This window comes from Suricata suricatta, chromosome 6 (genome assembly GCF_006229205.1).
Source record: "Suricata suricatta isolate VVHF042 chromosome 6, meerkat_22Aug2017_6uvM2_HiC, whole genome shotgun sequence".
Taxonomy (NCBI): Eukaryota; Metazoa; Chordata; class Mammalia; order Carnivora; family Herpestidae; genus Suricata; species Suricata suricatta.
Genome location: NC_043705.1, coordinates 64863941 through 64936029, shown reverse-complemented (window position 1 = coordinate 64936029; position 72089 = coordinate 64863941).

The following is a 72089-nucleotide window of genomic DNA, read 5'->3' as shown; positions in this document are numbered from 1 at the left end:
CCTCGGAGGTACCAGGGGACGAGGCACAGGAGCAGTGAGCAGAGGCTGCTGGCGGGCGGTCCTGCCTGTCTCCAACAAATCTGCCTCCGCTGGCTCCTCGCCACCCACTGCCTTCGAGGCGGCGCCTGTCCTGCCTTTGGGCACTGCTGAGGCGCTTGCTGTGTACCCTGAGCCGGAGCGTTTAAGGACTTGCTTTGAAAGAGGAAGTTTGCCAGGCCAGAACCAGGGGCTGCAGATGTGTACACTTTGGCTGGAGAAGGTAGGATGGCTCGCTTGGCTAGAAAGTTACATGAGGGACACCTGGGGGGCTCAGTCAGTGGAGCCCCTGACTTGTGATTTCTGCTCAGGGCGTGAGGTCAGGTTCATGAGATCCAGCCCAGAGAAAGGGCTCTTTGCTGGCAGTGTGGAGCCTACTTGGGATTCTATCTCTCCCTCTCTCTCTGCTCCTCCGTGTTCTCTCTCTCTCTCTCTCCCTACCTCATGCACTCACTTCCATGCACTCGCGTGTGCTCTATCTCAAAATGAATAAGTAAATAAACATTAAAAAATTAATTAAAAAAAGAGAATGATACATGGCCAAGGCCTAGAGGCAAGAGCCCAGGGACACTGTTTATTTCCTGGGCAATGGGGGGCTGAACGCCTTCTCAAACTTGACCGAACATCTTGTGTCACTGAAGGGTTGTTCAGAACAGTCCTGGATGTCACTCCCAGCCTTTCTGATTCATTAGATCTGGGATGAAACCAGAATTTGCATTTCTAGCAAGTTCCCAGGTGCTGCTGCTGCTCCTGGTCCAGGCATCACAATTTGAGTCCTACATAAAAAGACATTTAGGAGGGTGTGTCTTATCCTGATAATTTTATTCTGAAGAGGGATCAACGCGTGTGTGCTGGGGGACTTTTGTTTTACTTATAATGTTCAATTTTTTGTTTACAATGAGGACATGAGCATTTATTACTTGTGAAAAAAAAAGTTGTGGTTGATATAATAATGCCCAAGGAGAAACATTCACATGATTTATTATTTCCTAGAGTATCAATGAAAAAAAAACACATCTCTAGAAGAATGGGTTTCTCTGTAACAGGAGAGTGCTTCACCAGTTCTGGCTATTAAGTTAAAAACACTGTCTCACAGATGCTTTACCCTTCTGTTTCCTTATATTTCTCTCATACTCCTCCTTCAAAGTTCCTGGGGTCACACTGTACATATAAGCTGAACCAGCACCTGGTTGACCTGACTCTGTCCCCTGCTAGTCACGAGACTCTGACCAAGATGCTCCCCCTCTCCAGCGAAAATTAAAATATGTTTGTCATACGGGATGGTGACTATAGCTCCTGTTTTTCAGGGTGGTGGTGAGGACTGTAAGGGCTAATGTCTGTAAAATACTTAGCACGGCGCTTGGCACACACAGTAAGAGTGTACTGACAGTTCCTCCTGGGATCCAGACAAGCCTCCCGCTTGTCTCCACTTCTTCACCTACCCAGGCTTCATCTGTATCCCAACAAGAGTCAATCCAACATCTCCCAGTTTGTGATGCACGCAGAGAAAAATACATCGTCCACACATTTCCTTTCCATTTCTCTTCTCAGTAACATGTTGTTTATCTGAGTCCCAATTTTTCCTTGCCTAACGGATCACGATAATGCTGAATAAGTGAAATGATGATGATCATAAGAGCAACTTACAGTTTTGAGTATTTACTATGTATGCGGCAAGAACTGTGTGAGCCATTTTACCTGCATGATATTATTTAATCCTCAAAGAATTTTGATCTAAAATAGTAATATATTTATTTTATAAATGAATAATATATTTAAAGCTGTGAATAAGCATTTTTTTCTATTCTTTATAGATAAACTATTACTGTCAGGTACTATCTCGTAACAAGATTGGAACCAGGATTGGAATTCGTATTTTCGTAGACCAATACAGGAAGTCAGTATTTATGTAACAATAACAACAACATCAATAATTAACTTTACTTGGGGTTTATGGCAGACTTCACGTTAAAAAGTTACCATGTGATATCTCTTAATTGTTATGTCAATTCCATGAAGTAGGTACCACTCTTAGGCTTATTTAACATAGGAAGACGCTGAGAGTAAGCTCCTTGCCAAAGGTTATGAAGCTGGTGTGTGTGGGAGCCAGATTTTGACCTCAGATGATATCATCTCACTCTTAACTGCTGTGCGGCCCTACTCTCCAGATATATAATGACTGCGTACAGGTTGTTATCTTCTTTAGCACGAAGCAAAATGTCAACAACTGCCAGAAAAATCTTTTTTCTTTTCCTCGTCGCTGTGCTTTTCCAGTCACTGACTGCCGAGATCAGGGAATTTCATACTCTGTCTGGCAGACCCCACTTCTTTCACTCTCCCTGTGTGCTTTGAATCTTGACTCCTGATAGTCTTTCTGAACAGACCAGAAAAAATATGGCCCATAACTCTTGTTACCGGTTGCCCTTTGCCCAAAGTCATGAACTCAAGCCTGCATGTTTGTGATTTTTGTTTATTTCCTGTGCAATGTCACTTGCATAGTTACATCTTTGTATTACAGTTTTTTCAAATGCTGAGTTCAGTACGGGCTAGGAAACAGGTTACGTCTTGGTGTCACTCTGAAGTTGTTTGCATGCCATAGGAGCTCAGTAAATTGTTTCTGATGATTTTATAAACCTAAGAGGAACATAAACAGAAGTGGAAACTGCCTTAAGGATTTAAATCTGTGTGGGCCATCTGCATATTGTCTGTGTACAATTCCGCATAGTAAGTGTTAATTTTGAGATTCCCTCTTACTCTGGAGGCGTAGTAGAAATGATTAGGTTGAGAATCACAACCCTGATAATTAGCTTAGAGATTCTGAATCAGGATGTGTGCTGCAAAACAAAGTGATTTTTTTGGGAGCATTTGGCCCTCAGGGGTTGGATAACCAGCTGCCTCAGATTTTATACCTGCCGGCATCTGGTTTGGTCACAGGTACTAGGAAATGTAACCGAGCAAGAGGGAGTTCTAACTCTGTTTTGACCTCTAGAGAGTAGGACAAGGCCCTGATTCTCTTTCGGGAACAGTTGAAAAGATATAGAATTATTTATATTGGATAACATTTGCAAAGTGCTTCACAAGCGGTTTTTTAAAGCTCTTGCTCTCAACTTTATTTGAAGTGAATTTGTAGGCATCCTCATGTTATAGAACTTATTATGGGGTAGAAAGATGTAATTTCTGTACTTTGGAACCCAAATGAATAAACAGCAGACAGAACAAATACTCATACTCAAGGACCATTCTGTTTTTTTTTCTTTTTCCAGTTTTTATGTTATCTTATTTCAAAGGCAAACAAAACCAAGAGGGGACAGAATGGAAAAGAAACAGGAGAGTGACCAAGAAGGAAAAGTTAAAAAAAAAAAAAGGTTATTTATGTACTTCCCCTCCTTTTAAATCTCAAATGTATGTTGGTTCTGTAGTGGTTTAAAGATGTATTCATGGTCTCTGATATGGCCAAAGAAAATATTACTTCTTTATTCTACAGCTCATATAATCCTACTCACTGGTGTCTCCCCCATCTGACCCCAACTGTTCTATTTAGCAGAGGGAAAAAAAACCCTTAATTTTAAACCTGTAGTGTTTGTGGTAATTCAGACGCTTCCAGTTTAATTGATCATTTGATTGGTCCACAGATCTCTTCCTTCTCTCCCTTTTCTTTCTCCCAAGGTAGCTCTTGGGTTCTGGAGAAATACTGATGGTCTCAGAGCAGTGGTATGAGAGGAAGGTCTTTGATCTCGTGCTGGTCTTGGCTCTAGGGTAGCTGTGTTGCCCTGGGGTCGGGATTTGTTGGTCTCTGCTAATGTGTGGTTGGCTGATAATGTACTGAGTGTCCTGGTCTCCTTTTTTTTTTTTTTTTTTAAATTTTATTTATTTTTTGAGAGAGAAAGAGAAAGAGAGCATGAGCAGGGAAGAGGCAGAGAGAAAGGGAGTCACAGAATCCGAAGCAGGCTCCAGGCTTTGAGCTGGCAGCACAGAGCCTGAGGCGGGGACACACAGATTGTGAGATCATGACCTGAGCCGAAATATACACTTAACTGAGCCACACTGGTGCCCCCCCCTTTTTTAATGTTTATTTATTAATGTCCTGGTCTCCTGATGCTCTCATCCACAACTGGTGTGTACCTCCTATTTTACTAAGACCATAACTGTATTTGTATATGTATGTATACAATTCATATATATTTATAAACTACATATATATACATACATGTAAAATATGTATAGAAAACATACACACTCATATATATATACACACACATGCACACTTTAGAAGACTTTAGAAGATCTGGTATAATATGAAAATTCAGGCTCCTTAGTGCCCAAAGTTGTGGATTTTCTTTCTTAATTAAACAGTGTAGATGAACTTGTATGTGTATATGTATGTGTGTGTGTTCATACATCTGTCTACATATATATATATATAGAGAGAGATATACATATATATCTCTATATATATATATCTGCTAAGGGCTTATTGTTTTTCTTTGTTATTAAGGGGTCTTCCTACTCACCAAGTCAGTTCTGATTTGGAGGTTTGCCAAAAAAAAATCCCACTGGCCACAAAGAAACATTGTACTTAACTGATTTTGTCATACAGTTTTTGAAGACTCTTAATTCCAATCCAAAAGATTTTGTCTAACGTTTTACATATAGAATCACTTGTTGTACCCAGATTTTAATATCGCCCCCCAAAAACCAGAGACTGCCAGGGAGGCCGAAGCACGCGTGCAAAAGCAAAGGGCTTTATTACGAATTTAGGCCCGGCCAGCCTAAACTCGGGCTCACAGACTTTAACAACACACTAGACCCACGTGGAGCGAGCCCCAAGTATGGTGGAGTGGGGGCTTTTATGAGTTTGGGAAGGGGGAGTTACAGGCAACTATGACACAGGTACAGGGGTCCAATCATTATAGCATCACATCATTGACAGTAACTTTAACCAATTACAGAATGGGCCCAGAACCCTCAGGTAGGGCATGACTAGGACCCTCAGGTAGGGCGTGACTAGTCTTAATCTCCATTTTTAGGCCCGCCCTCAGAAATGTTAATGGTGTTAGCTGGCCTTCAAGGTCTGAGGGGGAAACCTGAATCAGACCTGCATCCTTACACACTTAGTTTGTGTAATGAAGGAGGAAGAATCAAAGAGAAATGCAGTTAGAGCTAGATTGCTATGATGGCCTATATGACACGATGCATAAATATTTTTTCTTTTTTAATGTTAATATCTCTTTCTGCAAAGCCTTGATAATTATACCTTAGTCAAAAATCATGGTATAAGAGAAATATTTTAGTTAAGAATCTGTTAGATAAATAAAAACTTGAAAAAAATTGTTACAAAATCCACAGTATACTTATGAGTAGACTTATTTGTAGTGAATGAAAGTGGTTTTAAAAATGAAAATTCTCCATGATACATACTTATTCATTGTATATCTTGGAAATGAAGCTTTTAATCATGCATTAATTTTAGAATTGTATCTAGTGATGTTGTGAGAAGTAAGAGAAAAACAATAAAATCAATCAAGATGGATTTTGCAAGTTATTCATATATTCTGTTCAAACAAGTGAAAAAAGTTAGTTATGAACATCAGACTCAAGATTCCTGACATCTATCCTTTTGAATTTATAGCAATTTGGCATTATATTGTAATAAAGAGGACTTGGTTTCAAATGACCTGAAGACCTCTTTTAGACTTGTCTTCCAAAGATGGATATTTCTGGACAGGAAAAGAACTTCAGTTAATTTTGGAAGCATCATGGAAGATACAAAGACAACATAATACCCAAAATGATTACCAAGCCTCAAACTCAGTTTGTTTCTGAAATTGAATCCAAAAGGAAGTTATATACTGGCTGCATAATTTTTACCTGGAGGTAAAAATCTCCTGTAAGATTTGTTGTATCCCTGAACAAACATAATTCCATGATCTGTTGAGATTAATAGTAAAAATAAATATTTACTGAGTGTTAGCAATGAGGGAGATGTTGAAATCTAGTATGCCTTAATATTTAGTTAAATAAGAGAATTCTTTTTCATCATGGCAAGTTAGTCCTGTCTCTCTTAGAAATATTGCAGCCTCATGGGTTGAACTGGGAAAAATGCCAGTTACACACATATGTACAACTACCTTCAGGACATCTTACACATTTTGCAATATTTCTTGGTTTTTTTTTTGGGCAGTTTCTTTCTCTTCCTTGATGTTTTCTAACCTAAAAGACATGGATTTCTTATGCCTGTTATTCTCAAACTTTGGCTTACTTTTAATGCTCTGTGAAGTATTCAACTTGATAACAAGTTTGACAAATATTCTTTTTTCTTTTTCTCCCACAATCCCTTTCTCCCTCCCTTTGTCCCTTATTTTTTCTTATTCTTCATTTATTCTTTTCTTCTCATCTGGAATATTCTCCCCACTACCATTAAGGGTAGGAAAATCTGCATTATTATTTAAACATTTGTGAGTTCTGCAATTTAAAGCTTGTCAAAATATTTGAGAATTTTTTCTATTAACAAGCGCAAAATAAAATATTAAAAGCATACTGTCTACCTACAAAAAGTAAAATACATTAAAAATAATTTTCAGCGATCTTTTGAGTACTTTAGAGCATCATCAAATCATTGTTCAAATACTGTTCTGCTCTGGGGTACCATAATAATGGTAGCATTTGCTGGTGTTTTTGAATGTGGAGCATTGGTCCAGGTAGTGTCAGGGAGTGGAATCAGTGAAGGAGAAAGTGGTCGTATGGTCAGAAGCAGCAAAATAACTTTGAGGAGCCTGAGTTCTAGAATGCCTATGTGTGGTATATGCTAGACAGAGTGAATGTTTGTGTCTCCTAAAAAATCCTGTTGAAACCCAATCCCTGATATGATGACACTGAGAGATGGAGCTTTGGGAAGTGATTAGGTCACAAGAGGGAACCCTCAAGAATGGGGTTAACGCCCTAAGAAAAGAGACACCATAGAGCTCTGTTACTCCTGCTGCGTGAGGATACAGGGAGAAGTCCATAGTCATTGAACCAGGAAATAGGCTCTCAGGAGACACTCAGTCTGCTGGCATCTTGATCTTGGACTTCCTACCCTCCAGAAATGGGAGGAGTAAGTTTCTGTTATTTATAAGCTACCCATCAGTGGTGTTTTATTATAGCAGCCTCAACAGATTAAGACAACTTTGGAAGGAACAGCTGAAATGGCTAGCCACCAAGGTGGTAGGCAGTTGGAGTGCCTTCAACTGGTACATGATTTTTTTTTTTCACCGATCAATTGCAGGCAGTTGAGTATCAAAAGAGACCATGAAAGCATGAATGGGAGGTAACCACATGAATTAGTACATTAGCTCTAATTGCCTCAAGATTCTCTTTACTGCCACAACTTGTGCTATACCTTTAAATTTAAATGTAAACATTGGGGCAGTGCTCATTGTTATGGTTTTGTCAGATTTATGAAATGTCCACAAAGTGCTTAGGTCTAAGCTGGCTTTATTTTACGTGCAGAGTAGTAGGTAAAAGTCGGCTTTAAGCAAATCACTGAAAATTGCAGAAAATATTGCAATATGTCAAGTGATTTAAGTTGTCAGGAAGGATCAGAGATTAGTTCAGTTACTGAATTTAATGCTTAGGTTTTTTTTTCTGCCAAATAATACTGGAAAACAGAGGTTAGCTATTACTCCTACTTTAATACTTTCTCTTCTTGATTGCAGTTGACAGTTTTATGTGGACCACAAAGCATACAAAATACAGCCATATTCTTTTTATCCTTAAAAAAGGATTACATCAAATAAAATTCCTACCATACACCTGTTTCTATTTCTTTTACAGTATGAGTCAGGCATTGGAGGATCTGTACTGATTTCTTAAAGAAGACAGTTTTAGTAATGCTTCTTCGTGCTGCTGAAATACATATATTTAATAATTATTTTTGAAAGGTCTACTGCATGTCAGGCATGCCAGTACATGGTTTTTAGGATATTTTATTGAATAAAAAAGACCAGGATCTCTGCCCTAGAATTTACATTTTTTGTAGGGGAAGACAGATAATAGCCAAATAATAAGTAAGTAAATTATAGTATGTTAGAAAGTGGTAAGTACTGTGCATAAAAGAAAAAGTAAAGCAGGGACATTGGGAAAAAAACTTGAAGAAGGCAAAGAATATGGCCATGAAGATAACTTGGGTAAGAATGGAATGTCTGGTTGGCTCAGTTGATAAGAGCATGAGACTCTTAATCTCAGGGCCATGAGTTCAAGCCCCATGTTGGGTGTGGGGCCTACTTAATAAATAAACAAAAGAATGTCCCCTAAAGAATGTCCCCATGGAAATGGGTACTGGAGAGACAGCAGGGATCCAAGTGTTTCACCATGTCCAGCATCCCTTGTCATCTGACAGAGTGGGAAGTCAGGACACCTTCCTTTGTTCAGTAAAAATGTAGCAAATGTCTGCTTGGCTTTGGGGGAAGATTAACATGTTTCATGATTTCTCAGAGCTTGCAATTTTAAGGGGAAAATATAAATTAAATACCCAAAACCTTAATTATACCTGTGAAAAGTTTTCCAAAGTGTGAGGATGCCACAGAGGAATGTAGTAGGAGATTTAACTTCACACTCAGCATTGGTTTTCTCAAGAAAATAACTTTCTGGTAAGATGTGAAGAATGAAGAGAAGTGAGTGGGACCCATGAATGAGTATCATTTTCTTTTTTTTTTTAATTTCTTTTTTTTAATTTTTTTTTTTAGTGTTTTATTTATTTTTGAGACAGAGAGAGACAGAGCATGAGAGGGGGAGGGGCAGAGAGAGAAGGAGACAGAACCAGAAGCAGGCTCCAGGCTCTGAGCTAGCTGTCAGCACAGAGCCCGACGCGGGGCTCGAACCCACGAACGTGAGATCTGACCTGAGCCGAAGTCGGAGGCTTAACCGACTGAGCCACCCAGGCGCCCCGAGTATCATTTTCTTGGTAGAGGAATTAGCCTACTCAGGAGAGACTGAAGTGGAAAAGAAGCCAGCAAGTTTATGAAATTAGAAAAAGGCCAGTGTGACTTGAGCATGGAGAGTAGGAGATGTGGCTTGAGTTGAAGCTATGGCCAGATGATGCACATCTTTAGACCATATTAAAGAGTTTGTACAGTATCCACAGTGCCAATTGAAGCCCCCTGATGAGTCGTAAGGGGTGCTGGCAGCTAACTGGGAATTGGTGGACCTGGGTTCTAATGCTGGCTATGGTACTGACTTGCTGTATGACTTGAAAAAGTGAAAAATAAAAACCTCCAAAACCTCTGGGCCTCAGTTATTTTGTGTGTCCATATCTGTATTTATATCTTTATCCTTTTCTGTATTCCCATGCATATATATATTTGCTAGATTACTTTGTCTTTAGGAGACTGTAATAAGTTGCATTGTGTCCCCCCAAAAGATATGTTGAAAGTCATAACCCCCAGTACCTCACAATGTGACCTTATTTGGAAATAAGATTATGCAAATGCAATTGGTTAAACTAAGTGTAGGTTGTACTAGAATAGGATGGGCCCTTAATCCAATATGACTGACGTCCTTATATGGAGGCACACAGGAAAGAAAGCCATGTAAAGACAGAGGCAGAGATTGGAGAGATGCAGCTATAGGCCAAGGATTGCCTGCTTAACTAATATTGTCTTCAAAGATTGTTTCCAAATAAGGGTCTTCTTCACAGGTACCAGAGACAGAGACTTGAGTATGTCTTTTTAGGGGAAGCAATCAACCCACTATCACTCCTGTTCTTACTATTATCTGAAGAATTGTCTATACTCACTGTTTTGAATTCCTTACTATATTACTTAATCCTGGATAATTTGGTTATTTTTTCTATCACTACAAACTAGCTGCCATGAAAAAAGTCACCAATGATCCCTTAGCTAATTGCCAAATCCTTCAGGTAATGTTTAATCCTCACCATACTTGACCTGTAAAGGGACATGTGAATCTGTTGGGCACCTTTTTTTTCTTAAAACTTCCACACCCCCTAGTTTCATCATTTTCTTGTCCTTGTCTAAATTTTTGTTTGTTGTGTATTGTATTCTCCTCTAACTCCCCTTTCGTTACTGGTTTCCCTGGAGTCCTTTGCACTTTTTCTGGTTCATTAATCCATCCCTATGTCTTCATTAACTGAGACTAAGTTGATGATTCTCACATTTGCATCTTTAGCCAAGACCACTTTGAGCTCCGGATTACAATCTTGAAATCCCTGCCCCATATCTTTGCTTAACAGATCCAAAACTGAGCTCACGGTCTTTATCTCCTAACCTAGCCCGTCTGCTCTCGTCTAGTGAACAGTATCACCTTACTCGTTCATCTGAATCAGGTACGTGGAGGTTGAATTAGATCCCACTGCCACAGCCATTCTTCACCTTTTGATTCTTTTTTGTCTTCATCACGCTGGCACTAGTAATGTGGCTGGTGCCTCCATTCCCAGCTTTGTACTTTCTCAGTCTGCTATCTACTTTATTATCAGAGGGATCTTTCTTAACAAGAATCGTGAGGTGTACATCTAATGCCTACCCACCTTGGATTGTCTTTTACTGCTTAGGGAATAACATTTCCACTCCTTAGCATGGTACCCACAGTCAGCCTTGTGCCTGTAGCCTAGTCTGTTTGTACTTGCCAGCCTCTAAATGATGCTTCACTCACACCCTGATGGCTGTAGTTCTCCAATGATGCCAGATGTCGTTCACAGCACTTTTACTCATCCTCGTTCCTTGTAATAAAAGCCTCCTTCTTCAGGCTGCCTTGATGAACATCTTTTACGTTTTTTCAAATCTACCCTCTAGCATTATATTTTCTATGAGCTTTCTCTGATTCTCCTACTCAAATAGTTTGCTCTCTGTCCTTTGAGATGTTCCATCATATCATCTCTGACATTTTATGGGTTTAATGTGTATTCATCTGTTTCCTCTTCTACACTGCAAATACCTTGAGGGTAGGGACTACTGATCTTTTTATTCCCAGCACCTAGAACAGTGCCTTATTATAGTTAGTGCTTAATGAATGCTTTTTGAAAGTATAGCATATACAATTTCTAAGTACTTTATTTTTAAGAGGAGCACAGTGACTTTAGGATCTTCATTTCTTTATGTACCAAATTATTTCTCAGAGTTATTAAAAAGAGGGCAAATCTTGAAGAACTTCCAGGAAAGAAACAAAACCCCAGCTGAATATGAAATCATTTCATAGAGTAATAATGAAATACTGTACATTGAAATTTTGCCATGGTCTACATTCCAATATGTTTTGTGCTTAATCACTTTTACTTTAAAAATTATAAATTACTCAGAAGGTAAAATTGGAGGGAAACTATTTCTTTAAGCAGGTGATGAACTAGTATGTAGTGCTTCAAATGGAAAATAGTCAACTTGTTCTTGTTTCGTCCTGGAGGACAGAGGGAGGTAGTGATTGTAAGCAGTAAGCAGTAAGTTCTGTTTAAAGAGGCCAGGTCAGTAAAGGTTCCCCACAGTGAGAAAGCTGCCACCAGCTCACTTTGAATGCTTAGTGCTTTATTATATTGTTTCTGGATGGCTTTCCTTCTTTCTTTTCTCACTCCTTGGGCCCCTCCTCTAGGGCTCAGTAACACGGTAGAGATGCTTTTTGACAGACGAGATAATCTTACACTTGACTTCCAATATCAAGGCATTTTAACTGGCACACTTTATATTGAATAATTCATGGGTATTCAAGCTTTACTTCACTCCACAAAGAAAGTGCTTTCTCTTAGCAGCCACACTAGATATGAGCAGCTAATTCATTATTTAAAGAGATTAAGTATTAGCAACTGGTACTGGCTCTTCAGCGCTCTCTTTATTCCCTTTGCTCATGTTATCCCCAGCCTCTCAGCTGCCTAGAACAGTTTTTAGATTGATTTTACCATATTTAAGTCTTTTTAAAAACAGATCTACCCCAAAACCTCACTATTTTCAGACTGCTTTGTCCTATTTTAAAAACGTAAAGCAATGTCTTTTAGAACTCTGTGAATCTCTGCAGGCTCGCGGGAATACATACAATTGCAACACTTTTTGCTTTCAGTTAAGAAAATGTGGCAGGTGGGAGGAATGTAAGAAATCTGAGTTTGTTCACATTTACAGACCACTTGCTGCAATAGGCCAAGGAAGGCTTGGGTGTTTTAAACAGGTGGTGAAAGTGGATGAATTCTCAACTTTCAAGTATTGTTACTCTGAAAGGAAAAGTCCCCATGGAGAAGTGTCCTCTTTATATTCTCAGAGAAAAAGAGAGGAAGAAGGGCTTGAAATGTCTGTTTCTCTTTTGTAGACGGATCCTCAGGTTGGATCTCATTCACCACAAATTTTCACTCTTTCATTACCAGTTAAGAAGAGAGAGGAACATTTGTCAAGAGGTTATGAGGTTTTGCTTTTTGTAAACCTTGCCAAAGGGTAACATAACAATGTAGTCAGGTCTGGACTGGTAAAATAGTGAGAAATGTGTGTGTGTGTGCGCACGGGCACACACACACAGAAGTATAGGAGAAACTTCTTTACAAAGTGACTGATTCTATGGAAATATGTTTCCAGGATATGAAATGAAAGAAAATACTGGACATCATATTGCTTAAAACAGTAATAAATGATTTTCTTAGTTTTATGTTTTAGATTAGAGTTAGCCTTTTTCAGGAGAGATTTAAAGTGGATATTCCATTTGAATGATAAAAATAAGTTGATGATTTTATTTCTACTCTGTATAGCCTAAAAGACCTGGATGCCTCTAAAACTAAAGGAACTTGTATAGCTTTATGTTTATATTTCAGTTACTAAAGGGTATGGATTGTAAATGTACTCCTTATACCTCTAGTATGCTCTTGAATTACTTACGGCATAGGGAATATATTATGTGCATATGTCTTTCATTCAAAAATTTCTTGAATTGCAAAACTGGAAAGAAAGTTGGAAAAGCATATAATAGATGATCAATAAAAATGTATTTCTTGAATGACTAAACCTTAAGTAAGCCCAGATGGGAACCATCCTGTGAAAAGTCTTGCTTTGAAAGGTAGAAAAATGTGTCTACATCAAAGACCAATTGCCCTTTTATTGTTATTAAAGGCAAGGTCATGTGCATTGGCAAGTAACATGCAGAAGTAGGACACTATCCTTACCTCTTAAGAGTCAATGTCTGCACTAGCTTTAGAGCCATCAGAGAATAGGAAAAGCATAGGAGGCTAGAGGACCTATAAAATCATTTCTAAAGGTGTAATTCTACAAGCTCTTTCTTGTTTCATATGGAAAAAGGAGCCCAAATTGAAGATTTTTCACACACAAGTGTGCACAATGTTAAGTAGCTTGGGTTTTGATGTGAAAATGACCTATGTCTCTGCAATATAGTCCTGCCATGAAATAGCTGTACAACCTTGAGCAAATGGTGAAATCTCCCCCAAGCTTCCTTTTCTCATATGTAAAATGAGGATTTTAATAGTATCTACCTCATAGGTGTGAGAATTAATGAGATAATGCCTGAAAATTGCTTAGCATACTGTGGAGGACATAAGAAACATTCATAAACCTTTCAAAAGTGTGTTTTTGGAAAATTAACCAGGCACTTACACAGAAATTTAATTTGCAGGTGAGACTATGGAAGTTTAGGAAATTGCTGCATTGTAAAAAAAAATTGGGGGTTTAATAAAATGCTAATGCATTTTGTCTTAACTTATATAGGCATTCCAGATCAGTTGTGCCCAAAAGGAGAGAAACATTTTCACACTAATCTTGGACAAAATTATCCATAGATGTCAAAAGAGACCTGCCCAATATGATCTGGTTTCTCCTGCTTTCATAGGGGTGCTTTTACATGTCTTCACTGAGGTAAAACGTGTTTTTTCAAAAAAAGTGTAGCTTTGTTCTTTACAAAGTTTTGTAAACATTTGTCTTTGTACACATTTGATATTATTTATTATATTATGTATTGATTATTTTAAGCATTCAACTGAGAATAAGATTGGAACTGAAACTTTTTGTTTCTTGAATGGGATAAAAGATTGAAGAATGAGGGCCCATTTATTATTATGCCTCATTTTAAAAACTTACTGAGGAATCTGAATTGTGAGAAGTTGAGACAGCCTGTTTGGGATAAATTCTCTTCTCCAAGAAGCAGGATTTATTTATTGATTGATTGATTTATTACATTTATTTTGAGAGAGCATGTGGATGCACCTGCAAGCCCATGTGGAGGTAAGGGAGGGGCAGAGAGAGAGAGAGTGAGAACCCCAAGCAGGTTCAGTACTGTCCCCACGGAGCTCACAAACTGTGAGATCGTGACCTGAGCCGAAATCAAGAGTTGGACACTTAACCAACCTAAGCCACCCAGGTGCCCCTCCAAGAATCAGAATTTAAATTGTGAACCCCAGATTTTAAGTTTGTCTATCATGTCATCTGTCATATAGAATCAGCATATTTCTTCTACTGGATTATTTCCAAAGACATTTAAAATTTTTTTTAACATTTTATTAATTTTTGAGAGACAGAGAGAGACAGTGTGATCAGGGGAGGGTTAGAGAGAGAGATGGAGACACAGAATTCGAAGTGCGCTCCAGGCTCTGAGCTGTCAGCACAGAGCCTGACGCAGGGCTCAAACTCACAAACTGCAAGATCATGACCTGAGCTGAAGTCGGATGCTTAACCATCTGAGCCACCCAGGCGCCCCCCCCCAAAGACATTTTTAAACAATACCACTTTTTTCTAACACACACATACACACAAAAACATTTATAAACACAAAACTTTCAAACATAGGCAACCACCCCCACTTCCTCTGCATTGATGAAATCTCAATAACGAGACAAAATAAGAAGACTAGAATATCATATATATATAAAAGATTGATCAATCATTCTAAAACTTTACAAAAGTAAGCTATTTTTCCTCTTTGTAAGCAGGCTTACTTTACTGTGGATTAAAAGTGCTGACAGCCAGTCTAGAGGACCAAATTGTATTTGGCAGTTCTCATTTGCAATTAGTGAAGGGAGACCATTCCTCAATGGTAGGGTCACCCAACAGATGCCAAGTTGAATTCCACCCACAATTATTGAATGCTGACAGTGTGCCCTCCTGTGCCATATGCTGGAAACTTAAATAGGACCTAATGCTGGGAACTAACTTAAGGAGCTAACAGTTCATCAAGTTATTTTCAACTGAGGGCAGTTACTAGAATATTTGTGTTATTTTGAGGTGTGTAGCAAGTACTCTGTTGCTAATAATAGAGATCTAAAGTTTGTGAATGACATGAATTTTTCATCGGTTTAAAAGGAGTCAAGGTTATTCCTCTAATGCTATCACTTGCATTCGTGTACCCGTATGTATTCTGATATGATTTTGAGAAGGGTGAGAGAAATCCTAAGGCCAGCCACACAGTTTCAGCAGTCTCTAGCGACCAGCCACTACTGCCCTGTGGCTAACAGTTGTGTGCTTGGAGTGCTTTGTAGAATTGGTCAACTATGATATTACAGTTACTTTCACTGCCTTTATGATTTTTCTCATAAATACATTTTTAGTGAAAGGAGAGGAGAGACCACATAAAACACCAGTACTTAGAATTTTATATAATTAATTGTCTTATTGAGAATGATGTTCTTTATATAAAAATATGTTACAGCCTGTCCATTATATATAATCATAAAAAAGGAATTATATTTATTTATGAATATCCCTTAGTATTACATAGTTGCTCAACTTATTAGTACTATTTGTTAAGTAGAATTCTAGAAAATTCAAAACTTATATTTAAGAAATGTGGTTTAATATTAAAGAAAATATTAGTCATATTTATTTTCCTCTATAAAACCAGTTTTGACATCTTTAAAAGTATGATTTAATTTTCATGTTTTATAAATACTTTTATGAATGCTCTGCTAATGAAAATAAGACATTAGTACTATTTGCTTGTTTTTAAGATTTTCTTTTCCTTTTTTTTTTTTTTTTTAAACAAATCTAGTTTTGCCACAGTATTGTATGGCTCTTGTAAGCATTATCTGACATGTGGAATACAGTGGAGAGAAAAAGAAAGTTGGAATGCAGGGGCCTAGTGGATTTTAATTATAACTTCTCTCCAAATGTGTGATGACCCTACAAGCACTATTGTATCAATGCCTGAGGTTCATTCACCTTTCGTTTCTTGGCCAGCGACAGTTCTTGCCTCTAGTACTTTTAGCCTGTCAAATTTCCTGATTTTTATTATATTTCTTTTTGGGTTAAGATTGCCCATTTCTCTGAGATACTAATATTAGGGTTGAGAAAGTCTTTCCAATTATTGACCAGTTCTGTCCAGACAGGGTAAATGAGGACCCTTTCCAAATGTTCTTTGGAAATAGTTATATTTAATGCCTAAAATTTGGTTTATCAATCTTTTTCAATTGACTGCCTTACCATCTCAATTTCACATTTACAAGAAACTGAATTAGCCTATATGGGGTGATTCAAGAATGGTAAGACACTCCAAAATTTCTACAAAGAAGAGGTGTGTTTTAAAATACTATAAACTTAACAGGGCTGAGAAAGCTGAATGCATCTAGAACTAAACAGACCCATAAGAAAGTAAAGATAATATTGCTGGCCAATTTTGACCAAGATTGCAAGTTTTAAAAGTTAAGTATCAAGGTATATAGGATAAAACCTTAGAAATTATGTTATAAAAGAGGAAAAGAAAAGTAAATCAGTCACCTAAATTCTTCTGGTACTTTTAATGTACTACACTAATTCCCTCTCTAAAGACAGAAATAACAAGTAAGTGCAACAATTGATTATAGGATTATAGTGTCCTTAAGGTGACATCTTTTTGATTATTGATATCTAGCATCAGCCCATTAAGATGTAGCTGATTTGGGTTTGAAAAGTATCTCTTTTGCTTTAACAACTTGTAAATTTTGCCACCTCAACTGTAGACAATTTTAAGAACAATTGAAAACCCCTTTTATTTACTGTCCACGGGTGTCATCTTTTAGGTAGAAGTTCAAACCATGGATTTTAAAACACTTGAATCAGAATTTAAAACAGTTAAAATGTTGAAGAGAGCTGGCTTAGAATTAGTTCAGAATTTCCTAATTTTGATGGCTGTTTTTGTGTTACACATCTGTATTTCTTGAAAGTTAAATTAATTCCAGGGGGGCCTGGGTGGCTCAGGCGTTTAAGCGTCCAACTTCAGCTCAGCCATGATCTTGCAGTTCATGAGTTTAAGCTCTGTGTCAGTCTCTGTGCTGACAGCTCAGAGGCTGGAGCCTACTTCAAATTCTGTCTCCCTCTTTCTCTGCCCCTCCCCCACTCACACGCTGTCTCTCTCTCTCTCTCTCTCTCTCTCTCTCTCTCTCTCTGTCTCAAAAATACATAAAAAACATTTAAAAATTAAAAAGAAGTTAAATTAACTCCCTATTACCTATCTTCTTGTCAGTGACAACAGATATTCTAGAATACAAGCATGCAAAATACAGGTATAGTATGCTTTGGAAAGTATCACATAATTTCTGTTTTTGATTATCATCTATCTAAAGATTTCCTTTATATATGATTACCAGGTAAAAAGCAATAATGGGCCCAAATTAAAATTTGGCCCTGTAAAAGCCACAGGATAAATTATTCTGAACATGGGAAATCCAGAGTGATTTCTTTTGTGAATCTGAGATACAACATGTGGGGAAAATTTTGTCAGACCCTAGGCAACCATGGTACTACAGTCCCAGGACTCAGATTGTAAGAGAAGACACACTTTGCCTTCCAGAAACATTTGGGTATGGGGAATATGGCAAATGAAGGCAGATGTAAGATAAAAACCTGAAGGATTTAACCCTTGAAATCTTCTCTTTAGTTTGTTCCAGTTCCTGAGAATGACTGAATAAACTTGAAATTTGCATACTTGAAAATCTATAATGCCTGTAATCTATCCTCTATCTGATATCTGCCACAGAAACTTTAAGTGTATATAAATACAAATTAATTGATGTTGTCAAGACATATAGCATTTCATATAAATTAAAGTATGCCTTATCCATATCACTGAAGCATAGCTCTATGAAAATACACTTAAAAAAAATCAACACTTTAGAGAAAGAATGTCTTCAAAGTATGTTTCAGGAGCTCCCCAAAAAGAACACAGAGGCCATAATTATTTCCCACTAATTCAGATTAGAAAAACTTTGACTTGTAATACACTGAAGCTTGTGAGAGTCCCCCGTTATTTGCCTTACCCCTGACAAGCACACAAGGCTCTGTTATGTCTCCTTCTGTATTTTAGTCTGTTTCAATCACACTTTTAATCTTTGTTCCTGGTCGTGAGCCTGTGCTTCAACTACATCTTCTGTTGATATTCTCTCTTTACCATAATTTCCATATTCTGTCCTACTTTGGGCTGAGAGTCTTTGCTTAATAGAATTTTCTCTAATTATTGATTTAACTAGACTTTGTGCCTACAAAAATCAAAACTATTTTCATGTATGACAGGACACTTACTGAAACTGTTTTGATCAGGGCCCCAAGGATAAACACATGTGAAAAAGATTTGGGCCCTTCCATGAAGAATATGTAAATGTCTCAGACGTTGTTAATATTCTTGAGAAAACATTGCTTTTAGTCAATAGGGCACAATTAGAGTTACTAAAACCACAGAGATTTTTCTACTTAGTTTAACATACCATTATAAGAGACACAGAGGTTCTATTCGGAATTACTCACGTATGACTTTTGAATTTCTTGTAGTGAGATATCCCAGGGTTTCCATGTAGTATTTATTAAACTACTTATAAGATTCCCTTCTGGAAGTAGCAGAACTCAGCACTGGCAGGGACCTGATAAAGTTCTAGCCTTGGATGAGAGTAGGAAATAAAATCTCTTTGCAATCCTGTCTTCCAGAGAGGATAGATAAATACATCCCATAAAAAATGTATGTTCATTGTATTACCCTCTTTAGGAAGCTGGTTGGTCCCTTCTCCTTTGCTGCACTGCATTTTGAGAACCTAATACTAACTACTAAAAGTTATGCTGTACTAAAAATAGAAGACTTTAAAAGAAAAAACCTCAGGCGTAGCTAATATTCAAAATGTTAGATTAATTTGAAATTAATTTCAGTTGCATAAATTTCTAAACAACTCTTCATCTCCTGGCTTGTATTATTTCCTTTAGACAATGCTCAAGGACTAGGAAGGCAAACACACAGTGATGTTCATTTATCTCTATAAAATACCTTTGGCTTGAAATAATTAGTCCAGATGGCCAGTTCAAATAGCTAGTTGAAGAACTCAAGATGTCAAGACATCCCTTCTATTTTAGCATTCATTTTGTTTTATTTTCACAGAATATAATTATTAATAATATAAATATTGAGTGAACTTTCTATATAAAAAATTTATATTACATATTTTAATAAACCTCAAAATTACAGAATTAAACATTTTTCAAATAATTTAAAAATTTACCTATTAAAGTTCTATATCTGCTTTTAAATAGGAGAGCATTTCAATTATTGGGGAAAACTGTGTACTTCACAATTTTTTTTCTTGAGAAATAGTCTTTGTTTCAATAGTTTCCAACTACCACATCAAACTGTACTAGTAGGCTTCACACTTGTAATGTATCATTGCCATTACAGTTCCTTTTTAAAAAATTTTTTTATATTTTTTATTTATTTTTGAGAGACAGAGAGAGACAGCACAAGCAGGGGAGGGTGAGAGAGAGAGGGAAACACAGAATCCAAAGACAGGCTTCAGGCTCTGAGCTAGCTGTCAGCACAGAGCCCGCCGCAGGGCCCAAACCCATGAACCATGAGATCATCACCTGAGCCGAAGTCTGATGCTTAACTGACTGAGCCACCCAGACACCCTGCTATTATAGTTCCTTAAATTGTAGGCAGAGGTTTGAGTGAGGATCTGGGGCTGTGTCTGGGAGGAGAGATCTTTATCTGGTTTTTAGCTTGTTGGTGTTTTGGCAGTACCTTCCCCCAGCTCAAGCTGATCAAAGTTTAGGGAATTGAGAAGTTTTCCTTTTTCTTTCTTTCTTTCTTTTTTTTTAAATGAAAGTGTAAGTGACAGACAACATTATATTAGTTTTAGGTATGCAATGTAATGATTTGACATTTGTGTACAGTACAAAAAGTCGACTTACCATTTCTCGTTATACAAAGGTACAAAGAAAAATATTTTTTTCTTGTAATGAGTACTTTTAGGATTTACTTTCTTGGCCACTTTCAAATTTACAGTACAACATTAGTGACCATAGCTAGCCACCGTGCTGTAAATTGCATCCTCATGACTTATTTTGTAACTGGAAGTTTGTACCTCTTTTTTTTAAAGTTTATTTATTTTGAGAGAGAGACAGAGAGCATGTGCCTGTGTATGCATGCAAGTGCGTGGGAGGAGCAGAAAGAGGGAGGGAGAGAGAGAATCCCAAGCAGGCTCCATACTGTCAATATGGAGCCTGGTGTGGGGCTCCATCTCTGATGTGGGTAGATCTCACCAACCCTGAGATCATGACCTGAGCCCAAATTAGGAGTTGGCTGCTTCATGGACTGAGCTACCCAGGCACCCTGGCAACCACCCTCTCCCTGGCAACTACCAGTCAATCTAGTTTCTGTGTTTTGTTTAATTTTAGGATTATTTGTTCTGTTTTTCTGAAAAAAGCCATTGGAATTTTGATAGGGGTTGCATTGAATCTCTAGTTTGCTGTGGCTAATATGCACATTTTAATAATATTATTTTTTCTAATCCATGAGCATTGAGTATATTTCCATTTATTTGGATATTCTTCCAATTTTTTCTTCAGTGTCTTACAGTTTTCAGTGTAGAAGTCTTTCATCTCCTTGGTTAAATTTATTCCTAGGTGTTTTATTCTTTTTGATGCAATTGTAAAAGCAATTGTTTCCTTAATTTCTGTTTCTGATAGTTGTTAATGTATAAAAACATAACATGTTTTGTATATTGATTTGGTATCCTGAATTTGTTTGTTCTAATGGTTCTTTGGTGGGGGTCTTTAGGGTTTTTGTCTTCTGCAAATATGATAGTTTTACTTCTTACTTTCCAATTTGGATGCCTTTTATTTTCTTCTCCTGCTTACTTATTCTGCCTAGGACTTCCAATACTATGATGGCAAAAGTGGGCATTTTTGACTTATTTATGATCTCAGAGAAAAGCTTTCAGCTTTTTAATTAATTAATTAATTTAATAGTTTATTGTCAAATTGGTTTCCATATAACACCCAGTGCTTCTCCCCACAAGTGCCCCCTCCGTGACCATCACCCTCTTCTCCCCCCTTCCAGTCCTCGGTTAGTTTTCAGTATTTAATAGTCTCTCATGGTTTGTGTCCCTTGCTCTCCCCAACTCTATTTCCCCCTTCTCCTCCCTATGGCCCTCTGTTAGGTTTCTCCTGTTAGACCTATGAGTGAAAACATATGGTATCTGTCCTTCTCCACCTGACTTATTTCGCTTAGCATGACACCCTCGAGGTCCATCCACTTTGCTACAAGTGGCCATATTTCGCTTAGTTAAGCTTTCACCTTTTTGATGTTGAGTGTGATGTTAGCTGTGGGCTGGTCATATGTGACCTATATTATGTTGGAGTGTGTTTCATCTATACCTATTTTATTAAGAATTCTTATCATAAATGGATGTTTGGGGATATATGGGTGGCTCAGTTGGTTAAGTGTCTGGCCTTTGATTTCATCTCAGGTAATGATCTTTAGATTCATGAAATTGAGCCCTGTGTCAGTCTCTGTGCTGAGAGACTAGAGCCTGCTTCGGATTCTCTCTTTCCCTCTCTCTGCCCCAACCCCCCTTTCTCTACATATATATATCATTGTATATGATCCCTTTAATGCATTTTTGAGTTTGATTTACTAATATTTTTTGAGGATTTTTGTATCTAGCTTCATTGGGGATACTGGCCTGTAATTTTCTTTTCTTTTCTTTTTTTGTGGTGTCCTTGTCTGGGTCTTGGTATCAAGGTATACTGGTGTTGAATTTGGGAGAATCCCCTCTACAATTTTTTTGGAAGAGTTTGAGAAGGGTAGGTATTAACTCTTCTTTGAATATTTGGTAGAATTTACCAGTGAAGCCATCTGGTCCTGGACTTTTGTTTGTTGGGAGTTTCTTGATGACTGATTTAATCTCTTTACTAATAATCAGTCTATTCAGATTTTCTATTTCTTCTTGAGTCTTGGAAGATGGTGTGTTTTGAGGAATTTACCCATTTCTTTTAAGTTATCAGTTTGTTGGCATATAATTAATTGTTCGTGTAGTCTCTTTTGATCCTTTGAATTTCTTTATTTTATAATTTATCCTCTTTCATATCTGATTTTATTTTTTTGAACTCTTTATTTTATTTTCTTAATGAGTCTAGCTAAAGTTTTGTCAATTTTGCTTACCTTTTTGAAGGACTAGCTCTTAGTTTCATTGAGCTTTTCTATTTTTATTTTAGTCTCTAGTCATTTATTTCCCCTTTAATCTTTATTACTTCTTACTAACTTTGAGATTTGATATTCTTTTTATAGTTCCTTTGTATGTAAAGTTAAATTGTGTATTTGAGATTTTTCTTGTTTCTTGAGGTAGGCATGTGTCATTATAAATATTTGTCTTAGAATTGCTGTGTTCCAACCATTTTGGACATTCTGTGTTTCCATTTCATTGTCTCAAACCATTTTTTAAAATTTCTTCTTTATTTGTTCACCCATTGGTTGTACAGGATCCTTTTGTTTAATCTACAAATATTTGTGATTTTTTTTCAGTTTGTATATTGTAATTGATTTCTAGTTCCATACCATTTGGTCAGAAAATATGCTTGATATGATTTCAGTCTTCTTAAGTTTACTGATACTTACTTTGTGGTCTGTCCTGGGGAATGTTCCATGTGAACTTGAGAAGAATGTGCATTTAGCATTTTGGGTAGAATGTTCTCTATATACCTATTAAATCCATCTTGTCTAATGTGTCACTTAAGGCTGATGTTTCCTGATTGATTTTCTGTCTGGATGATCTGTCCATTGATATAAGTAATGTATAAAAGCCCCCTACTGATAGTACTGTTGACATCTCTCTTTAGACCTGTTAACATTTTGCTTACATGTATAGGTACTCCTATTTTGGGTGCATGGACATTTACATTTGTTATATTCTATTGTTGGGCTGACCCCTTTATCATGCATGGAATGCTCATCTTTGTCTCTTACTACAAGTTTTTTGTTTGTTTGTTTTAAAGTCTATTTTGTCTGATGTAAGTATAGCTACACCAGTTCTTTGTTTTTTTTCCCCATTTGTGTGAAACATCTTTTTCTATCCCTTTACTTTCAGTCTCTCTTCATCCTACATCTGAGGTAAGTCTTTTATAGGCAACATAGAGATGAATCTTGTTTATTTTTTTTAATACACTGAGCTACTTTATGTCTTTTTATTAGAGAATGTACTCCATTTATATTTAAAGTAATTACTGATAAATATGTACTTATTGCCATTTTGCTAATTGTTTTTGGCTATTTTATAGTTCCTCTGTTCCTTTATTTTTCTCTTTCTGTCTTCCCTTATAGTACAATGACTTTCTGCAGTGTTATATTTAGATTGCTTTCTCATTTTCTTTTGTGTATGTATTATAGGCTTTTGTTTTGTGGTTATCATAAGGTTTACATATAACAGTCTATTTTGAGCTGATAGGTAGCTAAGTTTAAATACAGTTTAAAACTGTATTTTTACTCCCCCCCCATGTTTTATATTTTTGATGTTACACTTTACATCTTCTTATATTGTGTATCCCTTAACTAATTACTGTAGATAAGGGTCATTTTTACTGCTTTTGTCTTTTCGTCTTCATACAGCTATATAAGTGAATAATTTACTTCCTTTCCTACATGTTTACTTCCTTTACTACATGTTTACTTTACTTTTACTTCCCCTTAATCTATCTTCATTTTTAAAATTATTTTTTTCTTTGTGCTGCTCTGTTTGGGTGAGCTCCACTGCCTTGTTTTCCAGATCACTGATTCTTTCTTCTGTTTTATCTGGTCTTCTATTAAACCATTCGAGAATATTCTTCCATTCATTTGTTATATTCTTCAGCTATGTGAGTTGTTTTTGGGACTTTCTTATATTTTCTATCTCTTTTTAAGTTCTCTCTGTGTTCATCTATTTTTCTCCCAAGTTCAGTGAGCATCTTCATGACCATTACTTGGAACTCTTTATCATGTATATTACTTATTTTCATTTTATTAAAGTTTCTTCTGTTCTTTCATTTGGAACATATTTCTCTGTTTCCTAATTTTGTGTAACTCTCTGTATTTGTTTCTGTGTGTTAAGTGAAACAGGTATCTTTCTCAGTCTTGAAGGGATGGCCCCATGTAGCGAGATGAACCATATTGTTTAACCTTTCCCAGTTCTTAGTTGTCTCCCGACCTATTGCTTAGGTAGTTTTAGGCCCATGGGTCTCAGAAATGCAATCTCTCTTCACCACCAAAGTCCAGTATTCAAGGAACATGTCTCCTGTGTGGTCTCTGGGTGTACCCTGGCTTAGAAGGTTCTGGGCAGGGGCAGGGTGCTCAGCCATTGTTTCAGGAAGGAGGGCATGGCAGCATCACATTTGGCAACACTGGAAAGTTAGAGTAAGAGTGCAAAAATGGTTCCCACCAGTGCAAGCACTAGCAAGGTAGAGAGAAAATATAAAAATGGTGTCTGCTACCATCTCCATTCCCTGTGGAAAGTCTAACAGGCATTTGCCCTTCTGGCAGATGCTGTAAGATTAGCAAATAAATCTTCCTCACATATGATCTAGGCTCTATTAAAACTGATGCCTTTGTACTGAGTCCTGGAGTGATTTGGTTTGTGCAAAGGTTTCTTTAAGAGCAGAAACTCCATTCTGTACAGCCCTGTGGTTCTCCTGGATCTAAGCCCTACTATTTTTCAAAGCCAGACATTTTGGAGGCTTATCTCTCTAGTACAGGTCCCAAAGATTGGAGTGCCTCAGGTAGAGCATAAACCTTTCATTCCTCAGGGTGGAGTTCCATATTTGTGAGACCTTTCTCAGTGGTAAGTCAGTGCACTGGAGGTGGGCTTTTGGCCCGATCCTTTCTCTGCCTCTACTACCCTCTTGAGAGGTAGTATCTTTATCATTGTGGAGTAGCTGTTAGGTAGTTCCCAGATCCTTTCTCTGCCTCTACTACCCTACTACCCTCTTAAAAATTTTTTTTTAATGTTTTACTTATTTTTGAGAGAGAGAGAGAGAGAGAGAGAGAGAGAGAGAGAGAGAGGGAGACAGCATGAGCAGGGGAGAGTCAGAGAGAGAGGGAGGCACAGAATTGGAATACAGGCTCCAGGCTCTGAGCTAGTTGTCAGCACAGAGCCCAACATGAGGCTCGAACCCACGAACTGTGAGATCATGACCTGAGCCAAAGCCAGATGTTAACAGACTGAGCCACCCAGGCGCCCCTCTATTACCCTCTTGATAGGTAGTATCTTTATCCTTGTGGAGTAGATGTTTAGCTAGCTCCCACATTCTTTTCAGAGGTAATTGTTCCACATTTAGCTATAAATTTGTTGTGTCTATGGGAAAAGGTGAGTTCCGGATTTTTCTATGCCACCACCTTAAACTTCCTCATCCTCTCATTAAAAAAAAAGTTGGACCCTTGCTTTATGTTACCACTGGGTAATTTCACTTTCTTACCACATCTACACCCTGTGTTCTTATCCAAATCCATTCTAAATTCTTTGTGCTTTAACTGAGTCCTTTTTGGTCCTTAGAAGAAGCAGGGAAAAGCTGCTCTGAGTCACTGATAGCACAGCTCTCCATGCAATTGATGACTTTTGGCTCAGGGCTGATGTGCTGTGACAGAAGCAATGTGTGACTCATCAGGGGCTGCTCTTGAGTCAGTGAGTGATAAGACAACTGGCTGTATCTCTAAAATACTCTTCAAGTCTGACTCTCACACTCACTTGCTTAAGAGTGCAAGGATTAACAGCACAGGATACCATTTTTGTCATCATCTGAGTCTTCAGATGACTTCATTTTAAATTCAGCAACCCAAACTCAGTTTTCTAAAAGTTCAAACCATTTGCTTCCAAATATATAAAGGTAACTTCTAAATAGTACTGCATTTACTATGGAGGGAGAGGTAGTACCACCTGATGAGTGGTATGAGGAATTCCAGGAAAATCCTTCCATTAATATCAAGTCACCAGAACTAGAAATTCCTTGGGAAGGAGCAGAGATTAGTAAAAAGAGTATTGGAGAGAGATAGCCCTGGACTTGAATTTATGCTCTTCCACTTAACAGCTGATGGGAAATTTGGAAGCTAAATGTTGGAGATAACAGAATTAAGATGCTAAGGACTGAGGATGTGGGTGGGGATAGGGAGAGGTACTATGTGCCAGCCAGGAAGACTTTGGGCATATATGTGTGTATAATGGGGAAAGTTGTGTAACATGAGAAAATCAAAGAAAAGATAAGGTGACATAGCCTCAAAGATAAATACTAAATACTGTTCATAGAAATAATAATAAAATAGAGGAGAAAAAAATTTCAAAATTTACCTAGCTAGATTTGCTGATACTCAAATGTAGTTATTAGATTTAGTCATTCTCTTTCTTCCTCTCTCCATACATATCATATTGCATATAAAAATTTACATATCTATATCTATCATCAATCTATCATGTCTGTCTGTCTGTCTATCTATCTTTGAAGCTGCTGCACATCAGAGATTATGAGAATCATTGGGAATACAAAGGCAAATAAGCCATGGTCTTAGTACCTTAAGTTTACACATCCCTTTGTATCTTTTAGGGTATTTTAACATGTATTATCTTAGTCTGTGTCTTCAGACAGAGACATGATTAGTCTTGCCAGCATAGGCAGGTCATAAGAGTCTACAGGGGAATGTTGTAAGGTGTCCTGTCCTGTATCTTGATTTGGTACCTTTCTAATTGACTTTGGAAAAAATGTGGAATTATAAAACCTAGAGAAACCATGACTACCACAGGTAAAGATTATTGGGTCCTAGAAGGTATAAAGTTATGCAGCCTCATGGGTATTGAAGGAGAGATGGTTCCCTTTATCCTTTTTCTGAAGTGTCCTGTGCCCTGGGAAAAGAATTGTGCTCTAGTGAGGAAGCACTAGGCTGTCTGTGAACCCTTTTGCAGAAGCATGTTAGCTGCATGTGCTCCCAGTGGGGGCTGCATAGATCACTCTCCTGAACAATTATGAGGCCCGCTCTCCTTTCAAGTGGTAAAACCAGGCTCGTTGAAAGCTCTTCTGTAGACAGGTTATAATAGAGGAGTCACAGAGTGAAAGAGCGTTTACATTCTTAGAACAAGCTAGGTAGACAAATACTCAAGAAGGCATTTTTCCAAATGAAGGGGAAATGGAGAAACAAATTTTGAAAAAATGTCATCAGAGATATTATCCATTATCATTAAATATAGATACACAATATAGAATGCAATTAATGTTATTTTTGATTCCTGGCAGAACTTGAGACAGTGGTTTGTCTGACTGCTATAGGACATCAGTGAGTGGGACTGGACCTCATTAGGGAGGTGAAAGGAAGAACAAATCCTGCCAACACAACAAATGGAGCCCCTTGGTGCAGACAGTTAATGCACTTTGTCATATTATAGTGGGCACTGTAGATCTCCGTGGTCATGATGAAGATAGAGGGAAAACGGAGCTCCCAGCGAGAATGTTTAAGGACCTAAGTGGTTGTGAGTTTATGAGAGTTCAGAAAGGAGTGATCTTTGGAAGACAGCCATTAAAATTGAGTTTCAGGTTCAAACAATAAAGGTTGGTGAAACCTTTATTTCAAATGCATTATGGAAAATTTCAGAACAAATCAAAGTTACGTTAGCAGTGTTTACTTAATTTAGCTTAAGAACTAAGAAAAGTATATATAACTAGGCCTTCCTTGACCACCTTCAATGGCTTCTCAATCCTCTGAGGGAAAAATCTCACTCTTTGCTAGGACTTGGCCTTCTCAGTCTTGTTTCAAACTTTTAACATGACAAGTTTCTTCTGCCTTCAGAGGCTCATCTTCCAATCTCTTTTCAATCTACATGCTGGGTCATTTTTCAAATTTTAGCCTAAATTTCACCTCTTTGGGAAAACTTTATTGACTAAATCAGATCCCACCTCTCACCTCTCCTGCTGCTTCTGGTTTTCTTATTTTAGTTCCATGTTTTTTCTCCAGGACTTCTTAAAAGCTTTCTTATTTTTGGTAATTTTGTTGCATATTTTACCCCATTTTTCAACCACTCAATATGTGTTTGATAAAGAAATGAATGAAAAATATCAGTTATTCTTACTGAATTGTGGTGCTGGTGTGCTTACTGATGTATCTAATAAAGCTATCATCACAGAACTTCTTAGGAAGTTTTGTGAGCTGATTGAAAAAAAAAACATACAATTAGATAAATTACTTTAAGTCTGGAAAGAAACTGTTTACTTGCCTCAGGTGTCACATCTCCTTAGTTCACTGGAATACTGAGAAAATGAAGAGTAATAGTGTATAGAAAGCCCTCTGAGCCCTGATTTTGCTGTATGCAGTCCTTGCATGATAAGCACTGACAATACAGTGATGAATAGAGACAGGCTTCTTGGCCTCATAGAGCTTATAGTCTCAATTTTTATTGGGATTTTCATTTGAAACCTTTATCAATTGCCAAACTGGGCAACTTCCCAAGACATAGATTCTTCCTTGAATGCCTATGGTCATTTCTCAGTAAATGTCCTTAAGTATTTCTAGTCTAATATTTTAGACCAGATATTTTAGATATTTAGATATTTTAGTTCCCATTTTTCCTTAATGTTTTCCTTTGTCATCTTATTCTAATGTTACCTGTTTAGTAAAATTTTAATGGAAAGTCAACATTTAGGGGAAAAATGGACTTTGAAAGAATAGAATTCTTATTTCTGGCATTTTGGGGAAAAATTATTTTGGTACAGTTTTTTTTTGTATCACTATGTCCATATGTCCTCTACCCCCCACATTGGTATAAAGCACCCACATTTTAAATAGCCACAAAAATAAAACAAAAGCTACTTTATTGTTAACATTCCCAATGCAGTATATATCCTGTAACCTAAACCTGTTGATACTGCAACATAGAAATGACTTATTATGGTTGTATTTCCATGCCCTGTATTTAAAAATAGGATATGCCAACCATATCCTAAGAATTAGTTATTAAAATGTTTTTAAATTTATTATAGCCTCTAGGAATTTTGAGATATGAAAGATATTTTTATTTTTTAATAATTCTTTAACTGTACACTTTTTCTTTTTTTTTTTGCTTATCATGGTTTTCCTACATCTTTCCACATGTAACTTCTTATTTTCAGTATGTCACCAATATTGCCTACAAGCATTCCTCTTTTTTCCCCCATTTTATTTATTTATTTTTACTTTTTTAATATAACTTTTTGCCAATGTGGCTTACATACAACACTCAGTGCTCATCCCATCAAGTGCCCTCCTCAGTGCCCTTCACAGATTTTCCCTCGCCCAAACCCCCTCCCCCACCCATGTCCACCTTCAGTTCTCTGTACTTAAGAGTCTCTTGTGGTTTGCCTCCCTCTCTCTCTTTCTACTTCATATGTGTTATTGTTAGTCTGTGATTTTTACATACCAGGTAACCACGTATGTTACATTGCCCTTAAAGTAAGAGTAAACTCTTGAATGAAAACATGGGATTCTTTTGCTTGAAGTATACAAAATTAAAAACATGGATATTGTTACACTAATTTTGTTTCCTTGGTGACCTTTCATCTACTTATTTTTTCTGGTAGAGTTGTATTTTGGATAGCTGAGTTTTTTAGATAAATTAAGTTCTATACAGAAGGCACATAGATGTATTTTAGCTCTCTACTTCTCTTTGCTTGGTTTTTGTTCCTAATCATTTGAGATGAAAATTAACTCTAATACTTCTATTCATATCTCATGTGAATTATTTCAAATAATTTCTGAGAAAGTGGTACATGAATCCAGGAATAAACTGTCGTACTGGCCCTCCAACATTAAGCAAATCATCTTTGTTTTGCATCTATTTTGGATGGATAAATAAAAGTAAAAAGAAAAAAAACTCAGAACTTTTCAACAATGTGAATATACTTAATGCTACTGACTATATACTTAAAAATGGTTGAGATGGTAAATTTATTTTATGTATATTTTACTACAATTAAAAAATAGAGAAAATAAAAATAAAGGAAAAAGAAAAAGGAAGAAAAGAAAATCACTTGAAAGTTGTCACATCATTCCACTCTAGGAAACACACACACACACAAAACCCAAAACAAAACCAAAGAAACAAAAAGCCCTCACATTCCAGAGATATGTCAGCATTTGTCTCAGGAGGATGAAAATAAGGAAAAACAAAACTAATAACAAAAGTACCATGCAACCAAGACAACCCTAATTATTTAATTATGGAATTTAGAATAATACCTTAACTACATTATTCTGAGTAGCAAGACAGTAGCAACTATTTAATCCTAATGTCCAGAGTCACATTATTATAGTATTGCAGTGATGTTAGAAGTTTATGAAAAGCTGTACAATATGTGCAATTTTAGAAAAATAAATAAGGGCTTCTTTTTCTAACAGGTTTAATGGGGGAATAACAATTCAAGTTGAAAAGGAGACAAAAAGGGGCACCTGGGTAGCTTGATTAAGTGTCCAACTCTCGATTTCTGCTCAGGTCATGATCATGTGAGTTTGAGCCCCACATTGGCCTCTGTGCTGATGGTGTGGAGCCTGCTTGGGATTCTTTCTCCCTCTCTGTCTGCCTCTCCTTTCTTTCTCTCTCCTCTCTCTCTCTCAAAATAAATAAACATTAAAAAATTTAAAAAAATAAAAGGAGAGAAAAAAGTTATTGGAAGAAGAAAGGAAGGGTGAAATTTTATTGTAGAACATTTGCTCTTTTTCAAAAGTTTTTATTTAAATTCTAGTTAATTAAATTATGGTGTAATACTGATTTCAGGAGTAGCATCACTTACATATAGCACCCAGTGCTCATCCCAACAAATGCGCTCCTTAATGCCTGTCACCTATTTAGCCCATCCTCTTGCCATCTCTCCTCCAGCAACACTCAGTTGTTCTCTGTAGTGAATTTAATTCTTGATTCTTGCTGCCAATAGGGGCATTAATGTTATAATAAGGAAAATCTTTAAAAAAGATAAAAAACAGTTAAATATAGAAATAGAAACAACTTTTTTAAAAAAGATTTTATTTTTAAGTAATCTCTATACCCAACATGGGGCTCAAACTCGCAACTCTGAGATCAAGAGTCACACGCAATACCCACTGAGCCAGCCAGGCACTCTGGAGCAACTTTTGAAAGAGTTTGGGTCATATCAAAATAAAAAGAAATTCCCTGGCCTACATTAAATCCTTTAAAAAAAACTTTTAATTTTCAAGTATTTCCAGACTTACAAAACTCTTGCAAAATTGTATAAAGAGTTCCTTCAGCCATCTTCACTTGACTGTAATATCTTACATAATTTTAATACAATGGTCAAAGCCTGGGAATTAATCCTTATTCATTGTTCTTTAATCTATTCTAATTGGGCCATTTTCTCAGTAGTACTTTTTCATCTGTGACCATGACATCTTGAAAGAGTACTAACCAGTATTTGGTAGAAAAAATCTATTTCAAATTGAGTTTGTCTTATGTTATCTCATGTTAAAGTTGATAGGCATTTTTGCCAAAACTAGTGGAGAAGTGATTTTGTGTCCTTCTCAGTGCATCATATCAGAAGACACTCTTTAACCTCTAACACCATAAAATGTTGCAGACTTGTATTGCATTTTTTATAGCCTATCCCTGGTTACTGTTTTTTGGGAGAATGGTGTTTGAAAAACAAAACCTGGTGTTAGGTGTGTTCGTTACTACTAGGTAATCTTTCTTCTAGACACTCTTTGTGAACAGCAAGTGGGAAAGGAAAATATGTTTGCTAGACTGATTTCTCTAATAATAGGCTATTTATTTCCTCTTTGAAAGTAATGTATATGTACAAATATACATATATATTACATGTATGAAAACAAATATGTTGGCTTTTTATTTTTAGTAGTTACATTTGGCAGATGAAAGACAGAGCTTTGTTATTTTACTGTTTTTTTTAATGCTTATTTATTTCTTTTGAGAAAATGAGAGCAGGGGAGGGGCAGAGAGAGGGAGAGAGAAAGAGAATCCCAAGCAGACAGTGATGTCAGTGCAGAGCCTGATGTGGGGCTAGAACTCACAAACCAAAACCACCAGATCATGACTTTTGCTGAAACCAAGAGTCAGACACTTAATTGACTGAGCCACCCAGGTGCCCCTAATTTACTTTTTTTAAAATGGATGAGGAGGCATGATTTTACTTATATTTCCTTTTTAAAAATATACTGTTCTTTCAGTAGCTAAAAAGATTTTGTATTTTCATAATAGTTTTAGGTTCACATCAAAATGAAGAGGAAGCTACAGAGATTTCCCGTATACCCTGCCTCCATGCATACAAGCCTCCCCCATTATTAACATCCCCCATCAGAGTGGTACATTCGTTGTCATCAATGAACTTCCAATGACACATCATTATCACTTAAAGTCCTTAGTTTATAGTATGCTTCATTTTGTATTGTACATTCTATGAGTTTGGGTAAACATATAATGACATGAATTCACCATTCTGGTATCATACAGAGTATTTTTAAAGCCTTAAAAGTCCTCTGTGTTTTGTCTATTCATCTCTCCTCCTTCCTCCCACCCAACCACCCCACAGCTACTGTTCTTTTTACTATCTTCATAGTTTTGTCTCTCCTTTCAATTTTGTGTATGCCAGAGAATCATAGGATGTTATAATATTTCAACAGATCCGAAAGTTAGGAGAATGACTTGCAGAGTTAAAATTAGAAATCCAGCCTTTTCTGAAAAGATTACCTACTGTCTAGCAAGAGATTAAGGTAGGAGAATTTGTAGAAATGGAATCTCTTTGAAATTTAAATCAGGAAACCCAAAAGGCTTTGGGTATAGGTCTTTGAAGAATTTAGTTTATGAATAAAGGGGAAAAGAGCAAAGTGCAACATTTGCCCTTTTTAAAATTGAAATTAAAAGAAAGTCTTAATTCGATGCTTGATTGGAGGAAAAGGAGAAGAAAGTATCAGAAAGAGCCAATGAAATATTTGTATGAAAACATGGACTGTTAATTTAAATGCATGGTACTGCTTGTGAAAATATACTACATTAAAAGTAAAAATTATACTTCATTTAAAACTTAAGAAAAGAGCATAAAGAAAAAAATAGATATTACTCATAACTACATTTAGAAGCAGTAATATAAACCTTTTTTCAGCTGTCTGTGTATTTTTGTGTAGTTGAAAAGGTATTGCATATATAATGTGGTGTGTAACACTTGTTACTTTTATTGTTTTGTCTTATAACTAAAAATTTCAAAAACCTGACTTTAATGACTGTATAGTATTCTATCATATAGACGTGTCATAATTTAAAGCATTCTCTAGAAGGTAGAAAAGGTAAGGAGACATAGTATCTCCTAGAGCCTCCAGAAAGGAGTGCAACTTTACCAACACCTTGATTTTAGCTCAGTAAGACCTGTGTCAGACTTCTGACTTACAAAGTATGCTCATAAATTTGTGTTGTTTTCACTCACTACATTTATATGGATTTGTTACAACAGCGATAGCAAACTAATACATAGACAATGCTTTTTTGTGATTCATTATGGGTCTGGAATATTAAAACCTTCCTTTATTCAAAACGTTTGCCTTACTTCATTACCATTCAAATTTCAAATGCTTTTTGCCAAAACACTAATTGAAATATTTACTACAATTAGTTTTTTCTCAACTGACCTTAATAATATTAAAAAGATGTTTATTTATTAATGTCGCTTTACATTTTTTGTACAGATTGTTTATGATTTTCATTTTATGTACTGATCAAAATCCGTTATCTTTATTACTTTAGTTGCCATTTCTGGGATTGGCTCACAGCCCCAGTTTTATTCCTTTACATTTTTACTGCATTTTTACATGGAATTGAAGGAATTTATCTTTTTACATTAACTACCTTTTTACAGGGAATTGAAGACCAGTATCGCCAAAAAATATAGACTAATACTAGTATTTTTCTCTTCCAGGGAATCAGCTCAAATTATTTTTTACATGAAATTTCTGTTTGAAAAGCCATGATATTTGGATCTATTCAGGGATCTATTCTGAATTTCTTTGAAAGTCTATATTAATAGAGTTTTTTCATCCAGTAAGCATCTACTGAGGACTCTAATATACCAAATATTTGGCAAAATGTTGATGATATAGAAATAAGAGATCTGTTTCCACTCCTGTCACAGTTTTATCAAGCCAAATGCCAAGGAGTAGGTTAATGGCAGGCTGACCTTATGCTCAGCTTGCCAAAGGAACATATAGGGAGCCCTTCTTATCTTTCTTATCTTTCCTCTGAACCACTGTAAAACTTCAATTGATCTGCCCTCTTCCTCCCTGGTCCCACTATAGTACGTTCATGAGACAGAAATCAGAGTAATTCATTAAACATGTCAGATCAGGACACCCTTCAGCTCAAACCCCCAGTGGCTCCTCAACTCCCTCTGAGTAAATGCTGTAGTTCTCAAGGCCTGTGAGGTGAAAGGCCTCACATGTCTGTCTGTCTCTCATCACCACTTTGTCCAAATCATACAGCTTCAAGCATGAAGGCATCCTTTCTAGTTCCTAAAACATACTGAGCATGTTCCTACCTCAGGCTTTCTGTGGTTAAAGTTCTCTTAGTCTGGCACATTCTTCCTCTGAATATACACTTGGTTTGTTCCCTCAGTTCCTTGGAATTACTGCTTTAATGTTATTGGTCATTAAGGCTTTCCCTGACCATCCTGTTTAACAGCAATTACCCTATTGGGAAGGATGTCCTACCATCCCTAGCCTGCTTTATTTGTCTGCCATTCTGTGTTTACCTTTTACTTATGTGTTTCATTATACCCTGTGGCGTATTAGGTGTTTCATCTATTCTCTTTTTCCCTCCATTGGGAGGTATGCTCCAGGATTTTAGTTAATGTGATCACTGCTATATTTCCATGTGTAGACTAGTACTTGGCACATAGTAGGTACTCAGATATTTGTTGAATTAATGGTTGAATAGAGTCTGATTCAATCTTAGGATGTCAAAAGTATTTTCCTGTGGAAGTAACCTGTGAAATTGGTTTTGAAAGATGAATAAGAGTAACTCTGAAGGGAGAAGAAAGGGTATTCTTAGCAGAAGAAAAGGCAGGCAGCAAAGTAAAATCTTCCAAAGTATTAGACTCTAAATAGATTAAAGTTGTATCCAAGTTACTCAGCTCACCTCCAAGAGAATTTGCAAATTGGCTTGTGTAAGTTGTATCTTCCCAACTCAGAAAACCAAGTTCTATTACCAGTGGAAAGAACACTGAAGATGGATAAGAAAACTGCCTATCCAAGACAACAAAAGCACAGCAGTATTTTATAGGTTGAGTGAAAGCACTAAACCTGGTCATGCATGTTCCCAGTATTATGGTTTTTATGTGTTTTTGGGCAAGGCTTTCCTTTATTTGGGCAAAATATTTATTTAGCTTCTGCCTCAGTGTTTCTGTTATCAGATTTCAAAGTCAGTTTCAGTGACAGCTCTGCCTTAAGTTGACTTTCCTTATGTTTCAGACTTTCAAATCTAGGGAATGGTAGGATATGTCAGTAATGTATACAGAGGATAAAGGAGAGGGCATCTTTGAAAAGCAGTCACTGAAGACTGAGAGTGGCAGATGCAGTGTGAGATGACATGTAGAATTACAGAAACAAAGTTTGGTGTAATAATTGCCTTAGATATACTTACAGTTTAATCAAAGGAGTAAAATGATTAGTAAAGCCAACATTTATTGGGGACATAACATATCCAAGCATGATGATAAGTAATTTCATAATTATTTAGTATCCATAACAACCTTACTATTATGTTTATTTTACAGATGAGGAAAGTGAGGCATGGATAGTCTAAGTAACTTGCCCAAAGTTACAAAGCTAGAAATCAGTAAAGCTAGTACTTGAACCCAGATTTGCTGACCTCTAAAATCTTACATCATTTTTCCTGAAAACACAAAATTACATATTTAGAAGAAATGTAGTAATAGAGATTCATATGGGAATATATACGTATATTATAGAATATATCTATATATATGCAGTACAATAATAAAATAATATAGTTGAGTAGGTATATGTATATGTGTGTAGGTATGTATGTATATGTATATAAATATGCATGTGTATATATATATATCCATTTGCTTTTAATATTGGAACAATAAAAGCAAGTAAATTAATCTTTGCCCTTGTGCATTTGTCTAAACTTAAATATCAAGTTGCAGAAATTACCAACATTCCTCTGAGTTTAACTATATTTTAGAGGATGAGTGAGTGGAAAGTTTTAATGATTTTATCAGACTTTTATTTTCCTAAGAAGTTGGAAAAATATAAAAAGTTATTTCCCAAAGTGTGTTTACTTTTCTTTGTTACTTTTATATTGTTAAAAGTAGTATCTGTTATTAAGGAATCTAATGTGTAAAGTATTCTAGGTTGACATCTATCTTTTAAAATAAGACACTTTATAAAAATTTGGCATTTAGGGAAGCACATTAACTTTTTCAAGCCCTCGTTTATTGCTCTACTGGAGTAATTCATTGGTCTGTTATATATCCTGGAGTACTTTGCTGGCAAAGTGAAGAATGTCATCTGTGAAACTCCAGAGAATATGCTGGTTTCTGTAGAAACATAATGACTTATTAAAGAAAAAAAAAAAGAAAGAAACAACACAGCTCTGGAGATTCTGCCCAAGGTTTTGCATATAAGCCTCAGCACCTCTGTAAAAATCTTAATGTTTCTGAAATTCCTAAAAATTCAATCTATCTCATTAACTTGATGTTGGTATTTTAAAAATGGTTTTAATTTGAAGAGCAATTCCCAAGTCACATAAATTGCATTATCTGTACAAATTTACAAGTTGAAAATTTGGCACTAGTGCGGCATGCCTCTAAAAACAATTAATACCAAGCAATCATTTCATTTATTTATTTATTTATTTATGGCACCTGTTTTTAAAACTCTGAAAACAGAGTCAACTCATAATTTGTAAAACCGCCAACAAAAAGCAGAAAGGAAAAATATAAAGTATTGTTTACATTTTTTTCCCTTTGGACTTTTTTTTCTAATCTCTTGTCAGATAGTAATTTGTGTCAATAGCAAATGGTTTGCCTAAGGGAGAATCTCGTTATGTGCCTACTTGGCACGCTGAAAATCAAATAATGTTGAATTTATATATCTTTAATTCAAAGGTGCTTCTCCTTGGTCTCTGTTATTTTAAATCATTAGAATTTTACTTTCCTAAGGTAGAAATGGCACCAGTGTATTTAATGGATAGAAAGCAAATTTCAGTTTTATTTTATAAAATCAACTTTTAATCTTTTTTTTTTTTTTTTTTTTTAAACCAAGATCTTCTCCTTTTGCCACTTTCTAGTCGTGGCACCTGAATGAGCCAATGAACTTTGACTCAAGGAGCCTTGGTCCTCTTTGAATCTTATTTTGTCTTTATTTTCTACTCCCATCTAACGAGTGGCCAAGTCTGAGTTTTCTTTTGCAATACTTTCCATTGTTTTATATTTTTGTGTAACTATTGCCCCAAACCAAGTTCAGGTCTTTAGTGTTTAATACCTACCGATACAGTAATAGGGTTTCTGTTCCCGTCCCCAGTTTCATGAATTTAACCTCCTGCTCAGGAACCAATGATGAGTCTCATCTTAAAAATCATACTTGAGTTCTTGGAAGTCATTCAAGGGTCTTTTCAGGCTGACCCCAAACCTACCTTTCTAGAGTGATTTCTACTTCAAGTTACCATAAATACATTAGGAAAACCACACAATAATGTTCTTGATATATGATATTTTGAAAAAGACCTTGAGGCATTTCAGATGTATTAGTCTATATAACTTGCCGTAAGTCTATGTAGATCTGGAATACAAGCCTATGGGCAGAAATCTTGCTTTTAAGCACTATGATATTACACAGATATATTTCTTTAATGCTCAAATAAATGAATTATATCATTTTTCCCTAATAAATGACAGCACTGTAGCATCCTGGAAAGAAACATTTTGGTTTAAATATATTTGAGGAAAGAAACCTATTATCTGCCTAATAAACTTTTGAAGTAGCACACAGAATGAAGAAGAGGATAGACTCTGGTCGTACACCACCAGGATTCAAACCCTGACTGCTACTTGCTAGCTCCTTAATCTTGAACATGTATGTTATTGTACCTCTCTACAACTGTCTCTTCATTCATAAATTCTACCTGTCACGTGTTTATGAGGAGGATTAAATGAGTTAGTGTATGTAAAACACTTAGTATCTGTAACTGCAAGATAATATAAAAGTAAAAAGTAGTTATTAAAAATGGTATACAACAGGGACACCTAGGTGGCTCAATCGGTTAAGCACCCAGGTGTTGGTTTCTGCTCAGGTCATGATCTCATGGTTTGTGAGTTTGAGCCCCACATCGGGCTCCACGCTGACAGTGCTGAGCCTGCTTCGGATTCTCTGTCTCCCTCTATCTCTCTGTCTCTCCCCTGCTCACTGTCTCCATCCCTCAAAATAAATAAATAAACTTAAAAAAAAAAGGTTTACAACAAACATATTTCAGAATGTCAAAACTTAGAAACCTAAAGAGTTCTCTCTTCTTTAATTTCATTTGTGTCTAAATTTCTTTACTGAATAAATTTCCTACAATGAATCTCAACCTTTAGATATTTCATTTTATTATTTATTTTGGATTCTTCTTTTTTTAATGTTTATTTTATTTTTGAGAGAGAGAGAGAGAGAAGGAGAGAGAGAGAGGAAGAGGGGTAGAGAGGGAGGAGACCCAGAATCTGAAGCAGGCTCCAGGCTCTGAGCTGTCAGCACACAGCCTGACATGGGGCACGAACTCACAAACTCTGAGATCATGACTTGAGCCAAAGTTGGACTCTCAGTTAACTGAGCCACTCAGATGCCCCAACTTTGGGTGTGTTAGAATGAGAAGACCCTTTCTCATTGTAACCCCATTGAAAGAAGATACGTGACTTGTACTAAACTGCCCCTTCTGACAACTCCACAGCCAATGTTGCTTCTGCTGAGCAAGAGACTTTCTCCATAACATTGCCATAGTTTTTGAAAATGCTGAAGATCAGAAGGATAGGGGACCCTTGAAAATAATTATTGTAGCTAATGAAAATTGTTAAGATCATTGGTCAGTATTATATGCCATCACTGTTTTAGGTGTTAATCATTTCAGCTCATTTAAGGCTGATAACAACCAAATAAAGTAGACACCATAATATATGAACCCCCCCTTTTTAAAAGGAAAAGTCTGGGAGTAAACAACTTGCTTAAGGGCATACAAAGAGAAAGTCATGGAACCAGAATTTGAACTGAAAGTCAAACTCCATCATTCTCATTCCGAGCAAACCCCTTCTCCCACACTTAAACCACTAAGCATATTATTGCTCCTTTATAGCTAATATAAATATTTACTCCTTGTATTAGTTTACTTGGGCTGCCATAAAATACCATAGATGACTGGGTGGTTTAAACAAGTGTTCTAACAGTCCTAGAGGGTAGAAATTCAAGATCAAAGAGTCTACAGGCCTCTTGGGAGGTCTTTCTCCTTGGCTTTCAGATGACTGCCTTATTGCCGTGTTCTCATGTGGTTTTTCCTTTGCTCATGAGTCTCTGGTGTATTCTATGTATTCAAATTTCTACTTCCTATGTGGACACCAGTGAGATTAGATTAGGGATCACCTACTTTAAGGGCTTCATTTTATCTTAGTCACCTCTTTAAAGACCATTTCCAAATACAGTCATATTCTGAGTACTAGGAGTTACAGCTTCAACATATGAATTTTGGAAGCAAGCAGTTTAGCCCATAACACCTCTGTAATCTGTGACCCCAGAAATCCATTTCTGGAATGTGTTGCATTAAAAAAAAATAAGCTTCAGGCAAAAATTTCAACCTTTCATCATAGTTCTTTCAGTTAATAGGCATCTGATGATTTTGTCAACACTAACGCTTATCTCCTGTCCTTTTCTCTCTTCAAACATGCCCAGTTATTGGGAACTTCTCACACTTGTATCCCATATGGCACCTGCATCTGTGTCCACTCGTCCCTGCTATTTTGCTCACTAGATCCTGTCTTTTCTCAAAGAGTGGAAGTTCTGGGAGAAAAGTGCTTTGCTTGTCCCATGGTTCTCTTTTGAGAATTTGCATGTTCTAACTTAGTTTTCTTTTCCCATGCAGTTCCCCGCATGGTGGCAAAGAAGGAGGGAGAAGGAAGGGTGTGGACCTTTTCATGTTCATAGCCTCAATCCTACCATAGTAACTTCAATTTAACACTCACTCTAAACCAAGCACTGTGAAAAAGTGTTTTATATCCATCCATGTCCTTTACAGTTTCACCTTAGTTTTATGTTAGCTAAATTTATGACCCTTATTTACAGATTATTATGTTATTTACTGGTATTTAAAGAGAGTAAAATAGTTACTAAGTGTGACAAGGCTAGTAAATGGTGTAGCCAGAATTCACACTTTAGAGTTTGGCTTCTTAACCCTGATGATATATAGTGGCTTGGCTTTTGTTCTGATAAACTTTTATCGTTGTAGATGACATTGCCGAACAATTTCTCCCTATTTATGATGGTGAAAAATTGGTAGAAACTCATTTAAAGGGAATTATTCCAATTATATAAATGTAACACTTTCATCTTCATGATTATCAGATGTTAGAGTATGGAGATTATCAAAATGAATGCCTATAAGTTACAAAATGTGTGTTAAGCAATTCATACTTATATTTATAAAGTCCCTCTTAGAGCCCCTGGGCTGCATGCAGGTGCTAAACATAAATGGAACCCTGATAGGATCTGAGAAACAGAATCCCATGTTCCAAGTATAAGTAGGAAAGCCAAATATTGCACTGATTCTGGCTCTGGGAAAAGTACATACTGTTATATTCCGGCACATCAGAATTTTCCAGGGATGTGCCTGGTGTCTTGGAATTAAGCCAATGTGATTTTCCTGCCATCTAAGTCTTGATTCTTTATAGGTCTCTGTGCCATGTTCATTATGTAAATCATAGCTTCCTGTCCCTGAATTGTGAGACTTTTTTCTTTCTCTATACAAATGGAAACACCCTCACCATTTTCCAGAATCTTGCAAATATAATCGTCATTTGTCCCTTTATAGCTACAAGCTTTACTTTCTACAAATGTATGAAAGACAGAACTGATGAGGGAAGTCATTCATATGCACCCATACTACTCAGGAATTATTATTACTTTTATTTATTGATATTAATATTTAAATAACAACCCGTAGGTTGTGGCAGAGAGGGTAATATTTTACTTTTCTGTTGTTCTGCCTATACTTGGAAACTTGGACATAGGCTTAAAAAAACAACACCTATGATGTGATGCTATTCCATTTCAAGTACATTTTACTGGTCCTCAAACTTAGTTTTGTTTGACAAATCCTTTTAAGATCTTTAGAAAGATGTCATAATTTTCAATCAATTTAGAAAAATCAACAATCCCAATATAAACTCAGTAAAAATATAAATTGATATCATTCGGAATCACTGAAACCTATATACCTTGATTTTAAAAATATCATTTAATTAGAATAAAATATAAATATAGATTTATTTTCAGTGCGATTTGAAGTAAAGTCATTCAGAAAAAAACCTCAAAAGTTGCTTAAATAATATGATGAAGTGATAGCTGACACGCAACTGTAGAGGGAGAGAAGAGTGTTTTTTACAGCCAGTGGTTAGGGACAAATTCTTTAATTCTGGTCTTAATGAAGATTTTTGGTGGGATTTATATATCTTGAAAATCCTGAGTCCTATTCTCTGTAAATTTATGTGATCTTTTTCTTTTTAATGTTTTTAATTTATTTTTGAGAGACAGAGACAGTGCAAGCAGGGGAGGGTCAGAGAAAGAGAGGGAGACATAGAATTTGAAGCAGGCTCCAGGCTCTGAGCTAGCTGCCAGCACAGAGCCTGATGTGGGGCTTGAACCCACGGACCGTGAGATCATGACCTGAGCCGAAGCCGGACGCTCAACTGACTGAGCCACCTAGGCACCCCTATGTTATCTTATTTGTAATAATTAGTGAATTACTTCTGAAGACACAAATTTATTCCCATTATTTTTGATGATAGACAACCTATTATACTAACTAGTAAGTTTAGGAATAGTATGTTTATGAATGTAGCCATAACACAAAGTGGAATATGAGAAATAATATGACTATGTTAGTAGGCTTGGAGAGCAATAAAAAAAAGTCTACAGAGGCTGGGTGTGTCTCCAAATTCTAATTAGGAATTTCAGTGCATAATAATGGGGTCCTGACTGAAATCAATACATTTCTTTTGAAAACTGGCAGTAGGTTTTATATTGAGGGCCCTCAAGACCACCCTCAGGCTTGAGGACTGACAGACACTTAGGACTTAGAAAAGCTGTTATATTCATGGTGAAGGGGTATAGATTAAGATCAGCAAAATGAGGGTTAAGTGTCCGGCTTCAGCTCAGGTCATGATCTCACGGTTCGTGGGTTCAAACCTCACGTTGGGTTCTTTGCTGACAGCCAGCTCAGAGCCTGGAGCCTGCTTCAGATTCTGTATCTCCCTCTCTCTCTGACCCTCCTCTGCTCGCACTGTCCCTCTTTGTCTCTCAAAAATAAATAAAAAACATTAAAAAAAAATAAAATCAGCAAAGTGAAAAGAGTGGGTAGAGCAAAGTCCAGGGAAGACTACCAGCAAACTTCTAGGGTTCCCCTCCAGTGGAATTGCATAGGAATGTGAGTATTGCTCCTGAAATGATGTATAATATAGTATGTGAAGTGTCTCCAACCAGGGAAGCTCACTGAAGCCCTAGTTTCTATTGGGGTTGTATCATGTAGGTATCCTCATGACTGACTTCAGCCAGTCAGACCTGAGAGCCATCCTCACCCCCAACCCAGATCAAACTGAAATAAGAATGGCCCAAGGCTTCAATCATACAAAAACATTCTTATCAGGCAGAATATTCCCAGTGGTCAGAGGTCTTCACCCAGGAGCCAGGCCCAGGGCAAATCTTAAGACAGGTTTTTCTTTGGAATGGGCAGGGTTTGAAAAGCCCAACTCTTGATGGAGGGGAGGTGTGCCGGGGGTGTGGGATGGGCTAAATGGGTGATGGATATTAAGGAGGGCACTTGTGATGAGCACTGGGTATTATATATAAGTAATGAATCACTAAATTCTACTCCTAAAACCAAGATTACATTGTATGTTAACTCACTAGAATTTAATTAAAAAGTTGAAACAAAGAAACAAAAAAAAAAAAAGAAAGAAAGAAAGAAAGAAAGAAAGAAAAGTCCAACCCTGATAAGTTAGATAAATTAACCTTTTACCAAACAAGATTATAGTTACAGAATGGTTGACGAATAGGTTATTTTCCTACAATGTTATTCAAACACATTTTTCTAAAAGTAATTAAGGAAGTTGTAGGGTTCAAGGCAATAAGAGGTCTACCTGTGGGAGAAACTATTGTTTTGAATCTTTGTTTGTGGGGAGTTTAGTGAATCATCTGGAGTTCTAGAGGGAGACCCATGTCACTCATTATGCTTTCAAAAGGAAAGAGTACATTTTACATTAAATCAAGTATTTATATTTTTCTTTCATAAGAATATATATTTCTTTGGAAAAACCAGAAGAACAAGATATAGAACCTCAATAATTTCAAATAGTATAATATTTTTACAGTGAGCACTGATTTATAAGTCTAACCCCCAGAGGTGCACACAGGTTTATCATCCAGCTATAAATGTCTAAATGCATAATGGAATGCAAAGTCTAATTTCTAAAATGTATTTGGATGATGCATTGCTCATTGATAAATCCAGCTGAAGCCAAAAAAAAAAAAAGTTCAGTTTTTTTAGAGGTTGCTCATATAATGCATTTAGATAAAAGGCAAAAATATTATCTAATCTGGTATGATAGGGGAAAAAGGAAGGACAATTTGGCCATTTTCATTTGTCCGCTTTCTTGGTTTTTAAAACTCTAATAATCCTTTCAGTTTTGGAGCAAACACATATCTAGTGGGGACAGAGGACCAGTGATTAATATTAGAATTATTAGCTTATCATGAGCAATGTGTATTATAGTCAGGATACCTTTACTTTCTGCTAATTGTTCATGCTGGCATTTATTAGCTCCAACATAAAAATAATAGAGGCCATGCATACCTCTTAATTTTATGCATCCTTTGGAGGTTCTATTTTCCCATGAAAATGATTTGTTCAGTTAAATCTCAGTAACAATAGACCCAACAGGCTTCATCACAAATTCAGAGAGGTATAGATGTTAAAATACCCAGACTGCTTATGTTGTTTAAAAAAACAGCAAAACTAGAGTATTCACAAAATAATATGATTGGTTATAATTATATCAGAGCTGAAACAAGAAATGTGATCATGGTTTCTTGACAATGAGCAGAAAAACCAAGGATAGTTCTAGGTTTCACTTCATAATAGGATATAACGATGGGAATGGGATTGCCACAATTGTCACATTTCTCCAAATGAAACTTTCTTAAGAAAATGCTAAAACTTAAGCCCAAGAAGTCCTGAGCTCAGAGCTTGAGATTCAAGAGAAGGATTGTGAAATGTTAGTTTCAAGTCAGGAAATAAAGATAGGCATGAATAACCTATAGAGCATTTCTTAAGTATTCCATTTTCAAAAGGCCATTTTAGTACTGCCCTCTGGTTCTTATTAGTTCTCCTTCTTTTAAAAGTTGTTTTTCTTATCAAACTTGACAATTTGAGATAGATGAATGACAGTTTGATTGACAGCTTGACATTGCTAGATAAACTAATTCACTTTTGGAATAAATTCAGTGTCCAGTGGCTCAGAGGCTTCAAATTGAATATGTCAGAAAATTGTTCTTATTTTCAATCAGTGCTTATATTTGTATGATTAATAATAATCTAGACAGCTGGAATTAGTCAAAAGAGTTTTATGGTAACTAAGTTTTTGTGACTGTTTCTTAAATTTGGGTATTTAAAAAAATCTAGGGTCAGTACAAACTCTATTCTTAAGTAGTGCTTTCTGAAGTAGTTTTCACTGGAAGACATCCCAATTTGCTTTTTAAGGAATCCAGATTTTCAAAAGTATAAATGTACAACGATTTTCTTTTTGAAATTCAAATGTAACATGCAAGTCAGTTTACTTTTAAAAGAAGGCTTGCCTTTCCATTGGAGAGGATAAATTGATAAATAAAATCTATTACTTTATTGTCAGTGTTTCCCAGAGTAAAGTATAACTCAAGTACATGACGTATAATTTTGCTGAAATTGTATGATCATAAAAATTGTAACAGCTACCTCTAATACCCCCAAATATGGAAGATTAGCAAAACAACAATTCAATTAAATCCAAGCCATACTTGTTGAGGCCTTACTTGGTGGCCAACACAGTATATTTTCTGAGTGATACTAGGAAAACTAAAATCAGTGTTAGTAAAAAGGAATTAATGATTTTATCATAGTAGATAAACCTATCAGCTATTTTTAGGCAATAATGTGTCTCAGAATTCTTATGAAAAAGAGGAAACTCCTAAGAGCTCAAAGATTTGGAGACAACTCCATCAAAAAGGAAGTGAGAAAAACTGGTCTCAAGTGAGGGATACAGTTTGGACATATAGAGGGAAGAAAACAAGAAGGCCTTGGGGAAAATTGTAAATAAAACAAGAAGGTTGGATAATCAAGTTAGGGCCATTAGGATGTCTGCAGTTTCAGACATCAGCACTTTGCAGGCTTGGGCTTGGCTGTGTTGGATTAAGGAGTTTCATAAAGCAGTATTTGTGTCCTTACAGTTTCCAAAGAAAACCTGAATATTGTGTTTATATCCTCCTACATTTAGACTCTCTTGTGTCTCCTTTTCAATGCAGTATCACCCTAAATATTTGGATGCCTAGTGATAACTCTTTAGGGTTTAAGGAAACCAAATTTTGAAGGACATTTACAGGAATTTCAAATATCTATTATCCTAAATTTTATCCTAAAATTTCTAGAAATATTGCAAACTTCAAGAATAAAGGAAGAAATATAACAAGTTCTTATTGACAGGCTCATTTTCCAGTTTTTTTCAGGAGACTTTCAGGTGATTCAGCTTTCCTTCCTGAAGCTCCAACACAGTTGTTCTCCAGATCTCTACTCTGATCTATCTTCATGTCCTTGTGACATTTGTGATAGGGAACATAAAGTATTAATCATTTCCATATGTTCACAAATAAGAGACATTATATCCCTGCTGGTGAGTCATTTCCAGAGTAGTATTAACTGGGATTTGAGATCAGGGTCTGGAAGCACATTTTCTAAGTCTTGGAGGCTCCAAACAAGATGTGATGGATGGAAATGAAAATATAGATTGTTCTAGAGTTTATTAAGCTGGGATGGATGGAATGAGAGAGGAAGAGAGAAGGAAATAAATCAAACCATAGTCTCGATATGGTAAATCAAACCATAACCAGCCATCCCAAGTCTTTCCTGTGGTTGCAAACTACCACTTTATCTAAACTGCACATAGAATAGAAGATAAAAGCCTCTTGAGTAAAGTGTCTAGATCTGAACTCTTGACTTGATGATAACTATATTCTTGGGGCAAGTTCATACCTCTTTATCCATAAAATTGGAAAATCCTAGTACCTATCTCAGATTTGTACTGATTCATAATTCTGAAGTATGTACTGGTAGGTTCTTGGTAGGTATTTAAAGTAGTGTCTGGCTTATAGTAAGTGCTCAATAAATTCTAGAAATTATTACTCAGTGGAGATTATTATTTCTAGTGTAGCTCAGCAGATTTTATAATTCTAAAATATTTCAGAATTAGGATCATCACCTCCAGTGGTATTTTATAGATTGCATATTGAAGGCATCTGTACTATGCTGGCATATCTAAGTGATTTGCAATTTACAAGATATAATAGCAGGTGGTTCATAGAATACTAACCATAAGTATATTGTAACAGATTACTTCAGAAGACAGAATGGACAGCATTAGCTGACAGAGCCATGGAAGCAAGTTGTGATCACTTTGGGCACAGGTCATGTTTAGTAATCTGTGTAACATATCAGATTAATAGATGAGACAAATATGTTTAGTTGAAAATGTTAAAGGTTAATAAAAATTAATAGTCACAGGTTAATATAAATTAAACTGAAAGGTTAAAATAAAAGATGTCAGCAGTTTAGCATCCCACAAATCTTTGTCAGCATACAATTTGGCAAATAAAGTGTGCTTGTTATGAAAATTCACCTTTAATGTAAATGCCCTAGCTTCGTTTCCCAAGAAATTCCTATTCTAAAAGTATTCTTCTGCAGAAATTCTAGAGTCATTACAAATTACAAACATCATCTCTGTGCTGATAGACTACATCTAGTAACTCTTTCACCCTTTGCTTTTTTCGTGTGCATAAAGGAGATTTCTACAGTATTCAGTTTAGTGACTGTGGAGCTTTGAAAAATTCAGACCATTAGACTTTTCACTGTGGGTGTCTGAGAAAATGCCAATGAATTTACTTCAGTGTTTCCTTTTCCAGTTGAATTAGGAACCAAAGTAAATTGTGATGGACACCACTATGATTTATTAATATCCGATTCTCCTTTTCTTCTTTGAGGAATGTTATACTTCTCAGTTACCTTGCAGATAGGAGGGACTAGTTTCTAATTCTAACTAGTGCAACATGATTGTGTGACTCTCCTAGTCTGAGGCCATGAAAGGTTCTCTTGGCTTCTCTAGACTCTCTTCTGCTTGAGGGATTGTGGAAGCAATCCCTGGGTTCCTCAGGGATTAAGATGGTAAATTATAAAATCAAATTAGTTAGATTTCCAGGTTTTTGATTGGAGGATAGCTATGTCAAGAGTTGGCTAGGTTTGTAACTGGCTTAGCATAATAGAAAAATAAACTTTTATCGAGCCACTAAGATTTTGAGCTTATGTTAGGCTTATACTATGTCATCATAGTATAACCTTTCATATCCTAATTAGTGCCCAGGGTTAAATAGCACTTATTATAGAAAAAATGCCTTTTGTCTAAATATATCTTTAGATTTGGGAAGATAAAATCACTCAAATTCAGAGGAAAAAAAATACCAAATAAACAAAAACTTAGAATCGTGATGCCACTTTATCTATCTGCCTACCTACCTATATACCTTCTTTCTTCCTTGCTTTCAAATTATTATTATATATGTGGGTGAAGCATACCTTCAGGGAAGCTTTGAAAAAATTCAGGCTGGCGAGCAAAGATGAGTTTCTATTTATTGCTGATTTTTTTCTTTTCTTTTTTTCTTTTTGGGGGAGGGGGAAGTGCTAAGATTTCTCTCCTAATCCATAGTTTAGATAATTTTCCACCTTGCTGAATATTAGTGTTTCTAGAGTTTGTAAAAGAAACTGCTTCAAATCCAAGATACTAAAACATAGTTACCTAAATTAAGTTAGACAAAGTGAAACTAAGGCCAGGGATTACTAAGTACTTGTCAAGGAAATTTTAGAAACTAGTGAAGAGTGAGTGGTGTAGATATAAGTGTGGGCTGGAAATTTCAAAGAGAGAAAGGGGAATTATTTTGTTGGCATCACCAAAAAGTTGGTTCCAAGTGTCTGTTATTTCATTTGATCTTTCCTGCCCAGTTGATGCCTTTGTTATTTCTCTTTTGTCATATTCTCTGCCCAGAAGATAGACACATATTACTATAGTGGACTTTGACTTTTTGGTGTGGCAGATTTCATTTTCTACAGATAGGTGCACTAGTGTATGTCCCAGGTCACATGCCTTTCTTGCAATGTAACATTGACCCTCTTTCACTGAGAGGTAGGTTCTACATTCTTTGCCCCCTGAGCCAGGGCCAACCTGTAACGGCAACTGCTTCTTCCAGGAGAAAGTGGAAAAAGTAAGGCATCATGGCTTCAGAAACTCAGCCAGGAAAGGCTTCTGCCTGTTTCTCTCTCAGGGTATATAACAAAGGAAGCCAAAATTGGCATGGGTGAAGGATGGCTGCCTTGCAGCTAGGGTAGAGACAGAGAATCTCCAAGTGTTCCAGCCCAGTTCTACAAGTCTCAGCCCCAACAATGGATGTGTGGGGGAGGGAGCCTCCAGATAACTCCTGATCTCAGACTTTGAGCAGTACTAGCCAACTTTGATTTCACAAAAAGCCCTGACAGTACTGCAGATTCATGAGGAAAATACATGTTAGCGTAGTTAAGTATTTTAAAATTGATTTTCATCCTATATCCTATTCATTATATTATTTAAGATACAATTCACGTGCTATAAATTTCACTATTTCAAAGTGTAAAGTTTAGTGGTTTTTAGTATTTTCACAACTTTGTATAACTATCACTGCTAATCTAAGAACATTTTATCACCATATAAAAAAAACTCTATATTGATTTACTCCCCATTCTTGTCTTCCTATCCTTTAGCAAACGTCAATCTATTTTTTTATTTTTCTGGATTTGCCTGTTTTGTGCAAATTATATCAGGTATCAATATTTCACTCATCTTATGACTGAATGATATTCCATGGTATGAGGTATTTTATATTAGTTGATGGGCATTTGTGTTGTTTTAACTTCTTTGCAATTTTAGTATCAAATTGTTGAGTCATAATTAGATGTGTATGTTGAGTGTTTTAAACATATTTTCCAAAATGGCTGGGTTGTTTTATATTCTTATCAGCAATATAGGAGGCTTCCAATTTCTCCGCATCCTTACCAACACTTGTTAATGTATGTCTTTTTGATTATAACCATCTTAGAGGGTGCGAAGTGAAGTTACAGAGTTTGGGGGTCATTTGTTACATAATCATGCTAACCAGAACATATGGTTTAAATGAATGAAAGCTATATTAAGAATCAGAAGATAGGAGTTTAAGTACCATCTTTATAACTTGTAACTTGACTGTTGGCAAGTCATTTGCCCTCTGGGCCTCACATTTTTCACTTGCGTGATGAAGCTATTTTTCCAGGTCTCAATATGTTTTAGTCCTTTTTTCTTTTCCATACCATTGAAGTCACATTATCTAAATGTCCAGTGAGATTCAGGTAAAACTTTGCAATGGACACTTATCTATAGCATTTTTTAGAGTTAGTAAGATATTGGCCCAATAACCAGTGATCTATTACATGTGATCCTGCTTATAGAAAAGACTGATGTAATGATAAAGCTGTCATATTTAAAAATTCTTTAACATTTATTTATTTTTGAGAGACAGAGAGAGGCAGAGTGCAGGCAGGGGAGGGGCAGAAAGATAGAGTGAGGGAGACACATAATCCAAAGCAGCTTCCAAGCTCTGAGCTGTCAGCACAGACCCTGACATGGGGTTTGAACCCACAAACCATGAGATCATGACCTGACCCAAAGTTGCATGCTTAACCGACTGAGCCCCCCAGATGCCCCTAAACCTGTCATATTTAAAACCAAGGTGAATGAGAGTCTTTATGTGGGGTCTTATTGGTTACCTGAATAATTTGAGCTGTATAGACTGATGTAACATATGACAGACAAATTGACTTATGGAAAGTGAACTCAGTTAGCATCTGTTGTCCATGTAGGTTGTGTCATGCTGAGAAAGAAATTTATGGAACCATTTTATGCTTCATGGCAAATACATTGTTAGAACAATTAGGATGAAAGTAGATTTCTTTGCAGCTTTTAAATGTCAAGAATTTGAGGTTATATCACAAAATATCACTTAGTGTTTTTATTGACCATTTATTTTTATTTTTTTATTTTTTGAGAGACAGAGAGAGAGAGAGAGAGAGAGAGAGAGAAAGAAAGAGAGAGAGTGAACAACCATGAGAGGGGGAGGGACAGAGACAGTGGGAGACACAGAATCCAAAGCAGGCTCTCGGCTCTGAGCCATCAGCAGAGAGCCCCACACAGGGCTCAAAGTCTCAAACTGTGAGATCATGACCTGAGCCAAAGTCTAAAGGCTTCACTGACTGAGCCTCCCAGGTGCCCCTTTATTGACCATTTAAAACATAAGTGCATTAGGAAGAAATCCATGTCATTCAAGCAAAGTCTACTCAATTCAAGTTCTTAAACATCAAGGCACACTATAACCTCCCTTTGGAATTATTCATGATTTAAAACCTAAGGAAGATGGACCCAGTTAATGATAGTAACCTGGAATTTTGATCTTATTCACATACATGCTTTGACTTGCCCCATAATCATTCAGTTGGATTGGATGTATTTTAAAGAAAACAGTGTCATAAAACAATATATTTTAGCCCCCATAAAAAGAAAATTTTACTTTTTTTTGTTTCTTTTTATTTTTTGATGTATAAAATGATTGGCATGTCTTTAGCCTGTGTCACCAGGAAAGAACTGATGAAAAAGAAGTAAATTTGTACATGTAGTAGTCTTAAAGCATTTTGATGTGCTTCTGCTATGTGTTCATGAACTTGAGGAAGAGGACTTTACTCTCTTATAGCTTCTCCGTAGCACTTTGAACAGTACTGTACTTAGAATAATTTTTTGATGAATATGTAATCTTAAAGATTACATATCTTAAATGATTTGCCTTCACTTCTAGGTTGCGATGCATGATATTTAGTTTTACACCTAGAGCCTTGCCAACTTAAGTCCGTAATTGTGCACTTGTTAATTGTTAATTAAAACCCTAACTATACATACTGTTGGAATGGTTAACAAAGATGAGATGATCCTGTGAATACAGCATAATATAGTGGAATAGCACTGTTATGAGTAGTTGTAGTCAGATGCCAAACTCCTGCTTAAAATGACTAGTGGCAAGTCTCGTGTTAGGTATCAATTCACAGAGCCCGGGTGGATCACTCTGAATGAAATCTTAAATATAGACTTATACTTAATTTATATGTATTTAAAATGAATAAGTAAACACAAGATAATATGAGGAACGTTTGGGGATATTTCAGTTAGATCCCTGTGGCTTTTAAAATATGTATGGCTCTATTCCATTCTGGATTACCTGAGTTATCTCTAGCCAGGGTGTTTTGTTTGTTTGTTTGTTTGTTTTTCGCTTTGTTTTTTTTTGTGTTTTCTCCCTCCAGGGTTCCTCAAGTTACATGGTGTGTTATATTGTACTTCAAAGTATAAAGGGAGACTTAAAACTAAGCATTGAGAACTTATCCTCTTACAATTTTAGAGAAGTCCAAAATAGAATACACCTGCAGGAGAATGTAACTGAATTCCATTAAGCAATCATCTGCCAATATTTGAATTTTGAGAGGATGGTATTAAATGTCTTGTTAATTTAACTATGCTCATAACACCAAGTTCTGAAAGTGTGTAGGAATAATGTTAAGATAAATATGAAATAACTCAAACTAACACCAGAGACACATTGAAACATAAATGAAAAACAGCACACGAATCTATGTAGCCTGTTTATATCACCCCAGAGATTTAGATAAGGAAAAACAAACATAACCTTTTCAGCTGTTTCTCACAAGGGAAAAAAGAAATGAAACATTTGATTATAATTGTTTTAATGAGCTGTGATTCAAAATGATGAAGTTGTAGTGGTTTGGGTAAAAAATATTCTGTTAATGAGCTTGTATTTCTATCCAAATCTTCAAGATATAAAACTCTCCAAGCATAAAGTTTAGTGGTAAAGCATTATTTACTTTCTGAAAATTAAAATATCTAATATTTATCTGCCTTATTTTCAACAAACATACTTATCAATTATTGATATTAGCATAGAACAGAGAGCATTCAAAGCATACAATCAAAAAGTGTACAATGCACCCAGAATATGTTTATGTTACTAGTTTTCACACTGAACTTTAGCTACAAGGTAAGCTTCATTGCCTGATACTTGAGAGTCTCTTAGTTTTTAAAAATAATTTGTATCTATTATTTTAATTGCAGGTACATACTGAGTAGTCAAAAGTTATTCCACATGAAACAGTAAAGTCACCATGTTCCTTTAAGTAGGACATTACAAACTGATACTTGTTTGGGATATCTACATCACTTCCTCACGGATGCATGTTTCCAAAAGGCGCACTTTATCTGAAGAAATAAATCATGGTGAACAGATGTCTGCTATTGATTGCAACTTTTTAACATGACTGAAAAGAAAGCAATGTAGGAATTAACATTCAGTCTTCTTACAAATTACAGAAGACTGAATATGGCCAATTTGTTTTCACATTAGAATTCTAACGTGTCACTAAGAAACAGAAAAAAAGGTAATTGTGAAGGGTTAATGTAAGAGAGTCTGTTTAAGTGATCCTGAAGTGTGTTACGACTGCTACTGAGGATCAATGATTTGTTAAAATGTCGACACAGTGCAGTCCCAAACTAAAGTTAATTATTATCAGTGGAAAAGATAGATTTGAATTTTGAACTTCTACACATACCCAATTCATGTAACCTCTAAATTTCAGCTGGCAATGGCAATGCTCTTATTTATTTATTTATTTATTTATTTATTTTTGTATCTCTCACTCGCTCTCTCTCTGTCTCACACACAACACACACACACAACAGACATACACACACACTCATTTTTTTAAATCCAGCTTTGCAGTGTGAAATAGACCAATTTGAGAAACTGTTAAGAAAACAAAGCCAATGCCTCGAAACTTCTCTCCTTAACCTATTTTCTTTCCCATTGTATCTCAGCTTCAAAAGTTTAGGTAGACGGACTCCTTGTTATTACAATGTTCAGATACTGCAACAGTTTACTTACAAACCAAATATATTGCCAAAGAGTTGACAAATAGAAGAGGAAATTTTATTTGTTAATTCCTGTAGATACATACATCATGATTCATAAGCAAAAACAATGTTAAAAATAGACTTACCAATGCTTTAAAGGCCGAAGGAGGAACAATAGCAGTAACAACAACAGCTACAATGACAACAGCAGCTCGTAGTTGTTGCTTGCTAACTTTATGTTACATTCTGGTCTGAGCACTTTGTATGTATTATCTAATTTCATCATCACAAGAATATTACAAATATTATGTTTTAATCTTATTTTACTAGTGAGGAGACTGTGGCAATGAAAAGTTAAGTAGCTTGCCTAAAGTCAACAGCAAATGTCAAATTGGAGTATCCTAACAGAGGGAAAGATTAATTTGGGGGTGACAAGGCAATTAAGCTAATCCCATAGTTTCATGAAAATGAGTTAACAAAATGATGTTTCTAGTGCATGTTTTTTAACTATTTACTACATGTATGAAAACCCATAGATATTATGTAGTGTATAATGTATTTCTAGCATTTCCAAGATAATAACCATTTATTTACTCACTTAACAGGTATTTATTGAGCCATTAGTATCACCTACCAGTATGTACTAAGCACTGGGAACAAGAGATTAATTATCTTGCCCTAATCGAGGTTATATTTTAGCATTATCATATTACACATATCATTCAGCAACTTGCTTCTCTTAAAATTGTTTTAAGGATTATTCCATGCACATATAAATTAAATTCTTCTGTGTTTTCAGTTACAATGCCATCGTATAAATACCCCACAACTGATTGGTCTCATTACTCATTAACATTAAGATATTTATCAATTTCGTATTATTGCAAAGGTTGCGTCTAAGATGCATGTCTCCGTGTATATGTGTGAGAATTTTTGTGTGATGTATATATTTATCTATGTGTCTGAGTAAGCTATTTGTGCTGCCATAGAGAGCTACCTCCAAATCTTAGTGGCTTAACACAAAAGAAATTTGTGGTTTGCTCATATAAAAACTGTTACAGATTCAGGTGACTCTCCAGGGCAGCTTTCCTCATATGTTTGGCTCCACATTCCCCAGATTGCCTTGATCTTATGTTCCCTACACATTAGCATATGCTTCCAAGATCATCTTGGCAAGGCAAGTAGGAGCTTGGAGACCTTACACTCACACTTACATAGCCAGCAACATGTGACAAGCATTTTGTCTCTCAGTTATTGGCCAGAACTAGCCCCACCTAAAGACAAGGAGACTTTCCCCTCTATGTACTAGAAAGGGGAAAGAATAGTTAATATTCACATGGAATTGCCTTGGAATTGCCTTGTTGTGGGGTAAACACATTCTACATTTATCAGATATTGGCAAATTCTTCCCTGAAGTTATAGCTTCAAGTTTACATTCCCATCATATGTATAAGAGAATCCCTGTTTCCCCAAAGATTCACCTGGGCTTCAATACTGTTAGACTTTGTAGTTTCTGGCCAATTCCATGTATGTATATTGTTATCTCATTATTTTAATTTATACTTCTCTGATACTATTAAGGTTGCACATTTACTAAAGGTTTCTGAAGTAGAAATTTGCCTATAGAGTTTGCCTTTAGGGAGGGAAGGAGTGAAATGGGAATAAGAGGTGGATATAGAGGACTTTAAGTTTATCTGAATTTCTTTCTGTCTTTAAAATATGACTTATAAAAACACAGAAAAATGTGAGTGGTTATTAATTTTAAATAAAGATATGTTAATAGAAGTCTTACTATTTTTTGATTCCCACATTATATGTTAAGTTTAACATTTTAATTGTTTTTGTGGTTCAGTCTCTTGCCTCCATGGTTGGTACTATATTTCCCTGTAAACCTGGTGAAAAGACATGTTTCGATTCCCAGTAAGTGCTCTTGAGACTTGGTACCTTTGTCCAGCTTCAGTTTAACTAAGCCTTTGGGGGTTTGTCCATCAGGAGAAATAACATACTTGCTTTAATTCAAGCGAGAGTGAAATCGTATCTTGAGAACTCATAAATGTGAGATTCTGTGGGAAAAAGTAGAGTTTATCTTTCTTTCTTAGAGAAGGACCATTTACAGAGAAAGCAGCTCACTGTATTTGCCGTCTTAAAAAGTAAATATAAAATGATTTGCAGTTTGGATAGTTTATGTAGGTAATTTTTAAAAAGTTTATTAATTATATTGAGAGAGAGAATATGTGGGTAATTATTTTTAATGCCTTTTTGATTTACATGTTTGTTTTTAGAAGGAAAATGTAACTACTTCAATTTCAACATTACAGGTTAATTCAGCTAATTGGGCTGCTTCTCAGGTAAATATATTCTTTATTCCTTTGTCTTAATCTCTTGGTTATTGAGTTTGAATTCAAAATGTATCAACTTATTATTTTCCCTAGAGAATTTTTGTTTTAGTAATGGATTGATTTTTGGTGAAACATGCATTCATACTGGTTGATTTTAAGAATTTTCTTATTGTTTCTGCATAAGCAATATACACTGAATTCTGACTCAGTAGGTTTATTTTTTGTTTTCCTATGGCTTTTTGTTTCTAGAGTTTCAGTGTGTGCTGTCCACATCTGACCTGAAGAGCAAATTTGGCGTTACATCTTAGAATTTTAAATAAAGGCACTGGATTTTGGAGTTAAATTCTTTTCTTTTTTTCTTATCCATGAACATTCCCAGAGTTTAATTCTTGGCCATTTCTCTTTCCTTTTTATATACTTTCCCTGGATCAACTCTGACTCATGGTTTTGACTTTCACTTCCATGTTGAGGGCCTTCCTTTTCACAGAACGTCTTCTATTTATAATTTGGTTGGGTTCCAAAAGGTTGGTTTAAGTCTGTTTGCAAAGTGACACTTAAAATGAGTAACTGCTAACACCCTCTGATGGTACTAGGCAGAGCTGATTATTTTTTCCCTCTCTTCTGGCTCCTAGCTTTGTTTGAGTCATAAGAGAAACTTTTATTCTACTTACCCCAGCTTCAGAGGTCTGTATCTCAGTTGCTTTGGGGACTTGTTCCCTTGATAGACTGTCTATTTCCTCAAACTAAACATATTAAAATTTGAAATCTCTTTCTTTCTAAACAAACTATGCCTTTCTCCTTAAAAAAAAAAATAAAAAAGGTGCCATTGAAGTCGCCAGAACTCCAGGGCTATACCCTTCCGTCATTTTAATCTCATACATTGATTTTTATCAAATGCTGTTGGTTCTTTCTGTAAACTTTCTCTGATGTCTGTACACTCTTGGCTATTACCACTATGAATAAACTAGTTTAAAAACTAATAATCATGTGCCTTGAAGATTATAGCAGAGTACTTCCTACTCCTAAGTCCTCTACAGCTCGTGTCTCATCTACATACTGCCACTTCCCTTGCTTTCCTCCATCTTTCCACCCCAGTCCTTGGCTCAGTGGTTGGTACTGATCCACATTTTATTACTAGGACATTCAGAATCCTCAAAATGGCATCAAACTGCATAATTATCTGGTTTCATGCTAATAGCTAAAATTTAGTTTCTGTTTTTCCAGAGAGAATCCTGCATTCCATGAAATTAAGACATTTCCTCACAGATGTAGCCTGAACATTCTCTACTCCAAGTTTTTACTCCTAGGTCTTGCCCTGGATTGCTGTTTCCCCTTTCCTCATATAAATTTTGCTGATATTTCACAAATATAACTTAAGTCTCACCTCCTCTTGAAATCTTTCTTTAACATCTTCCATTTTCAATGATCCCCCATTTAAAACATCTTTTTGTTAGAAAGATAATACACATTAAACATAGAAGATTTTAAAAGTCCAAAGAAGTTTCAAAGAGTTAAAAAAATACACCTAAATATCATCTAATGCTGTCTTGCTGACTTTGGCTTTCATCATTATTTTGATGATTCTCCTTTTGGAACTTGAGATGTGTCTTAAAACCCAGTTCCAGTTTCCTACCTTCAGCTGCACACAGAACTTTCCCACCTAGATCATCAAAAACTCAAAAAACTATCACAATTCGTTATATTTTCCTCCAGCCTTTCTTTTTAAAATGCATTTTTATGTGTTTAATACTTTTATATTATAATGATAGGTTAAACTTTAAACAAAATTTTGACGGCTATATATCATTCTAATATATAAATCTGCATTACATTCCACTATAATTACATATCTATTTTAAATATATATTATTGCTTGTTATGCATGAGACTGAGAAGAACATTTTTAGATACAAATCTTTGTCTAACTTCAGATGATCTTTTAAGGTTAATTTAGAAATGAAATTATTGGGTTGAAGGTGTAAACATTTTATAGTTTAAAAAACCTCATGTTGTCAAATTGCTTTCAAAGGCAGTTTTACTAATTCATAATCCCAAATCAAGATTCCCTAAAGGAGTTTCTACATTTATTGTGATGAAATACTGGCTCAGTAGTCTTTTTCTAATGAGATTTTTGTTCATTCTATTTTATTAAAATTTTCTTTAATGTTTATTTTTGAGAGAAACAGAGAGAGGGAGAGAGACAGAGCATGAGTGGGGAGGGGCAGAGTTAGACACAAAATCCAACACAGGCTCCAGGCTCTGAGCTGTCAGCAGAGAGCCCAACGCAGGGCTTGAACTCAGGAACACTGAGCTGGAGTAGGACACCCAACTGACTGAGCCACCTAGCTGTTCCTATTTTATTTTTTAAATGAGGTTTTTAAATGGCTAATGGTAGTATAACTTAGGAAAGTTATTTAATCTGTCTAGTCCCCAGGATCTCTGTAAAATTGAGAATATTGTGATATCTACCTCATGGGTTTATTCTGAGGATTTAATGTACAGAAAATACTTTGCATGCTGCCAACACAGAATACACTGTCAACAAGTGGTAGTTATTAGGATTATAAATACCTTTGTATTATGCAGATTATTACTCCATTTATATATACTTTTACTTCAGACTTCATATATTTGCTAGGAAGAAAGAATTTCCAAAAGTTTCTTTAATTGAATGCTAACCACTTGCACACATTAAAAAAATATTTTTTATTTAGATCCAAGTTAGTTAACATAGTATTGGTTTCAGAAGTAGAACTTGGTGGTTCTTCACTTACATATAATATCCAGTGCTCATGACAACAAGTGCCCTCTTTATTAATGCCCAACACCCATTTAGCCCACCCCTTGCCCACCTCCCCTGCAGAAACCCTCAGTTTGTTCTCTGTAGTTAAGAGTCTGCTTCTCCCTCTTTTTATCCTACTAATAGAGATGCCCCAAACAGTAAAACAGAAACTCCTTTAAATTATTATAGATTTCATTGCTCTATCACCCAGGGCACCTTTCCTCTTTCCCTTGAAAAGTCTCCAAACCCCTAGAGGTTCCATCAGTCAGCACTTCACCACTCTTCTTGCAATAGTTCCACATAGAAAAATGTGCAAGTGTCAAAATTGAACTTCTATTAAACTTCAGTGGAAGATGATAGGGATGCATATCTAGGTTTGTGTACCCTAAGGATCATACAAGTTTAGAACAATTTTTAAAGGAAAATAATAAGAATTAGAAATTAAAAAATTGCTAGTTTCCCTGCCAGGTCCTGGCAAAAGGATGAGAGGAGAACTGAAATTATGTTAGCTTCATGGGAAATCAACTAGGGCTCCTTGGTGTACTCTACACATTCTGCAAAGTACGTTTCCTACAACAGTTGCTCGATACACATTTATTGACTTGAATAGGAATTGGGACTTGAATAGGAATTAGAGAACTATCACACATGCTTTGAAATTGTATATAGATAAGAAGGTTAGCTGCATTCAAAATGATCCACGCATAGCAGTGATGTAGAAATTTAAATATGCTGACAGCATGTTAAATATGAAGTGCAACATCCACCCTTTGGATATCCATTATAGCCCCTTGAACTAGAGCCTGCAAAGAGAATACCACCCAACTCTAACAAAATGTATTTTATTCCTGCTAGCCTCACAATTTGAGATATCCACTCACTAAGTTCTTTTTGTATGTTCTTATTCTAGTGGAAATAGAGAAATTGGCTGCCAGTTTCATTGATAGAATTAAAACTGATCAAATATTTAAATCATCACTAACAGTATTTTAATGCTCAAAGAGATTGCTGTCTTAAATAAGGAATCACTTTTCAAACTCTTTTGCTGATGTGGGACAACCGAAGATTAAGTCTCTAAGATCATTGCCTGGCAGGTTAGGCTCTGTCACTAGAAATAAAAACAGTTGTTCTCACATATTATGAAATGCAGACAGGTGAGTCCTGTTTGTAGGTCTGATTGCTGAAGGACAAAAATAACAACAACCAAAGTGAGGTGAATTGATAGTACTTACTGGTATATGCTAAATGTGCCTGTTGGAAAGACAACTACTTTATTTTTTAAAATTTTATCTGTTTTCTTTTTAAATTGTATTTGAATTCAAGTTAGTTAACATACAGTGTAGTCTTGGCTTCAGACGTAAGACCTAGTGATTCATCTCTACATATGACACCCAGTGCTCATTCCAAGTGCCTTCTTAATGCCCATCACCCATTTAACCCATTCTCCCACCCACTCCCCATCCTTCAGCAGGTCTCAGTTTGTTCTCTGTATTTAAGAGTGTCTTATAGTTTGCCTCCTTCTCGGTTTTTTATCTTATTTAGCAGTGTGAGTCTGAGGAGAGTTGGTTTCTGTGTCCTGCTGCGGCTTTGTTCCAACCAAGCTTCTTACTTTGGAAACTAAGGTTTCAGCAAGCTACGCTGCTGCAGTCATGGGGGCGTTAATTGTTGCTCTTGCATGAAGTCCACTCCTTGTTTATTCCTTAACAGAAAGAACTTCAGTTTAGAGAATGTATCTGCATCGTTCATAGTTACTGAGCCTCCCTTTCACCTGAACACCTTGTTGAGAACTATTTAGGAGCCTGGCTTCATACTTCCTTTACAATAAAGAACAAAATGTTCCCGGCACGATAATTCTGCCTAGGAATGGATAGATTCTCACATACTTAAATTCTGAAAGGTACACGAGAGATGGTCTGTTCTAAACCACAGGTTACCATGGTTACATTCTTCTGTGGCTCAGATGGGGATAGGGGCCAATTATCAAGTTTTGTTTGGTTGATTTTAAGTAGTTTGTTACCTGGATACTCAACAAATAAGAAAACTGGAAAAAAGACTCATTTTCTTCTCCCCTAGAAAGGTAACAGTCATCGTGGTAAAAACAACAACAACAACAACAACACCGAAATTCCAAACAACATGGTACATTATTTAGTTCAGATAAAGTATTTCTAAATTGTTGACTTTATTTAGAGACTAGCACAAAGCCTGTGAACAGAGATAGCTTTAATTCTATTGAATTGGATTTTTGTTAACTCTGTTGATCCTACAATACCAGCTTTAAATAATTTGCCTCCTTTCCAACTTTGCCTTGTGCTTTTCAAATTTGTATGTGTATGTATTTCAGTAGTTATGCCTTTTGTCAGTTTTGCTGCTTGGCCTTCCCCATCCCTCCCATGATGGAAGCAAGATTGTTAATTAATGATATTCCAGAGGCAATGTCTGGAGTGACTATTGGAAAACCCTACTTAATTAACAAAATGATAAATTCCCCACTGCAGCAGTGCTGCCGCGAAGTTCATCTCTGTCATTCAAAATCCATGATTCTAAAACATCCTCCGACATTTTGGTGAGCATGTTGGGCACTTAAAGTCTGGGTCTTTTATCAAAGGTTCCACGGCAACTGGAGAAGGAGAAATGAAGAGTGAAAAGGAGAAAGAAGAACTGGACAAAATTAAAATGCTATTCTGTCATTGTGATAGTTCGTATGGGCACTGACAGGAGAGCATTTTAATTTTGTCAAGTGTGTCTCCTACTCATTTATTCCATCTCCTGCTTGTTATCGAAGTTTCAGATTAAATGTAAAGATGTGAATGTATTGCCATAATAAATTTATAAGTGGATATTTAAAGAGCAAAGATTTGAATGACACAAATGAACCTCGGTGTAGCAGTAAAGTAGATAGGATTTGTAGAAAGATGCCACAGAAGTCAGAAATGACTGCTGGAATCGCCTTAATTAAAAAAAAAAGAACTTGAGCTGCATGAGCAACCACAGAAGGTATCTAATATGAAATTAGGCTTACTTTACATTATTTATGCCACTCTAAAATAATGTAATAAAAGCTTTAGAAAATCTGATTAAACTGTATTATTCAAATGCAAAGCAAATGCTTAGACAATGGATAACTAAGCTGTTAAATTTGGGGGCAGAAGGTAAGATTCCAGGCAAAATTATAGCAGCATATAATTTTAAAAGTATGGATTTATTTGTCAGGTATCTATAAAGCATAATTAATTTTGAGATTACATTTTCTTAAGTGATTAGTAATCCTGGTGTAATAAATTGTAGAGGTAACCCTTTCTAAGGATGCCTTATTTTACTCCCCATAAGAGGCTTGATATTTGTTCAGATGTCAGAGCAAAACCACAACCTATGACACTCTTAAGGCATTTATGTACATAACATTGGTATTCATCATATTAAGAGAGAAAGTGATGTGACACAAGGAGGCACCCAGCTGCCATTATATGATGCATAGTTAGGACCCAGAGTACAGGGCTGGGAAGAAGCAATGGGAGTTAAAATAGGACACAGGGATAACTTATTTGACATGATCCTGAGCAGACCTGACTTTTGTAATGACACTCAAACAGCAGATAACCCTGAAGGCAATCTGAAAAAGAAGAATAAGGTGGTCATACTAGCAGATATGAAAGGAGATGAGTAAGCTTTTCTAAAATGTCTGAACGACTATTGAAAAGCATGTCCTTCAATTGTGACCACTACTTCTTTTTTCTTATGCTGGCTGCCTTCCGGCTAATATAAGGATTCACTTTTGCTTATCTGCTTTAACACAGAAGAACCCCAGTGAGGATTAAGATATAAGGATTGCAAGGAAGAGGGGAAAAAAAAAGCATACAAAAATAGCACTGGAAATTTCAGAATAATAGCATGAGAAGGACCTTGTTTGGGCTGGTGTTCTGATTTTATTTGAGTAAATATAACTTTCAAAATATTATCTGACTTGAACTTAAATGGACAAGGATAAATGATAAAGTTCTTCACTTAGGCTCAGATCTACTGTTTTGTTTTCTCTTGAGTGTAAATAGTAAACCTTACAAGTAGTCCAGTCAGTTATTGTAATACTTAAAAAAATACTTAACAGGAGTAGTACAACTCATGCTTTTAGTTGCCCCATTCAGTAAGTTGGGCACTTTAGCAAATGACCAATGGCAACAGATTTTTACCTAAGAAGTAGATTGTATGTGGTAGTTGACCTATCAAACTTTCAAACAGTTAAATTAGATTTTATTAGAAAGTCAAGTTAATATTAAGCATCATTGCTTTTTTTTTTTTCTTTTGAGAGAGAGAGAGAGAAAGAAGGAGCATACATATGTGCAAGAGAGCAGGAGCAGAGGAGGGGCAGAAGGCGAGGAAGGGAGAATCTTAAGTAGGCTCCATGGGGCTCGATCTCATGACTAGGAGATCACGACTTGAGCCAAAATCAGGAGTCAGATACTCAACTGAATGAACCATCCAGGTACCCCAAACATCATTAGTTTTTTTAACTAGAAGTTATTGGTTATATAACTTCTCATACAAAGTGGGACACCTCATTTTAATGTATGGCGCAGATCTTTGATAAAATATATAAAACAGATTTTCAAAATGTGGTATGTAGCAGGGCCGCAATTCATAAATTGCAGTTGAATTGTGTGGTCTGTAAGCAATCTTTTTCAGGACTACCCCCATCACTGAGTAGTGTGTAGGGAGGGGTGGGAAGAAGTCTTGACAATCAGTGGTCTCCTGGACTCTCCATATTTAAGGCAGTCTCTTTTATAATAATACTAGTCCTTTGGATTTCCTCTTCCATCTCAGAGAGGTAGAGGTGTATTGGGGTAGATTGAGGGCTATGAGCGTAGTATGAGAAGTCCCATATGACCTCTGTGGTTGTCATGAAGGAAATCACTACTAAAATCCATGATATGTTATTTGCATGCAAGCAAAATGTCTCACTAAAATTTCTTTTCTTAAAAATGTACCTATTTATTTATTTATTTACTTGCTTGATTATTTATTTATTTTAAAAGAAAGGCAGGCTTTCATATGCAGCACATCATTTGGATGTATCTTGAGTCTTAGAAGCTTGACTGTGATTTACTACAAATGCACCTTGAGAGCCTGTTTGGAGGTTCTAACAGGGGAACACAACTACCCGTTACCCTTGACCAAAGAACGGTCCTCCTCTATCATGGAAGATAGTCCTCTTTGGCCAAGGGTGCAGGTTTGGGAAGAATGCACATGGAGCAGTGAGGGAGGCTGGTGACACCTGACTAGCTAGCCTCGTGATCCACGGGGTGACAGATGTCTCAGCCAGATCACCCTCCCATCCTAAAATTTCTTGATCTTGCTCCTAGGCCTCTGATATGTCGTCAGTCCCCTCAGAATCCCTATCACCCCTTGCCAAGGTACGCATGAGCCCCTACACAGCAGACCACCAGTAACTAGGAGCAGTGTCTCTGGCCCGTGTCTCTAACCCCCATCTCTTTATCAGTGTTGCACTATTTTCCCTCCTCCACACCCCCCAACTTTATAATGCTCCCAAATTTTGCCATAGAGATTTAGAGTTTCTATGGCCACCTCAAGTTTGACTCCTTTTTGCTCTACCTCTGGCTCTCATCTTGATTCTCATTCCACTAGGGCCACCAGGGCTTTCTACTTTCTCTTAATATGTGGAAATAATTTACCATAAGTCATTATATTAAGGCTTTCCAGAGAGACAGAATCAATAGCATCTCTCTCTCTCTAGCTCTAGTCTTCTGTCTTATTTATCTGTATCTACAAAGAAATTTATTAAAAACAATTGGAAAACATGAGCATGGAGGCTGAGAAGTCCACCTCTACTGTCTATAAGCTAGAGACCCAGGAAGCTGGTGATATAGTTCCAGTCCTAATCCAAAGGCCTGAGAACCAGGAGAGCTGATAGTATACATTCTTTTAATTTAATATAAAGCTTATTTTTGAGAGAGAGTGAAGAGGGGAGGGGCAGAGAGAGTGAGGAGGAGAGAATCCCAGCAGGCTCCACTCCACTAGGGTGGCGCTCAATGCCACAGGGCCTGATCTCCTGAATCAGACATGGAGACCTGAGCTGAAATCCAGTCAGACACTTAAGCCACTGAGCCACTCAGGCACCCTGATGAGGGTATAAATTCCAATCCAAGTTTAGAATTCCTGAGAGCTGGAGGATTGAGGGTGTATAAGTCCCAGTCTGAGGGCGGGAGAAGACCAATGTGACAATTCAGTAGTCAGGCTGAGAGAATTAATTGTTCCTTCCTCCACCTTTTTGTTCCCTTCAGGTCCTCAGTGGATCATATGATGCCCACACACACTGGGGAAGAAAATTTGTTTCATTAAGCCTATTAGATTCAAATGTTAGTTTCATCCAGAAATAACTCAATGGACACATCCAGAAATGTTTAACCAAATATCTGGGCACCTGTCACCTAGTCAAGTTGGCACATAAAATAAAAAATCATAAGGTATATTCCTTTTCAGTTCCACTACATTCTTCCCATTTTATCTAACTCAAAATGCATCAATCACCATGTGAACTCATCCCTAGCACCTTTCTAATCTCATCTCCTACTAATTTTCCTCTTGCTCATTCTGCTCTAGGTACATGGACTTCCTTATTGCTCCCCAAATATATGAAGGGGCTTCAACCGCAAGACCTTTTACTTATTATTCGAAGGTTCGCATGTATCAGCATTGCTTGCTCCCTCATTTTGCTTAGGTCTTTGCTCAAATATCATCTCGTGACAGACTGCTTTCCTCTCCACTTTCAGTAAAATAGGAACCTCACCTTAACGTCTTCAACTTTCTGTTACCTTTCTTCCTTCTTTCTTTCTTCATAACTACCAGCTATCTGAATACTGTGTTTTACTTGTATACATATTTCTATTATCAGTCTCCCCCTCTTGGAATGTAAACTCTCTGAGTGTAGAAATTTTGTTTGAATGGATATTATATTCCCAATAGTAGAACAATATTTGGCACATAGTAAAAAAATAATGAATATGTGCACATACTTATGTACATATAAAGTCAACCTGCATACATATAGTTGTCAGATTAGCAGATGATAATGTTGGATGATTCACAGGAGAATAAACTGGTTTATTGAAAGTAAATATGCGCAATGAGATATTTCCAAAAATAACATTTACTGCACAGAGGCTACTTTTATTTAATGTGTTGTTAGCTTTTGTTTTCCCCCTGGAAGAATTATTTTAAAATTGTTTGGAAATTTAGTTACTATACCAATCAATGCAATGCAATACCAATCAATGGGAAAAATACCAGAAAGGTCATTGTGTGTATGAACAGAACTCCTAGTTAGTTGTTTATTATTATTGTTATTATTATTATTATTATTATTATTATTATTATTATTTGCTCTCAGTCAGTTATTTCAGAAAAACAGTTCTGAGATAAAATATATATGAAACTGGGTCCATTTCACAAATGTTTTATGTTCTAAAATGTAGTTCAATTCAATTTTTAGGCTTTTAGGGCAAAAATTGAGAAATTTACTTGATTAAAAAAACCCAAATAGTTAATTAAGCAGCAAAAACTACATCTACAGTTGGTAAACGTCAAAGTGTGTATTTTTATCCTATGGGTTATTATTTATTTATTTACTCTTGTTTATTTCAGAGTTAAGGCATTTTATAGAGTTACATAAAACTAAACAGAATAGAAAAAGTAGGCTTTAAAGAAGCCATAAATAAAAGTGAGGATATAAAGCTACACCAAAAATTATGTTTAAAAAACAAACGAAAAAGGTACCAAATAGCGTTACCTACACTGGGTCAGCCATATTTCACTCTTACTCTAAGAGAAGTGTGATCTGTTCCACAATTCACTTTATTCAAAATGTGATGACAAACCAAGACTTTAGAGGAACAAATATTTCTCTGAAATCAGATCAGAAAGAAATTACTTTAGAGAGTCTTCATAAAATGACATTACATAGTATTGTGAACATTTTTTTCAGCTGTGTTCTTAGAATTTTGTGAAGTTGTTTACCGTGTCCCTCATAGGATTAATGCATCACACCAAAACCCAATTTGTAATAGAAATTCACTGGCATTTATCAGCCTATTATGCCTCCAATGAACATAAAAGTCATAAAGCTGAAGAAAGAGGATTGTTAACACAGGAGTTTGAGTGTTGAATAAAGCCATATGAGCCTATTTCCTTTCCTCGGGCTCTTCATAGGTTCTTGTTGTGAAGGGAGTTTGATGGGGTCATGTGATTTCGCCTATGTCAATGCTTTGACAAATATTTCTGCAGAAATGCCTCCACTGGTAGCTGTAGGTGATAGTGAAGATTCTTAGTGAAAGGGTAGAATGGAGGAGATACCTATGAGAAGGTTAGAGGTAATAAAAAGCAACTCAGAGTCTCATTCATGAACATCTATGTTTGTTACATTGTTATAACTATGTATATTTCTTCAGTGCATGAACAACATTATGTTCCTAGAAGATTTGACTTATTTATGTGACTTTGATGAGTATCCAGCACAGTGTTGTATCTTCACCGGGTTATGGGTACCTCAGTCTGATAAGCAATACCTAAGGGAATTGTATTCAGACAGAGGCCATTTATATGTTTTCTCTCCTTTTGAAGCTTCAGATTTTTATTTAAGTTATGACATATTAAAAAACATAAAAAATTATGAAGGTTAATGCAATGAATACCTACATAATTACTAACCAAATTTTAAGCATCTTAATATTGTGCTATTTTAGCTACAGACTTCAGTAGAATTACAGATTAAAAACGACTGGCCCCTTTACTGTGGTTCTTGCAGACACTGTTCCTCCCCTTCTTGAGCCACCATGATCCTTAAGTTGGCTCCTAAAAACGTTTTTGCTCTTTTTTCCTTTTACGACTTGTGTATGAGTCTATGAAAAACAGACTATAATTTATGTTCTTATGTATTTTTATAGATGGAAGCATGCAGTATGTAACGTTCTGGAAATTCCTTAATTTACATGTTTTCAAAACCCATCCAACTTTAATACATAGATTCTGTTTTACCAAACTTAACCCACAATGTCCCATTTAGAAAGGTATACTTGTATTTATATCATTTATATATATGTGTGTGTGTGTGTGTATATATACATATATGTATATATAAATAACTTACTGACGGATATTAACTGTTTTCAGTTTTTCTCTTTTACAAAAAGTGCTGCAATGAATATCATTGTTGAAGTTCCCTTGTTTATATATTTAGATTTATTTCTAGTATATATGCCCACCAGTGAAATTCTTGGACCTAATGTATATACATCTTTAACTTAATGAGATATTGCCAAATTCTTTTTCAGATTTACACTGTTACTTGCATTGTATACTAGATCCTATTACCACACATTGACCAACTCAGCATTTAAATTTTTTCCAGTATTTTGGGGGTAAAATGCTGTTGTTTTTTTTAATTTGAATTTCCCTGATTCAAGTGGAGAAGGTTGAGTATATGTTGCTATATTTATTAGACACTGAACTTTTCCCATTTGGGAATGTACATAATTTTTGCCCATTTTTCTATTTGATAACTTTACTTTTCTTACTTTTGTATTGTATATATTATGAATACTTTCATCTTGTTTGTTATACAGGATACAATTATGTTTTCTAAGCATGTGTCTTGAAATTAAATGAATGTGTCTTTCAGCTAAGTTTATGGAATCTGTTGTCTTAGCAGAGTTTTAAACTTTAATATAGTCAATTTACTTTCTCACTCTGCTTTTATGTTTGTTATTTAAGACATATTTTTCTTCACTATGACCGTAAAACATTATCTACAATTTTCTCCTAAAAGTTTTCAAGTTTTATCCTTTACATAATAGTTTTTTAAGGTATCTGAAATCGATTTTTTGGGTGGTATAGAGAGGAATCCGATTTCCTTATTCTCTTTGATGTTCCTATCCGTGGAGAAACAAGAAAGTGTTTTCTGTGCAATCAGCAGAGGGACCCAGCAGTTTTTATTAGACAATTTGTTCTTTTCTCATCAAAGTATAACTGTTTGGCCAATAGAAGGTTGCCGTTTATGTGTAGATATATTTCTGGGCTCTTTATTATATGCTGTTATTCAGTAAACCCTTCCTCCTCTCTTTCTTCTTCAAAATTACCACAGTTGTTTTTGGCTCTTTACTCTTAGGTATAAATTTTAGAATCTGTTTTTTAGGTTTCATGAATAGTTTTGTCTGTTTTGGAAATGATGCTTATGCTAGCTAGCCTCATGAAATGAGTTGGGTAGCTTTTTTTCTTTTCAGATCTCCTGAGCCAATGTAAAAAGATAGAAATCATCTGTTTTTAATAAACCTTTAATAGGCTTTGTAGCATTATTTATTTATTTATTTAGAGATCAGATTTTTTTTTAAGTTCCTTTATTTATTTTGAGAGAGAGAGAGAGAGAGAGAGAGAGAGAGAGAGAGAGAGAGAGAACTCCAGCAGGGGAAGGACAGAGAGAGAGATGGAGAGAGAGAATCCCAAGTAGGGTTCACACAGCATGAAGCCCGAACACAGAGCTTGAACTCAGGAACTGTGAGATCATGACCTGAATCAAAAAAAAAAAAAAAAAAAAAAAGCAAGAGTTGGACACATAGCTGACTGAGCCCCCCAGATGCCTCGGTAGCATTGTTTCTAAAATTGTCACTGGTTCATATTATTTTTCATGGGAATGACTTTTAGATTAATGATTTGTGTTTTTGAACATTCATGATTCTTTTTTTTTTCATTTATTCTTTAGTTTGGATAGTGTATATTTTTCTAGAAAAGTAAATTTCATTGAAATTAAAAAATGTGTTGTCATTTATTTGCTTATAGTACTATGATGTTAAAAATCTTTACTCTTTCAATGATTATATTCTGTATTCATCTTTCTTAAACTTTTAAAACTTGTAATTTTTTCTCTCACTCTTCTAAGTATTTTTCTACTAGTTTTTCTAATGTACCAACCTTCATTGATAATTTCTATAATTTTTAATATTTTAACTTATGCCATCCTAATTTACCATCTTGCCTATGTCTTTTATTTTCTTTTTCTCTTTTGCTAATTTTCTGAATTCTTTGCTTATTATTTTGTATCATCCTTATTTTTTATCAAATCTATTTCAGATTATAAATTTACCTCTAAACTTAATATTAGATGAAGTTCACTAGTTTTTTAATGCAATTTTTTCATTGCCATCCAGTTTTAAATATTTCATAATTTCCTCTTCTTTACCAGTGCATTATTTAATGATTTACTCTTTATCATATGCCTTTTTTAGAGTTTTATTCTTTAACCTAAGAGCTATTTAGAAATGTATTTTCAGTTTTTGAACATATACTGTATGATATTTTTATTATTTCTTATTTAACTATGGTCAGACACATGGTCTGTGTGGTAGTGATTTTTAAAAAAATATTTGTTGAGATTTCCTTGTTACCTAACACTTGATCAATATATGTAAAAGTGTCTATCTGTGCTTTGAAAAGAATAGGTGTTTTATATTTTGGAAACTACAGTGTTCTAAATATATCTAATAGAGTCATCTAAATGTGTTGTTAAAATTTTATATATCTCTTTTCCTTTTTTTTTGTCTGTTTTGTCAGTTACAGAAAGAGAAATGCTAACATATCCCATTTTGATTGAGGTTTTGTCAGTATTTTTCTTGTAATTCTGTAAGTATTTTTTAAATCTATTCAGAGTTATCTTTTTAGGTATATATAAAGTCAATTTTAATATCCCATTGGTGAATCATTTTAATGTTATATAAGTTCTCTTTTATCTCTATTAATATTCTTTGCCTTTAATTTCCTTTTGTCTGCTATTGATCTTGCTATATCAGCTTTGTTTTCTTAAACATTTACTGTGAATTAACAATATACCTTCCCTCTGAGAAATTGGCACATCTTCACATTTATTTAGCCACTGGTCGAGTTCCTAATCAGCACGATGAAATTGCCTACCAGAATATTTCAGATACTGCCTGTTCCTGATGTCATGATCCCACCCTGGATGTGAATCATGGACTGTCTTTTTCAGGATCAAGTTGTACTGTTGGATTTGTTTCGATTGGTTCTGCATTCTTCTTGTGGCTCACTGTGAAGGTTCCTGGATGGCTTGTAGTTGAGTCATTTAGGGTGAGACTGGAAATTTTTAAACATCCAACAATTACTTATCCAAATTCTCTAATTTGAAGTGGAATCTCAAGGAATTGAAGAATAATGTAAAAGAGAATCATTAGATTGATTACATGAGGCTTAAGGCGAAGCTTCCTTGAAGAATTTGGAACTGAAGGAAATAAGATTATCTCTACAAATTTAAACTAAAAGTTTTTTCCCTGTAATTTGCTTTTTTTTCAGTTAGTGTGTTTTATTTGTTTATTTGTTTATTTGTTTTTAGTTTTTATTTTAATCGCCTGGTGCTTATCAGGACACCTGAACTCCTTAATCCCCATCACCTATTTCACCCATCTCTCCTCTGATAACCATCAGTTTGTTTTCTGTTGTTAAGAGTCTGTTTCTTGGTTTGCCTCCCTCTTTTTTTCCTCTTTGTTCATTTGTTGTTTCTTAAGTTCCACATATGAGTGAAATCATACGGTGTTTGTCTTTCTCTGGCTGACTTACCTCACTTACTATTATACTCCAGCTCCATCTGTGTCATTGCAAATGGCAAGATTTCATTCTTTCTTATGGCAGAATAATATGCCATGGTATGTATATCCCACTTCTTCCTTATCTGTTCGTCAGTCATTGACATTTGGGCTGTTTTCATATCTTGGCTATTAGAAATAATGCCTATAAACATAGCCGTTTGAAATAGTGTTTTTGTATTCTTGGATAAATACCTAATAGTGCAGTCGGTAGATTGTAGGGTCATTCTGTTTTTAACTTTTTGAGTAAACTCCACCAGTTTGCGTTCCCACCAACAGTGTAAGAGTTCCTTTTTCTCCATATCCTTGCCAACACTTGTTTCTTGTGTTGTTTATTTTAGCCATTTTGACAGGTTTGAGGTGGTATCTCATTGTTTTGATTTGCATTTATCTGAGGGTAGGTGATGATTATCATCTTTCCATGTGTTTGTTGGCCATCTGGATGTCTTCTTTAGAGAAATGCCCATTCATGTTTTCTGCCTGTTTTTTAAATTGGATTATTTGTTTTTTGTGT